At 49.2% G+C, this 51,790-nt stretch overlaps 1 protein-coding gene, 3 long non-coding RNA genes and 1 pseudogene across 11 annotated transcripts; 4 read left to right on the forward strand and 1 right to left on the reverse strand.

The window, feature by feature from the left end:
- Positions 1 to 1,198: 1,198 nt before the first annotated feature.
- Positions 1,199 to 3,076, forward strand: LOC128626095 (uncharacterized). Its single transcript, XR_008389995.1, has 2 exons — positions 1,199 to 1,256; positions 2,306 to 3,076. It is a non-coding gene; the product is annotated as an uncharacterized LOC128626095 (long non-coding RNA).
- A 4,568-nt stretch (positions 3,077 to 7,644) lies between these two features.
- On the forward strand, positions 7,645 to 21,475 carry LOC119036007 (uncharacterized). Of its 4 annotated transcripts, none has more exons than XR_008389997.1 (4): positions 7,647 to 8,977; positions 15,502 to 18,181; positions 19,879 to 19,961; positions 20,475 to 21,475. It is a non-coding gene; the product is annotated as an uncharacterized LOC119036007 (long non-coding RNA). The 4 variants fall into 4 exon arrangements; XR_008390000.1 differs by having other exon boundaries at positions 7,655 to 8,977; positions 15,502 to 15,601; positions 18,060 to 18,181; positions 19,879 to 21,457; XR_008389999.1 differs by having other exon boundaries at positions 7,659 to 8,977; positions 15,502 to 15,551; positions 18,060 to 18,181; positions 19,879 to 21,454.
- A 315-nt stretch (positions 21,476 to 21,790) lies between these two features.
- On the reverse strand, positions 21,791 to 33,991 carry LOC128626093 (uncharacterized). 5 transcript variants are annotated; one of them, XR_008389993.1, is made up of 4 exons: positions 33,831 to 33,991; positions 33,370 to 33,732; positions 29,622 to 29,768; positions 21,791 to 26,625 (listed from the first exon to the last, which is right to left on the reverse strand). It is a non-coding gene; the product is annotated as an uncharacterized LOC128626093 (long non-coding RNA). The 5 variants fall into 5 exon arrangements; XR_008389994.1 differs by having other exon boundaries at positions 33,370 to 33,512; positions 33,631 to 33,991; XR_008389991.1 differs by having other exon boundaries at positions 21,791 to 25,843; positions 26,393 to 26,625; positions 33,370 to 33,991.
- LOC119035998 (leukocyte immunoglobulin-like receptor subfamily B member 3) lies at positions 29,764 to 37,489 on the forward strand (annotated as a pseudogene).
- Positions 37,490 to 40,421: 2,932 nt separating this feature from the next.
- LOC119035995 (leukocyte immunoglobulin-like receptor subfamily A member 2) lies at positions 40,422 to 47,228 on the forward strand. Its single transcript, XM_053656738.1, has 6 exons — positions 40,422 to 40,918; positions 41,116 to 41,151; positions 41,324 to 41,659; positions 42,318 to 42,599; positions 42,777 to 43,190; positions 46,638 to 47,228. The coding sequence occupies exons 1-6, from the start codon at positions 40,885 to 40,887 to the stop codon at positions 46,772 to 46,774; spliced, it is 1,239 nt and encodes a 412-aa protein (XP_053512713.1). The 5' UTR covers positions 40,422 to 40,884; the 3' UTR covers positions 46,775 to 47,228.
- The last annotated feature ends 4,562 nt before the right edge of the window (positions 47,229 to 51,790 follow it).

Consider the following 51,790-nt stretch of genomic DNA (forward strand, 5'->3'; position numbering starts at 1 on the left):
GTTCACCCTGGTTCCCTCCTGCTCACAGGCCTGCAGTGACATTAGGTGACATAAGGGGCCTCACAGAGCTCAGGAAAACAGACCTTCCCAGGGACATCAGGTTCATCACACACCAAAACCCCTCTTTTGTCCCTGCATTGCTGGGGACAGGTCATAAGGAAGGATCCTGAGGTCCAGGTGAGACAGGACAGGCTCCTGCAGATGAGGAGCCCAGAGCTCGGAGCTGGTGTCCAAGTGGGGTAGCAGGAGGAAAGAACAGGGAACCCATGTCCTGGGGTCCAGTCCCAGCCCTGCCCTGGCAAGGCTGGGTGACCAGGGCACGTGGCCAACCTCTCTGAGCTGCAGTGGACTGGGTGGTTGGTCAGCCATCTCTGGTGCACTAGGGCTGTGAGGTCAGAGTTGGTGAATGTCAGACCACAGCCTGTGCCTTGCACACAGAAGGTGCTCCTTAAATGGCACCTTTGGCTCATGCATGACGTCACTCCTGCCCAAGGTCTCCAGTGGTCCCTGAACATCCTGATTGGGGTCTCAGTGGCCCTCGTCCTGCTGCTCTCCCTCCTCATCTTCCTCTTCCTCCGATATTGGCATCAGAACAAAGGTAGGACACTGGGTGAGTAAGGAAGGGGGTGACCTGGGTCACAGGAGACAGGAGCTCAGAGCACCTGCTGCAGGAAACAAGTAGATGGGGAAGGTCAGCTGAGAAACAGATTTCTCCAGAATCTCACATCAGAAAACTCCATGTCAGCACAGATGTGGGAATAAGTGTAAGTTAATTTTTGATTGTTTTCAATTTTCTGTAACGTGACATATATGCACAAGCGAGTATTAAAATGTCCTTCTTTCCTCTGCAATCACACCAGAGGTGCCTCCACCCTCCCAAAGCTGAGACTGTCCCTCTTGACCAGCCCAGAGAGGGGCTTTGGTCTGTCCTCCATCCCAGCTGCAGATGCCCAGAAAGAGCCCCACTGTGAGAGGAAGGGACAGCTGCCCTCAGGAGGGGGCACAGGGATTTCAGGAGATGATAGGGGAGGGGACAGCCTGGGAGGGTGTGGGGGTCAGGGGTGAGAGAGACTGAAATCCATACAGCCTGACCTGGCCCCTCACCTCAGTCCTGGGTTAGTGACCCATCAGGCAGCAGGCAGGTCTGGAGCCCTGAAAACTTGGGAACCCTGACAGGAGACACTCACCGTTCTGCTCCAGCAGATACTGCCATGAAGAACCCACAGCCTGGGGAGAGCATGGAGCTGGACCCTCAGGTGAGACCCCTGCTTCTGTCCAGGACACCAAGGACCTTCCTGTTCCCCAGTTTACTCCAGTGGTCACTTTCCTGTCCACCTCCCCTGGTTCTCAGCAGCGTCCACACCGACCTCTCCTTCTGGGCACCAGGTGGTCCTGCTCTGACTCACTCCTCCCACTTTCCTGTGACCTCATGTCCCCTCCCGGGTGGTTCTCCCTGCTGGTTCCTTGCCCTCTGTCTGACCTTGTGCAGCCCCAGGTGTCAGGAGGAGGCATGAATGAGTGAATGACCTGCAGGTCCCAGGGTCCCATCACTCACTCACGCAGCAGCTGTGACAGGAGCTCACTGGTTCCCAGCTCCATGTCAGTGCCCCAGTGCAGCCCTGAGCAGCCTGTCCCCACCCTCCTCAAGCTCACCTGTGGGTGAGGGAGACACCTGCAAACAGGCAGGTGGCGTTCTGCAGAGCTAAGTGCTGTGAAGGAGAATGAAGCAAGAGCAGGGGGTGGAGTCCCTGGTGAGGAGGGAGAACAGAGAAAACAGCAGGTGCAAAGGTCTTCAGCAGAACCGGCTGCTTCAGGCAGATGGGCCCTGTGGCTGAAGCTGAATGAGCAGATACAGTGAGTTAGATTAAGAGTCAGATTCACAGAAGCACCAGATGCTCCCAGATGCCCCAAGGCTCAGGGAGTCCCTGCAGACTCCATCAGGAGAGTGACCTCATCTGATCTGAAGTTTAGTTGTCACTCTGACACTATGTGGACAAGACTGGAGGGTTTCAACTGTGGGGTCAAGAACACACTGGTTCTGTCTCACTGTCTCTCTGCAGCAGAACAGGACCCGGTGATGACTCCCAAGGAGTGACATGTTCCTAGGTGACCCTCTGAACATCGAGGCTCATGCAGGGAATGGCGACCTCTCCTTCCCCTTTGTCATGGGGATTGCTGGTCATGAAGGGCAGAGAAGCAGAAAATGACAGATAGATGGACATTCAAGTGGGTCCCATCCTCTCCAGGATGCAGACTTCCCTAGCCCTAACCACCTTTCATCCCTCTCACTGTCCCCCTGCTCCAGGCTGCTGCATCTGCTGCCCCCCAGGATGTGACCTATGCCCAGCTGACTCACTTGGCCTTCAGAAGGGAGACAAGGGCACCCCCTTCCTTCCCATCAGAGAAGCCCCCAGATGAGCCCAGTGTGTACGCTGCTCTGGCCGTCCACTAGCCCAGGAAGGACCTGGATCCCACACTCCAGGGAGGGGGCCTACAGGGATGCCAGACGGTACAGATCTGTCCCCACTGATTTTCAGCTAGTGGCCCTAGTCAGCCTGGAGACCCGACATGGACCCCCAGCAGCTTCTGGGACCCTCTGGGAGTCCCCTGATTCTGCAGTCACAGATAAGTACTATCCCTACACTTGGGAATCAGAGCAACAAACTTTTCAAGCATCAACATGTGGATTTAGAACCGAAACAGAAGGCAGAGAATGCTTTCAGTGAATGTAAATACTGCACATCAGTCCTACAAAATAGAACATTAACAACCATGAATGAACATCTTAGAGAAGAAAAAGGCGAAGGCATAGAAACCACCTAAGTGTCCTCCCACACGTGCTGAGATGAAGCTGTGGCAGCCTGTGCGACGGAGTGTCACTCGGTCACAGAGGGGAAATCCTGTCAGTGCATCAACACGGAGGCACCGTGAGCATGTCATGCTACGTGGGGTAAATCAGACCACACAGCACAAGGCCCGTGCTACTTCACTTGTATGTGGGTGAGATCTGAAAGTCTTCACTGTCTATGGACTAACTGTGTGGACGTTGTAATTAAATACTTTCCTGCAAAGTGAACTCGGAGTCTGAAAACCTTCCCTGGCAAATGCTTCACAACCCTCATGCATGTATGAAACACACACACACACATGACACACACAGACACAAACATACACACAACACAAGTATCACAGCTTTACACAATCATCTCCTGAGAACAGAGAAGATAGGAACATCCTGCAACACAGTTTCTCAGGACAAAAATAAATTGAAATAAATAAATAAAAGATAAACAGAAGTGAACTATGAAAAGCAAAGGAGGGAGCTACCAAGAGCGAACCTCAAGGGAAGCTCTCTCACCTGCAGTCAGGTGCAGAGTCCTAAACAAAACATCACCAAGATGCATCAAAGCAAAACCTGAGTCATCCACCCTGACCAGGCAGGTATGTGTTTGTAGAGATGAATGGTTGGTTTCATATCTAAAACATCAATCAGTACAACTCAAATATTAAAAGGAAATGAGAAAGCCCTGGCTGTTGAGGTTCAGTGGATTGGGCGCCAACCTGCAAACTAGGTGAGGGGTCCCAGGTTTGAGTCCTGGTCAGGGTACAAGCCTGGGTTGCGGGCTGGGTCCCCACTTGGGGGCATGCAAGGGGGAACCACGCATTGGTGTTTCTCTCCCTCTCTTTCTCCTCCCTTTCCCCTCTCTAAAAATAAATAAATAAAATATTTTTTAAACAAAGGAAATGAAAAAAAAACATTCTATCAACAGAGGCAAAATGTTTGCTATAATACAGAATCAATATATAATGAAAAACTCTTCAGAAGTAAAAGGAAATTTTCTATCACCTATCAAAGCATCTTTGAAAAGCTTTATAAAGGAAATAATGCTTAAAAGTAAATTCTTCTAAACATTTGCCTGCAATTGAGCCCGATACCAAAATAGTCACTAGGAAACTGGGGGTGCACACAGCCTCCCGGCAACCCCATGCCTACACGTTTGGCCAGCCAGGCCCATCCCGTAGGTTTTTTGGGTGGGACAAGAGGCCTCTCTGCACCGTAGAGGTGACACCCTCATGCCCCACACCTTCCTCACCAGGGCACTAAGAACGTGGCCAACCCGGGGTCCCGCCCAGTCACAGGCCCCGCCCAGTGGCCAGCACCTGGAGCACTTCCCTCCTGCACAGCCCCAGCTGAGAGTCAGGTCTCACCTCCGCCCCTGCTTTGGCCCCCACTGCCGCCCCTGCATCTGTCTCTCCAGCATCCACCACAGCTTCTTCCGAACCTGCGCCTGTTGGTGCAACTAAGCAGGAGAACCAGTGGGAACTCCCATCAACAGACAGGAAATCCGGACACTCTTCCCCATCAAACCTTGTTGAGGATGCACCAAGTGCGCTTGTGACAGGTCAGTCCTCTGAGAATATGGTCACTGAGGTCGTGTCGATGGGCTGTGAACCAGAGCAAGTGATGGCAGCCGTGCGAGCCAGGGTCAACCACCCTGACAGCCCCACTGTGTATCTATAATGGGAACCCTGGACACAGAGAAAGTCAGGCTGTGCTTGATTTCCCTCCAGCAGCTAGTTCTGGGGGCTCCTCAGCCCAGGGCCCTGCCCCTGGAGAGTCTGAGACAGTAATAAATGTGGGGACCAGGGTGTTTCCACAGGCTGGACACTCAGGAGCCCCTGACACCAGCCCCTCCCCCATGCACCCTGGGTCCCCAGCTGTTGAATTAGTGAGATCTCTCAGCTGTAGACGAATAAGCTCATGAATTCTGTGCCTTCCACAAAATTCAGAACACACAACTCTTACTTATTTCTGAATGGAGACCATTTTCATCCCTCATCCTGAACCCTAGGGTACAGCTCCTATTGAAGTGACTCAGAACAAGTTCTGATCCAGAGATCCCAGTCAGGCTGAGCTGATCCAATGAGAAGACAGGGACCTGGTGGAGTCAAGTCCAGGCTCATGACATGACCTTGTGAAACTTACAGTCTGAGAAGTGGGGCATCGGGGAGCACAGACCCCAGGAGGGAGGCTCCTGTCTCCCTAAGTCCTCACTCACCCCCTCATTTCATGATCCTCAGGGGCAGCCAACACCATCAGTCCAACACAGACCAAGTCAGACCCTAGGAGTGAGGAGTGGGAGAAACTCTCAGTTATGGTCACAGAGGGTCACGCCTTGCCAGATGGAGACAGGTGTCCTGGGTGGACAATCAAGGTCCTAGGGTGTCTTTGGTCTCCTCTGACCTCTGTGACTTTTTTGCCCACATTTCCTAACCTTCCACCCCCAAGACTGTACAGTGAAGACTCTCATCTGAATGGGTGTGGCTGGATTTGTCCTGGTGGTCTTTGGGGTGCTGCTCTTTGAGGCTTGAGATAGCGAGAGGTAGCCAGGATGTAAACACAGAGGGGACAGGGCACTATGTAGAATGGGGTAGCCATGTGGCCCATCTGATGACCCAGGAGGTGGTGAACAACATTCTGGCCACAGGTGGGGAAACTGTCTGCTGATGTGTCCAGGACAATGAACAAGCTTTGGGTGCAGGGAATGTCTGAGTGCTCCCTGTGCAGGCCTCTTCCTCCATTAGATGTCTGTTTTCTCTCTTTATTTTGTGGACTCTCTGTAATGACCCCCCCCCCTTTTTTTCTCACATGAGTGTCCTTCCCACATGGCTGCATTGAGACCACACATCAAAAAACCTCAAGTCCTCTTCCACTGTTGTGTAATAAAATGTTCTTTGTTTCAAATCACATGAACGGATGAGCATTATTGAATTTATAGCTCTTCAGTTCACGGGGTTAATGTAGATTCAATAACTGATTAAATTAGATATGTCAGATAGATGCAAATCAGTGCCACCACCCTCTCTGTTCCCAAAGTCTCTACTGTCTTCGTGAGATGCCATGTGTGCCATTTACTCAGAAATGTCATCCCTTGAAGGGACAACCTGGTGGTGTGCTGCTCTGAAAACATGTGTTCAGAGAGTTCAGATTTGTGATGTTTGCCAGTTACTGTGCTGTAAATTCTCCCTTTGTGACCAACCCAAAATGCCAATGTGACTTCACCGAGTGCAAGGTGGGGAGATGGCAGAGTCATCGTCACCACAGAGTAAGAGGCGTGTGCCTTACACCTCCCCACACACCCTGTGTTGAGTTGCATTTCATCATCTTTTACAGATGATGATCATTTCTACTGCACTGTGGGGGCACAGTATCAATGAAATTGTGACAACATAATCCTAGATATTCACACAAGAGTAAAAAAAAAAAAACCAGTCTGAAAACAAATGGGCTTAGAATTCAAATACACTTGTGGTGGAGGTAAAAATTACTCCAACTGTTTGGAGAGTACATTGGAATCATCAAGGTAAAAGGAGACATGAGTTATGACCATAACATGCATGCTGGAGAAACTGTGTACACAGGCACAAGTTACACTCACAAGAACATGGACCAGTGTGATTCCCCTATTGAAAAGCAAGCACATGTCACAAAACCACATGAATAAAAAAGAAAGACGGGTGATATTTGTTCACCATGACCTACCACATGGGAAAAGCACAAATTAAATCACCAAAACAATGCATGTCAAGGTTCAAACATGCCGGTGAGTCCATGAAAGAAGATTCTCAAAAGAAGGCAGGCAGGGCTGTTCCATTACACAACTTTCAGAGACACCATTTGTCACTCAGGCAGGCACACCTAAGAGAAGCCCAACGAACAAAAGTAGGAATGGATCCCTTGTGATCTGTTTAGGGGTTAAACATAGTGCAATGTCAAAGGTTTGTTCAAATGTCCTTGGTGACTTCAAGGTCCAGTTGTCATTACAGGAAAACACTACCTTTCTACCTGGTGACTTAACTATATCTTCATACAATTTAGTGAGCTATTGAGAGTAGGGTGGTAAAGTCCACGGGCTAACCTAGGCAGTGAAGTTCCTAAATATGGCTCTGGTTGTGTTAGAGGAAAAGTGCCACCTTGGCAATACAGTTGCCCCAAAATGTGATCAGCACCTGCCCCACCAGCTGCACTAAGTCCAACCAAATAAGGAGTCCCTGCTGAGGCAGATGCTGGATCTCAGCATCTGACAGCCTGTGCATCACCACCTGACATGCAACTGACCATGTTAAACATCCAACAAGGGTTAGATGCCTTATTGCTCCAACCATCTGGATGTTTGTAGGTCAGCAGTATGGATGTGTGAGTTATTTCACAAAATGGGTTCAACTCCACCAGGCACTTGTTTGGGATCACACAAGTTTTGGGTGCAGACTGAACAGTGCTCAGGATTCCTCATCTCCTCCTGGACCCCACTGAGGGCTCAGGGGCAGGGAGCTGAGTGCAGGGAGTGCCAGACATTGAGGTCAGGCTTGTCCTGATTCCCTTCCTGATGGAAACTCACCAGGTGCCTGACTTTGAAAAACAGACTCCGTATCATTAAGAGCCATAGTTGTTGACAAATGGTGTTGGATAAATGAATGTGCAAAAGATGAAGTTGGCTATGTACCACCTACCCCACACCAAAACGACCTTAAAATGGATCAATGTAACAGCTGATATTATAAAATGTAGTATCAAATGGGTAAACGTTCATGAGGGTGGGCTTATGTACATTGTCTTAGAAATGACACAAAAGCACAATAAACAAAAAAGCTAGATTTTATTAAAAAATTGTGTACATGAATCAAAGAATACTATCAAGTGATTGAAAAAAGTGACATACAAAACTGAAGAAAGTATTTTCAAATTATATTTGATAATGATCTGGTCCAGAATACTTAAAGCATACTTATAACTCAACCACAAAAAAAATCCAACTCATAAAAAAGGTCAAAGTACTTGAGTAAGCATTTCTACCCAAAGATATTCTGCAAAGAAGATAAGTTCTGTAAACAGCAAGATGAGCTCAGGAAAACATGCTCATCATGGTCAGTCATTAGGAGAATGACCATGAAAATGACAGCAACCTGACCTAAGTCAGCAAGATGGTGGCAAGATAAGAAGTCCTGGCTCTGTTCACCCACAGAAGCCGGGACCTTAGCTAACCACCATCCACCAACAAAACTACATTCACACTCTGGGGTGAAGGTGTGAAGTCCCAGCACAAGCACCCCGTGGAGTAAAAAACCCAAGAACAACCACACTGAAAAGGGTGAGAAGAACAGCTTCACTTAACTCAGCATCAGCCCTCCCACCCAATGGCCCAGCTCTGCACAGGGAAACTCCTTTCACCTGCAGTTTCTCCTGTGGGGGTGCAGAGAATGGGATCCTCCTTCCCAACAGCATTTCCATCATTGCCCCAAGGGCCAGCCTCTGTCTGGCTGAGGGGCTGCAGGCTGGATCCTCTGGGGGCAGCTGAGAATGAGGAAATGGGCAGGTTTCAGGGTTATTGATGTGTAGGTCTCAACAGCCAGCCCACCTGTGAACCCTGCAGCTGGCGGTGAGTTCCTCAAAAATTGAAAATAGAACTTTATGTATTTAATTATATGTTATTGTCTGTGCTATTACAGTTGTCTCAAGTTTATTTCTTTGCCCCCTTCCCCCCAGCACCACCACAGTCCCTCAGGCAGTCCCCACACCATTGTTCATGTCCATGGTTTATGCATCTATGTTCTTTGGCAACTCTGTTCCCTAGGCTGGAGTGACATCCCCATGACTATTCTGTACCTACCAGTGTGTACATCATAGAACTTTCATAGGATCCAGCACTTTCACTGTGAGTGTCTGTTCAGAGGACATGGAATCAGGATGTCAAAGAGATATCGGCACTCCCAGGTTCACTGCATGGTTATTCACGACAGCAAAGACATGGAAACCACCTCAGTTTTTCACCAGCGGAGGATGGATGAAGCAGCTGTGGAGTAAGGATACACAATGGAATACTCTTCAGCCATAAAAAGCGTGAAGTGCTGCCGTTTGAGACAACACCGAGGCACCAGGAGGACATTATGCTGAGTAACCTGATCCAGACACAGTGAGGTAAATCATGCATGGTTTCCCTCATATGTAGATTAAATTTTTTAGAGCTCTGAACTCAAGTGAAATAGGGAAAGTGGTGATTACCAGCGGCTGGGGATTGGGAGAAGAAAATATTTATCAATACATGTAATTTTTCTGTTGTATGACAAATATGTCTGGAGACTGAATGTACAGAGTGTTGGTCATAGTTAAAAATAATAAATTATACACTGGAAATTTTCTGTGTTCTCCCCCACACAAAGAAAAAATAGAAGCTGTGTTAGTATACATTACTATTTTGAGTGTGGTACACTTTTCAGAGTGTACATATATACTAACACACCAAGATGTACACCTTAAATATACACAATTCCTATTTGTCATTATTCCTAAAAAGCTGGGGAAAAAAGAAAAAAATTCTGGTTAAATAATATAGCATTTTTATTTCTCTGAATTATTTCACTTGGCACAATGAGTCTGTCCATTCATGTCCCAAAGGGCCAGAATTTATTCTTTTTCATGCATGAGTAATATTCCATTGTATATATGTATCACTTTTTTATTTATTCATCTATTGGTGAGCACTTAGGTTGCTTCCACATCTTAGCTCTTATAAATAATGCTGCCGTAAACATAGGGATGCATATATCCTTTCAAATTAATGTTTCATTTCTTTGGATAGACACCCAGACTAAATCCATTTCTAACCTTAGTTCCCCAGCTATACTAGCCTGAACTCAGGTTCTCAGCAACTGCACATACACGTCACTGAGGAATGCCATATACCACAGAGCAACTACAGGAGCTGTCATCTTTGTGGCGTGTGGTAACTGTAGTAGACTGATGATGCCCAGAAAGAAAGAGTCCACATCCTTGTGGGTCTCAGCCTGATGCAAGAGGCGGACAGGAGATGGTCACATTTAACATCTGTTACGAGATGACCATCTCTAGTGAAGTGTGAGCAACAAGCTGAATGTCCTGGAATGTCTTATCATGTCTCAAATTCATAAAAAAATTTCTGCCATGTATAGTGTTCCACAAATTCTGAGACTACCACCTGCCACTTGTGCTTTTTCTGTTTTTTTCCCCCTTTGGTAACCACTGTCTTCTGGAGAAAATCCAAACATCTGTTCTTAGCACACAGTGCACCTGCAAATGCTGGCTTCTGTAGACCTCCCTGTCTTAGCCTTTATTCCTTTACTCTCTAATTGACTCAGCATTTGCAGAAACAACCCACAGACTGCTACGTGCAATAAAAACTCCCACTCAGCTCTTGTAAGTAGAAGGTGCTAGTCCTCCACCAGACACATTCCTAGAGTTCTAGAGCATTTAGGTGGAGAAGTCACTTGCACTGCAGCATCTCTTTGTCATGGTCTCAGTTACTCTTGTTCCCAGGGGCTCTGGGCCACCACACTCACATGCCCAGTGGGCTGGCTTCTAATTGCTGTCTCTCCACGCTCCATCATGCTGGACCACGAGCTGCGTGAAGCAGCAGGAGGACAATTCTTGGGACTCTGTGATCCTGGCACAGCTCTGCCTGTGAACCCTTGTGGTGGGTGCACTCAGGGGTCTGTGGGACCATGACTAGAGCACAGGTGTTCAAGGCCATGGTGCTTCCAGCACGTGCCAACCACAGGACACACCAAGTATTTTCCTTTCTGATGAGTAGTCCACCCACCCATCCCCAACACCACCCATTCGAACGTGGAGGTCTTTGAAGTGGCCAAGCTCCTGTCAGGTCCATGGCTTGTCCCCTGAGCAGAAGTTTTTAACAAACCTGGGATGACAATCTTGTGCAAGGGTGGCCATTGACGGAATCTCTCTGTGCACATTCTCAGACCACCACTGAGTCTTTCTTCATCAGGACACTGAAGTGTTTGCCCTCCCCAAGTCTTCTCTCCCATAGGTAATTCTTTTTCTTAAATATTTTATTCATTATGCTCTTACAGTTGTCCCATTTTTCTCCCATGTATTCCCCTCTGCCCTGTACCCGCCTCCTATCATCATTCCCCCACCTTAGCTCATGTCCATGGGTTGTACATATAAGTACTTTAGATTCTCCACTTCCCATCCTATACTTAACCTCCCCATGTCTATTTTCTACCTACCAGTTACACTTCTTATTCCATGTACCTTTTCTCTCATTCTCCCCCTTCACCCTCCCCACCGATAACCCACCATGTGATCTCTGTTTCTGTGACTCTGTTCCTGTTCTAGTTGTTTGCTTAGTTCATTTTTCCTATACTCAGTTATTCATACTTGTTTGTTGTCATTTTACTGTTCATATTTTTTATCTTCTTTTTCTTAGATAAGTTCCTTTAACATTTTATGTAATAAGGGCTTGATGATGATCAACTCCTTTAACTTGACCTTATCTGGGAAGCACTTTATCTGCCCTTCCATTCTAAATGAATGCTTCACTGGATAGAGCAATCTTTGATGTAGGTCCTTGCCTTTCATGACTTCAAGTACTTCTTTCCAGCCCCTTCTAGACTTCAAGATTTCCTTTGAGAAATCAGCTGATAGTCTTATGGGAACTCCTTTATACATAACTGTCTCCTTTTCTCTTGCTGCTTTTAAGATTCTTTTTTATCTTTAATCTTGGCTAATGTAATGATGATGTTCCTTGGTGTGTGATTCCTCGGGTCACATTTCTTTGGACTCTCTGAGCTTCCTGGACTTCCTGGAAGTCTGATTTTTTTTGCCATATTGGAGAATTTTTCTTCATTGTTTGTTCAAGTAAGTTTTCACTTTCTTGCTCTTCTCCTTCTGGCACCTCTATGATTCTGATGTTTGAACATTTAAAGTTGTCTTAGAGGTTCCTCAGCCTCTCCTCATTGTTTTGAATTCTTGTTTCTTCATTCTGTTCTGCTTGAATGTTTATTTCTACCTTATGCTCCAAATTGTTGATTTGAGTCCCAGTTTTCTTCCCTGTATTGTTAATTTCCTGTATATTTTCCTTTATTTCACTTTTCTTTTTTATATTTTTTAATTGATTATGCTGTTACAGTCGTTCTATTCCCCCCTTCATTCCCCTCCACCCTACCCCCCCATCCCCACCATTACCCCCCCTTTAGTTTATGACCATGTGTCTCGCGAGTCCTTTAGATTCTATATTTCCCATGCTATTCTTGCCCCCCCATCTATTTTCTATCAACTGTCTATGCTACTTATTTTCTGAAACTTCTCCCCCCTTCTCCTCCTCCCACTCCCCTGTTGCTAACCCTCCTTGAGATCTTCATTTCTATGTTTCCACTCCTGATCTAGCTGTCCTTTTAGTTTGCTTTCGTTTTAGGTGTGGTTGTTAATATCTGTGAGTTTGTTGTCCTTTCACTGTCCATGTTTCTTTAACTTCTTTTTCTTAGATAAGTCCCTTTAACATTTCATATAATAAGGGCTTGGTGATGATGAACTCTTTGAATTTGATCTTATCTGAGAAGCACCTTATCTGTCCTTCCATTCTAAATGAAAGTTTTGCTGGATAGAGCAATCTTGGTTGTAGGTCTTTGGATTTCATGACTTGGAATACCTCTTTCCAGCCCCTTCTTGCCTGTAAGGTCTCTTTTGAGAAATCTGCTGACAGTCTGATGGGGACTCCTTTGTAGGTGACTGTCCCCTTATCTCTTGCTGCTTCTAGGATTCTCTCCTTCATTTTAATTTTGGCTGATGTAATTATGATGTGCCTCGGTGTGTTCCTTCTTGGGTCCAACTTCTTTGGTACTCTCTGAGCTTCCCGGATTTCCTGGAAGTCTATTGCCTTTGCCAGATTGGGGAAATTTTCCTTTATTATTTGTACAAATAAGTTTTCCACTGGTGGCTGTGCCTTTCCCCTTTCTGGTACCCCTATAATTCGGATATTGGAGCGTTTAAAGGTGTCCTGGAGGATCCTAAGACTCTCCTCATTTCTTTGACTTCTTGCTTCCTGACTCTTTTCTGTTTGGCTATTATTTGCTTTCTTCTGGTCCACTCCATTGATTTGAGTCCCAGTTTCCTTTTCGTCGCTATTGGTGTCATGTGCAATTCCATTCATTTCAATTAGTTTCACCTTCATATATTTGTCTAATTTGTGGCTATAATCAACCAGTTCTGTGAGGATCCTGATGACCAGTGTTTTAAACTGTGCATCTGAGAGTTTTGCTATTTCTTCATCGCTTAGGTCTATGGGCTCAGGGACTTTGAGAACTTGCGACATTTTTGGTCTGTTCTGGCCCTTTAAGTGTGAGAAGCGGCGGCTTGGACTCCCAGGTCGCTGGGTTGTGACGCTGTATGTGGGGGCGTGGTCAGAGCGGGGGAAATGGCGGCGCCCTTTACTGCCGCTTGCTGCGGGGACGCCGGGCCCCAGTCCAACCGCCCACTCCCTCGCCTGTCCGCTCGCGCACAAATAGGCGACCACAGTCAACACCTGGCACCGCTTCCCCGCTGTCTCCTCCTCGGTCGCTCGCCTGGTCACTCCCTCGGTTGCTCACTTGGTCCAACCCTGTGCCTGGATTCCGCATCTGGATTCCGCGCCTGAGCCCGTCTGACCGAGTCCTCCTGTGCAACCCCGCTCCACCAGCCACTGGTTTCGCCCCTTACAGGTCAGGCTGAAGAATTTGTTGTTAACGGACTTCAGAAAAGTTCAATTTTCCGTGTTCTGGCTGTGATTTCTGTTGCTAATATTTAGTTGTCCCTAAACTTGGTTGTATGAGAAGGCACGGCACATCCACCTATACCTCCATCTTGGCGGAAGTCTCCCATTATTTACTTTCTTCTGGTCCACTCCATTGATTTGAGTCCCAGTTTCCTTTTCATTGCTATTGGTGTTCTGTGCAAGTCCATTCATTTCAATTAGGTTCACCTTCATATATTTGTCTAATTTGTGGCTATAATCAACCAGTTCTGTGAGGATCCTGATCACCAGTGTCTTAAACTGTGCATCTGAGAGTTTTGCTATTTCTTCGTTGCTTAGATTTATAGGCTCTGGGGCTTTGAGATCTTCTTGAGCCATTTTTGGTCTGTTTATGCCCTTTAAGTGTGAGGAGTGGAGCCTTGGGCTCCCAGGTCACTGGGTTGTGATGCTGTATGTGGGGGCGTGGTCAGAGCGGGGAAATGGTGACCCCCCTCTGCTGTTTTGTGCGCTGGGTGAGGAGCAGCACCTTAGGTGGTTCAGCTGGGCCGGGCCACTCAGAGTCACAGGGTTGTGACGTTGTATGTGGAGGTGGGTTCAGAGCAGGGAAATGGCGGCGCCCTCCCTGCCGCTTGCTGTGGGGACCCGCTGGGTTCCGGTCCAATCGCCCACTTCCTCGTTTGTCTATCCACGCACAAATTCGCTACCACAGTCAACCCGCACCCCTGCTCCCTCGCTGTTTCCCTCGTGGTCGCTGGCTTGGTCGCTCGCTCAGTCGCTCGCTAGGTCCAACCCTGTGCCTGGATTCCACGTGCGCCTGAGTCCATCTGACCGAGTTTTCCTGTGCAATCCCGCTCCACCAGCTGCTGATTTTGCCCCTTACCGGTCAGGCTGAAGAATTTGTTGTTAACAGACTTCCGAAAAGTTCAATTTTCTGTGTTCTAGCTGTGTTTTCTATTGCTAATATTTAGTTGTCTCTAAACTTGGTTGTGTGAGAAGGCACGGATATCCACCTGTGCCTCCATCTTGGCGGAAGTCTATTTCACTTTTCATAGCCTTCACTTTTTATTCTATTTTATGACCATCTTTAACTAATTCTGTGAGTGTCCTGATTACCAGTGTTTTGATTACAGTGCATCTGATAGGTTGGCTATCTCTTCATCACTTAGTTGTATTTTCTTCTGGAACTTTGATCTGTTCTTTCATTTAGACCATATTTTTTTGTTGGTGCACGTGTTACATAGTAAGGGGTGGAACCTTAGGTATTTGCCAGGGAGGGGCAAGCCCCATGACTGTCTTATGATGCTGCTTGTTGGGGAGGGATTTGAGAGGGAACAATCCTGCATGCTCAGCTCTCAGTGGGCTTTCAGTCACTTCCTCTGCTGCCCACAAGCAAGTTGGGCTCTTCTGGTGCTGATTCCCAGGCAGATTTTTTTTTGTGCATTCTAGGACCCTGTGGGTCTCTCCTACAGACTTTCCTGTGAGGCTGAGAGTTTCTCCTGAGGTTCTGAGGCTTTCTTTTTCTGCACTGGAGCCCTGGGTTGCATGGCCTGTCTGCCTCCCCAGTTGTTTCTCCAGGTTTATCTGCATGCAAATGTGGGACCACCCACTTCACCAGTAGCTACCTCACCCAGTCCTCCAGCCACCACCTTGCCATGAGTCCTGTCTGCCCCAGCTGCCCATCCCTTCCCCTCCTAGCAGTCTGAATGAGTGTTTCTTTTTTAACTTCTTAGTTGTTGGCTTCCATATAGTTTGATTTTCTGGAATTTGTGGTTATTTTTGTCTTTAAATTTGTTGTTGTTGTTCTTTTGGTTGTTCAGGAGGGCAGAGTGTATCGACCTATGCCTCTATCATGGCCAGAAGTCCCTCCTCCAGGGATATCTTGCACTCTGAGCTTTGCTGAATCCCTATAGTGATCACCATGGCCCTTCCCCCACAGGCTGCAGTAAATGTGCAGAATTAACATCCATGCAGCACCGAAGCCCTGAGGTGAGGAGATCTGCAAACAGTGTGAATGTTCTCCTTTCCCTGGAACACAAGTAAGGGCTCACAGTCCACCACGCTGAATACAACACAACTGTGTTGATGGAGCATAATTTATAGGAAGAGGAAGCCCCAAATATGGAGCACAGCCTGGAAGACATATTTAGGCAGAACAGTGTTTTTTGTATCACTTGAAGTCAGGCTCCATGGTCCAGTGAAGTGCAGGATCACCTGTCGGTTACAGGACTGACTTGGAGTGAAAGAGAAGTTCTGAGTGACTCCCCCCAGAGCAGGGCAACCAGATGCCCCAAAAGTGTGTAGAAAGAAAACCCTTTAAAATGGTCCATGGGGAGCGGACCACACTGACAAGGGCAAGTTTATTACCAGCTGCATGGAGACAGAGTCTTGCTTACCCCTCCACCATCTCTTTTAAGTCATGATGATACTTCATTTTGACCCCATTTCACTTTGCTTTTTTTGTTTTTTGGTTTATTTGCCTATATTCTAGAAAACGTATTTGGAGTCTGTAACTGTTTTTGGAAGATGTTGGTAATCTTAACATCTTTTCCCATCCTTTGTTGTAAGAGAGCACTTGAACAAACCCACCGAGTGCATCCTGTCCAGGAACAACAGTGCGTGTACTGGGGGCTGACCAGAGCCCTGAGCTTAGGACCAAGCATCCCACGACCTAGAAACTCATCCCAGCTTGGGTGACAGGCCCTGCTCGGCTGTGTGTTGTATGAAACTTGAGGAAAGTGCACACAATTCTGGGACTTGAGTAATTTCATCATCACAGGCAGTTATGGAAACTTATTGTCCCTGACAGTGTGCACTCCAGTACCTTGTCAATGACAAGTGACATTTTTGAAAACGGCAGTGTCCCTTATAAGGTCACCGCGGTTTGCTCTCTGCATGCTCACACAGGAAAGCCCACAGAGACAACTGCCCGCAAACCCCACTGTTGTTATTCTAACGTTCATACCATGGAAAAGGTGAATGTGCTGTTTCCTGGACATGAGTGCAGGCTTGGGGGTGGGGGTGAGTATGTCTGGGTTTCTTTCTGTGTTTGTGAGCATGGGTATGTGTGGAATCAGTGTGTGAGTCCAAAGACAACCAGGCAAACGATTGTGGGAAAGCAGGACTCTCTGTCCAGGGGACAACGTGGTTAGGGAGACCTTGATGCTTTAGGACATGAAGCCTGGAAAATGGCCATTGCTGTGAGACACCGTCACCCCCTTCTCTCACCCAGATCCTGGCATCCAGGGCTGCAGTGGGTGGGAGACTGGGAATGAACTCCATTCAATGCCTTGAAAACACAGTGTTACTGGGGTAAAAATATGGGGTACCCTGGTTCCACCTCCACCTGGCTCCAGTGCAGGGAACCCCCCGCAGCTTCATTCCTTTAAAGAGCAGGTTGGTCCTGGATGGGTGGGATGCCCCTCACAAAGCCATGTCTTCCCTCCTCATACCTCCTTGATATCTGGCCCCTGGGCAGGTGTCTGGCGGGTTGCAAACACGTTGGAAGGCATTAGCTTCAATAACTTTTTAAGAATAGGCCCTGGCTGGTGTGGCTCAGTGGACTAAGTACTGGCCTGGGAACTAAAGGGTCACGGTTTGATTCCCAGTCAGGGCACATGCCTAAGTTGTGGAACAAATCTCTGGTGGGGGGTGGGCAAGAAACAGGCACACACTGATGCTTCTCTCCCTCTCTTTTTCCCTCTCTTTCCCTCTCCCTAAAAATAAATCAATAAAAAAAATCTTTAGCCCTGGCTGGTGTAGCTCAGTGAATTGAATGCAGACCTGTGAACCAAGGGATTACAGTTCAATTCCCAGTCAGGGCACATGCCTGTGCTGTGGACCAGTTCCCAGCAGGGGATGCATGAGAGGAAACCACACATTTATGTTTCTCTTCCTCTCTCCTTTCCTTCCCTTCCCCCTCTAAAGATTAATAAATAAAATCTTTTAAAAATAATAGTTAATGAGCAATATATTCATTTTAGATGTAAGTGCAGCTCAACACGGCAGGATTGGAGGTAAAGAAGAAAGGTTAATGGAGTGAGGCAGGTGTGAAGTCAGTTGTGTTCCCCAGAGCCCCCCAGCTGGCCCAGCACCACTGCACTGTGAGGGTCTCTGATGTGATCACGTGACCCTGCACTGTGGTCCGAGTCTGATTCTTCCTTCACTGGATAAGGTATCTCTGCTTTTCAGGTTCTCAAATGCCCAACATCTCCATGTCAATCTAAACAGCTGGTTTCCTCTCCCCATATCTCAGGCAGGATGAATTCTGATCATGTTTGTGGGGTGGGGTTGGTGCCATGGGGTCTAAATATGGAAAATGAGAGCAACTGCCCAGAGGAAGCAGGCTTCTCAAGGGTCCTTCAGCCATTCAGGATGTAGTATTGCAACAACTGGTATTTAAGGTGTTTGTGTATGAGCATGTGTGTGTGTCTTTAGTGCCTTCTAATAAAAACACTCATGAATGTCATTCTTGTCTGAATACCAATGACTCTCCAGAAGTTGAAGAGGAGACTGAACCCCAGCATCAGAGGTGCTCTGAAGAAGGAGAAATGACCCAAATGATTCACCCCAAGGAGAGGGAGAGAGAAAGAGCTTACGTCTCACAGAGACAGAGTCACGTAGGAAAAGTGTGAGACGCAGCCCCTGTGTTCCAGGGTCAGGAGGGAGCACTGAGCTCTCCTGTGGGACCAAAGTGTTTGCACAGACCCAAGGCTTGTCCCTGCCCCTCCCTTGGCTCTCTGTCATGAGGGCTCCATGAGGTCTCCAGTCAGTGAGGCAGGGAGGGAAGGTTACCTTTCTCATCCCCAAGGCAGTGGCCACATCCACCACCTGCTTGGGTTCTGAGCTCTAAGTCCTTACTCCCTTCTCCTGTTCACCATTCACATATGAGTCTAACTTCAGTTTCATAATCTGTCCATTTTCTGATGCAAATTCTCCCATGGTCCTCATTGTCTTCAGAGCTAAATCTAGACATTTCTTGCTGAACTAAAAACTATTCATGATCATCCAGATGTGACCCTCTAACCTCAGCTCTCACTTCTGTTTCCCTCACCAAGACACGTGCAGTGACCTGTGAACAGAGTCACACACACATGCACTCACATACACACAAACCTATACACATATAAATTCACACACATATTCACATACATGTATACTCAGACCCAAGCATGCACATTCACACACACACACATGCTTACTCACACAGACTCACATACCATCTGCCACTCAACACTTCTCTTTTTTCATATAGGCTGTTCCAGAGCCATGTACACCTAGTAATCACTACCAAGCCCCCAGAGATAGTCACAGAACAAGAAATACCACTGGGCTAGCATCTTTTTATTTCTCTTCTCCAAATGTGTTCATGACCACTAAGGGGTATGTGAGAATCATGTGCTATATTCAGGAAATATATTTATGAAACATAGTTGAAGACACAATGTTGGAGTTCAGCAAATATTGATATTTTCTTCTTCTTAACAAATATTGCGTATCTCCAGTCCATTTGTGACACAGGGCACATAGGACTTTGATAACAATCTGTCCATCACAGTCCATTCCTCACATACTCCCCTTGTCCTACAGATGGGACCCAATGTCCATGAATGATGGACAGCACCCACATGACCAACCACCACCTCAACCTCTCTGCCTCCCTTTTGGACAGTCTTCATGTCTCTAGCATTCTCTGGAATGTTTCTTCCTCTCTAGAATGTTCTTTAATTCACCTGTTTAGTTTCTGCCTCTTCAAACACCCATTCTCCCAACCACAGTTGTTCTAGTCACAGTCCCCAGTTGTTCTTATATTTTCACTTATTTCTCCTTTGCAAATAATTTCACTGAAATATTAGCCTTAGATTTTCCATATTATTCTAGTCAGAGTTTTAAAAAACAGGAAGTGGGCCTCCTGGATCAGGGATGTATTTCTGGTTCTGGCACAAATACCCAGCAGAAAGTAGGTGATCACTAATTATTTGTTTCTTGACTAGTCAAAGTCTAAAACTCTATTTCACTTGTGGAGGGCTGAGAAAAACAAGCGATTGCCCTATTTACAGCAAGGCAATAAGAGTTAAACAGAGGACATGAGTTCAAGCAGGAGCACAGACCAGGCAGAGGGTCCTGAGAGTGAGAAGAGACCCCAGGTCTGGGCTGAGTGTCCCCTGAGGTTAAAGAGTACCCTGAGCCCTCATCATGGAAAAACCCAGAGCCAGGCCCAGGGTGGGCCCATCCCCTTGCTGTGAGTCCACAGAGGTGGGAGCCCTGAAGGGAGGCAGCTGCCCCTGACTCACCACATCCTGTGCATCTCTTTCAGGCCTCATGTCTTGCACACCTACAGAGCAGAAGCACTCAGAGTGGACAGCATGATCTCCATCCTCCCTGCTCTTCTCTGCTTTGGTCAGTAGTGGGGACATGGGGATAGGGCAGCAAGAGGGACTGGGGAGGTTATGCCACCTTGCTTGTGGAGAACCTCAGCTTCAGGAAGTTTCAGACTCACTTTCAGGGCTGAGTGTGGGTCAAAGGAGATGGCAGGAGAATCTGTCCCCAAGCTCCATGCCCCATTCCTACTTCAGGCCCTGGGGCTGAGGACTCTTCCTCCACTCAGTGTGTATTTTCTCTCCCTTCCATGGCTCCCTTCATACTCAGCCCTGTGACATGAGGGTCCATCCCACATGGCACTCTGTGTCCACACATCTAAAATCTTCTGCCCCCCTCCAACTTTGCCTAATACAATTTTTTAAAATTTCTAACAACCACATTATCAGATGAACATTATTGAACCCTCAACAATTCAGTTCACAGGACTTTACATAAATCCAGTCACTGAATAAGTGGGGGAAACAAGACACACATGGAGAAAGTAGACCTACTGGGCTCTCTGGACCCCACAATTCTTTCTCTCCTCCCCAGGTGCCACCAGCCTCATTTTTGCAGAAAACCCACTGCTTGGGATCAACCCACTGGCATTTGAAGGGGCAGCTTAGAGGAGTGCTGCCTCGGGGAAAAACACTTCCAGAACACTCTCATGGGGGGTGTTTGGGAATGTCTGAGTGTGTGTGGAATGAAATGTGACTCAGCCACAAGAGAAAAGGAAATCCTGCCCTTCCTGAGAACACTGATGGAACCTGAGGGCACTGTGCTAAGTGAGATCAATCGGGCAGATAAAGAGGGAGACTGAATCATCTCATGGACATGTGGAATCTAAAGAGTCCACACATGTAGAAACAGAGGGTGGAATGGCGGTGACCATGGGGAGTTGGTCGAAGAGCATCGACATTCAGTTATGAGATTAGTACGTCCTGGGGTCTCATGTACATCCTGGTGAACACAGTTAACAAGACTGTGTTATGTACTTGGAAGTTGCTAAGAGAATGTATCTTCAATGTTCTCATCACAAGAAAGTGACAATTATGTGACTTTTTGCTCATACCTCTTTTTTATCTTTTATTGTTATTCTGTTAGAGTTGTCCCAATTTTCCCCCCTTTGCCCTTCTCCTCTCATGCCAACACCCTCCCATTAAAGCTATGAAGGTATCGTATTACAATATTTAAATGTATCAAATCAACACATTGTTACCTAACATTTTTGTCAATTATATGTCAGTAAAGCTGGAAAGAATTATCCTCAGGCTTTATGTAAAAACAACTTACCTAAAAAGCTGGACAAGTAATGGGGCTGACCATAACAAATATTGGAAAGTTTAGAATGTATCTACATATGTTCCCATTTATCTACTATTTACTATATAATATTTATCTAAATATAATATAAACATTCTATATTACATATAATATTTTGTATAATATAAATTACATGACTTTTCATATATAATGCATAAGACAATCATATATTATGTTTATTGTATATAATGTGTAATATAATAAACATTACATGTTATACATTTCTATTATATTATCATTGTTTACATATCATAACACTGTATATTTATATATTCACATTTTATATTACACAGTCATAATATGCAACATAATATATTTATATCACATTTATAATATATTTATTATATTATATTTTATTTCCATTATATAATTATATAATGTAATTATATACATTATATTATTATATGTTTATGTATAATTATATAAGTATATTTATATGTGAAATATATTTATAATTACTAATATTATATGTTTATAATATACATAATATTCATCTGTCAATCTGTTTGACATCTGAAATCTAATAAAACAAATTTTTTCTGACCTAAGGCACCCATTTAGTTGTATTTTATTGTGGCAAACTTACCAAACTAACAAACTCTCTCTCTCCTTTCCTTTCTGTGCCCCCCTCTCTCTCATAGAAGAAAATGTGTTTTGACTCATATGTAAACATATGATTTTAATAAAACAACAAAAAACACACCTCATAAGTTTTCTTCTCTTCTAGAAATGCAGAATCAAGCTGTTTACTTTGCTTTATGTTTGTCAAGAGAATAAAAAATACGCATCTGGTATAAAACCTAGTAGATATTAGAAGAGAGAGACTTCATATTTCTCCTGAAAATAGCTTTATATCGTTAACCATTTCACACAACAGCTTGGCCCAGAAATATTGAATACTAGGGACTAAGTTGTTGTTATCACTTTCAAATGGCAGCAAACTATGTTAAAATCTATCTGTGACTGTAGAGTTTAGGAAAGATAAATGTCACAGCTCAAACATGAGGGGTGTTGAGAAATGTGGCTCAGGTCAGTCCCTCAGCACCTGCTATTTTTAGGGTGAGCAGAGCTGGTCCTCTTCCTGTGTGACAGGCACCTCGTGCCCTGTACAGACTGTGGTGTGGGGACCTGGCCCACCACATCCTGTGATTTTGATCTTGAGCTTCACCTTAACAACTGAAAAACAAACCATCAAAAGCTCTGCTATAGCATTGTCCACTGAGACTTTACCCTGTTTCCTAAAGTAAGAACTGCACAAACCTGATACTGCAAAGTAAATCCACAAAAGTCATCACAGAATCCCCGAGTGAGGACGGCTCATCTACTGTCCAGAGGTTGTGCCCACCAAGACCGAGTCCAGCCTTGACCAGGAATGTGCACGTGTATGGAGGAGGCTTTCCTCAAAACCATGGGCCACCTGCGTCTCCCCTGCTTCTGTCCTATTTTGAATGTGAATTCCAAGAGGTGGTGGAGATTTCAGCACTGGTCGGTGGACAGCTCCACCCCCGCATCTACACCACTCCTGGCTCTGTGTGTGTGTTTCAATGTTTTATTGTTGTTTTAGTACAGTTGTCCCAATTTTCCCTTTGCTTTTCTCTGCCCATCTCATCCTCTGTTCCTGTGGAAATAGGCCTAAGAATCCCTATTCACCAATTCCAAAGAAATTATTCACCCCTATGTTCCTAGCAGCACTATTTACAATAGCCAAGTGCTGAAAACAACCCACGTGCCCATCAGTAAATGGGTGGATCAGAAAACTGTGGTACATTTACACAATGGAATACTACACAGAAGAATGAAAGAAGGAGTTCCTACATTTCACAACAGCATGCATGGGACTGCAGAATATTATGCTAATTCGGTGAAATAAGCCAGTTGGTGACAGGCAAATGCCATACAATCTCACCTATAAGAGGAATCTAATGAGCAAAATAAACTAATGAAAAAATATAACCACAGGCATGGAATCATGGACTGACAGTGAACAGAGGAGGCAGGGAGAGGGATAATAGTGGGGGGAAAGGGAAGGGACTAGTCAAAAACATGTATGAATGGCCAATGGGCATAAACAACAGTGTGGGAACTGACTGTGGGAGTGGAGGCCTGGCATGGGCAAACGAGGGCAAAGGGGGGAAATTGGGACAACTGTAGTAGAATAAAAATGTTCTAAAAAGATTTTTAAAACAAGCTTCCTACAAAGAAAAAAAGAACAAAGAAAAAAGACATTTCCTTCCTACATATTTTGCTAAAGAAAAAGTAATTGGTTTACTCCAGTCTGTTGTGAATCTAGCACTGATTTTGTGCATGGACTGAACTTCATTTGTGGAATGCAGTTCACCTTGTTCCACAGACTCCCCCAGCTGGCCCAGCACCTGTGATGGAAAGACCAGGAGCTGCCGACTGCACTGTGAGGGTCTCTCTTGTGATCACATGACCCTGCACTGTGGTCTGAGTCTGATCCTTCCCTCTGCTCCATTGGACAAGGTATCTCTGCTTTTCACTTTCTCAAACTTCCAACATCTACATCTAAATCTGCATGTCTGGCTTCTTTCCCGCAATATCTCAGGCAGAGTAAATTCTAATCACACTTGCGGGGGTGGTGCTGGTATCACTGAGCTACAAGTGAGAAAAGTGAGAGCAGCAGAGGAAGCAGGCTGCTCAAGGGTCCTTCAGCCATTCAGGATGTGGTATTGCAACAACTGACATTTAAAGGGTGGGGGGGTGTTGTTCTGCCTCTAACAGAGCTTCCACAAATGTCCATTGTTTTCTGAATCCTCAAAGTCTCCAAAGTTTCAATAGGAGAGTGATGCCCAGCACCAAAGGAGGCAGAAATGCTCTGCTCTGAGGAGGCAGAAATGACCCAAAGGACTTGCCCCAAGAAGAGGGAGAAAGAGCCCATGTGTCACAGAGACACAGAGTCAGGTGGAAACTGTGAGATGCAGCCCCTGTGTTCCAGGGCCAGGAGGGGGCATTGAGCTCTCCTATAGGAGCAGAGTGTTGCACAGACCCTGGGCTCATCCATGCCCCTCCCCCTGACCTTCCCCTGGCTCCCTGTCATGAGGGCTCCCTGGGGGCCTTCAGTCAATGAGGCAGAAAGAGAAGGTCACCCTTCATGTCCCCAAGGCAGTGGCCACATTCACCACCTGCCTGGGTTCTGAGCTCCAAGTCCTCACTCTCTTCTGCAAGTTGCCCTCCACAGCAGACTCTCCACCTTTTTCTCAGTATCTGTCCATTTCTGCTCAAATCCATCCATGGTCCTCACTGTCTTCAGGGTAAATTTAGACTCTTTCTTCTGAACTCACAGCTATTCATAATCATCCCCCTGTGACCCTCCATCCTCAGCTCTCACTGCTGCTTCCCTCAACCAGATTGGTGCAGTTACTTTGTGAACACACAGTCATACACACACTCACACATATACACTCACACATATACACTTACACACAGAGACACACTCACACCGCCTCCTATGGACCATCAGTTCTCCTCCATTTCTGCTTCCTTAGAGTCCTGTAGAACTAGCATATTCCAGCTAAAAGCACAGGATTAGAAGCAACACTGAGATTTCTTCTAATTTCCCTTCCCTGCATGTGTTGTGACACCTAAAAGTATGCATGGATTGTGTGGTGAATCCATGGAAGCCTTTCATCTAATAGTGTTGGACACATAGAACTGGAGTTCAATTACTGTTCACATTACGCATCACTGACACACATTTCACTGCTCTAGTTCCTCTATGACACGTGGCACATATGAGATTCATAACCCAGTGTGACTGTAACAGTTTATTCCTGTAAATGTCTCTGCCTCACACACTTAATCCAGTAGCGTTATGTGGCATAAGATAATTCCCATGACCAGCCACTACCTCACCTGCCCTCACTGCTATCAAACAGTCTCTGTCTCTAGATTTCCCTATGATATTCTTTCCTCTCCAGAGTATTCTCACTCCCACCTCCTAGGGTTCAACCTCATTCAACACCCCTTCCCTCAGCCCTGGCCCAGTGGCTTACTTGCTTGGCTTACTTACTTACTCACACACCAAAAGGTTGTGAGTTCCATCCCAGTCTTGGTGTGCAGCAGAGACAACTGATCAGTGTTTCTCTTTCTCATCAATGCCTGTCTAACTGTCTCTCCCATCCTTTCTCTACAAAATTGATAAACTTATCCCTCAATGAGGATGAAAAAAACAGCATTTCCACTTTCAACTCGGAATGCTCATTTTATGCTACAAAGAGTGCTCAAAATGCAGAAAATCAGTCTCCTGGATCAGGGATGCATTTATAGCTCTGACACACTCGGCTTTACTAGGTGATCAGTGAACAAGTAAATGCTGTTTGTGGGAGGCTGAGACAATGAGTAGCGAGTTCTATTTAGCGTCAGCCTGTGCAGGATGGGCTGAGGATCAGAGCCTGGGTCCCGCCCTCTCTGACAGGAGCAAAGACAAGGCAGAGGATCCTGGCAGGGAATAGAGACCCCAGATCTGGGTGAGAGTCTCCTCAATGCCTCGTGTCCTCTTGAGCCCTCATCATGGAAAAACCCAGAGCCGACCCCATGGCAGGGGCATCCCCTGGCTGTGGGTCCACAGGGGTTGGAACCTGGAAAGGCAGTAGCAGCCCCTGACTCACCACATCCTGTGCATCTCTGCCCTCCAGGCCCAGGATTGGAGCCTAGAGGACAGAGACACACCTAGGGTCTCGTCCACCTGCAGAGCGGGAGCACTCAGAGCAGATGTCCATCCTTCCTGCTCTTCCCTGCTTCTGTCAGTTACAGACATGGGGATGGGGCAGCAGGAAAGGATGTGGCAGCAGCACAAGCTTGTTCACAGGGAACCTCAGGGCTCAGGCAGCTGGAGCAGATGAGGCCCTAATAAAAGGGAATCAGCTCAGACATCTGGGTGCAAATCTGACAGGGACTCTCTTCCGGGGCTGAGTCTGGGCCAGAAAACGTGTGAGCAGAATGGTGAGTCCTCCCCAGTCTCTCTGTCCTTCCTCCTACTTCATGTCTGGGGCTCAGGAGGTGGCACAGAGGTTTGGAGATTAGGTGATAAAAGAGAAGGGGCATGGGCTGAGCAGGGAGAATGAGGGAGTGGGAAGGTCTTTCTAATGCAGCCTCTGATTCCTTCCAGGGACACTCCCCAAACCCACCATCTGGCCTGAGCCAGGCTCTGTGATCCCCTTAGGGAACCCCGTGATGATCTGGTGTTGGGGGAGCTGGAGGACTGTCTGTATCCAGAAGAGATGGATATACCCTTAGACAGACAGAAACTTCTGGTTCACAGGGACTGGGCCAAGTTCTTCATGGAAGACATTGATGCAGGAAAATATTTTGTAAATACCTCAGCTTCTCTGACTGTTTGAACCACAGTGACCTTCTGGACCTGGTGATGACAGGTGAGGGGACAACCAGGGGTCCCAGCCTCAGGCTCTGCCCTCAAGAAGAGGGATATTCACAGAGTGTCTCCCCCTTGCAGCCCAGCCCTGGTGGAGGTGAGGGCAGTGTGAGCCCCGTTTAACATGCTGCCTCCATCCCTCCTAGGATCCTATAGCAAACCCAGGCTCTCAGCCCTGCCCAGCCCTGTCATGACCTCAGGAGGAACTGAAATTTGACAGGTTCATTCTGACCAAGGATGGAGAAGACAGGCTCTCCTGGACACAAAACCCACAGCCTCACCCCAGTGGGCAGTTCCTGGTCCAGTTCACTGTGGGCCCTGTGACCCCCAGTCATGGGTGGACATTCAGGTGCTATGGCTGTTTCAGGAACACCCCTCCCCGGGAGTGGTCAGAGCCCAGAGATGCCCTGGAGCTCTCTGTCTCAGGTGAGGGGCCCTGACCCCATCCTCTCTGAGCACAGTCAGCTCAGGGTCCTGTCCCCAGGAGATGTCTGGAGTTGGTTGAGAGTGAGGGGCTCTGAGTGGTGGTCACCCAACAGAGATCTGCCCCCAGAGACCCTCCCAGCCTCTCCCTCCCCCTCACATGGGTCCCAAAAGTGACAGGTGAGTAGGAGGCATGTCTGGGGGCCCAAAGAGGAGATGTGGCAGAAGATCCTGGGTTATCTGCTGACTCCAGGGTTAGTTCCAGGCCCTCACCCCCTTCTGTCCTCATCTCCAGAACCCTCTGGAGGCCTCCACCCTCCATCCACAGGGCCCATCCCCACAGCTGCTGAGTTCCTGAGAACTCTGCTCAGAGGGAGCACAGAGAAGCCCCAGGAAGTTCTGAGCATCTATCAGGGGGTCTCATGTCACACAGACACAGAGTCCGAGGGCCACTTTCCTTATTTCCATGAAGGGGTCAGCTCATTCCCACCTCTCCCAATTCTTAATGAGTCTCTTGACATCAGCCCATGGAGGGACCTGCAGGTGATACAACTCACCCCACAACTCCCCATAGCTGTGGAAAACCCTGGAGCTCTTGGTCTCAGGTGAGGGGACACAAACCCTGTCCATTCTGAGCTAACTCAGCTCAAGTCTCTGGCTCTTCAGAGTCTGAATAAATGGGTGGATTTAAGGGGCTCCATAGAGGAGCCCCTCACACCAACCCCTAATTCATGGAACCTGGTTCATCAATTTTTGAGTTAGTGGATCTCTCAGTTGTAGGGAAATGAGCTTCTGGCATCTGCCTCTCAGACAGAACCCAGAACACCCCAATTAATCATTTCCATATTGTGACCATTTATGACCAATGCTGAGTTCTGAGGCACAGTAAACTCTGGTGCAAAGTGAATCTGTGGAGACTTCCGGCCAAGATGGAGGTGTAGGTGGATACACTTTGCCTCCTTGCGCAACCAAAAGAAGGGCAACAACAAATTTAAAAACAAAAAATAACAAGAACTGCCAGAAAATCAAACTGTGTGGAAGTCTGACAACCAAGGAGTTAAAGAAGAAACATCCATACAGACCGCTAGAAGGGGCGGAGATGGGCAGATGGAGTGGAGAGGACTCGCAGCAAGGCAGTGGCTGGAGGACCAAGTGAGGTGGCAGCTGGAGGACTGAGCAGTCCCACAACTGCATGCAGATAAACCAGGAGGAACAACTGGGGAGCAAGACAGACAGCACACCCCAGGGTTCCAGTATGGGGAAATAAAGACTCAAAACCTCTATCCGAAAAAACCTGTGGGGGTAGAGGGAGCAGGAGATACTCCCAGCCTCATAGGAGAGTTTGCTGGAGAGACCCACAGGATCCTAGAACATCCACAAAACCACCTACTTGGGAATCAGCACCCAAAAGGCCCAATTTGCTTGTGGGTAGCAGAGAAAGTGACTGAAAGCCCACTGAGAGCTGAGTAAGCAGCATTGTTTCCCCTGGAACCCCTCCCCCACATACAGCATCACAACATGGCAATGTGGGTTGCCCCATCCTAGCAAATACCTAAGGCACTGCACCTTACTACATAACAGGCACAATAAGACAAAAAAATGTATGGCCCAAATGAAAGAACAGATCAAAGCTCCAGAAAAAAGGCAACTAAGTAATGAAGAGACAGTCAACCTACCAGATGCAGAGTTCAAAACACTGGTAATCAGGATGCTCACAGAAATGGTTGAGTATGGTCACAAAATAGAGACAAAAGTGAAGGCTATGCACACTGAAATAAAGGAAAATGTAGAGGGAGCCAAGAGTGATGGGAAGGAAACCAGGATTCAAATCAATGGTTTGGAGCAGAAATAAGAAATAAACACCCAACCAGAATGGAATGATGAATAAGATTTCAAAAAATGAGGACAGGCTTAGGAACCTCCAAGACAATTTTAAATGATCTGACACCAAACCATCAGAGTGCCAGAAGGAGAAGAGGAAGAACAAGAAATTGAAAATTTATTTGACAACATAATGAAGGAGAACTTCCCTAATACAGCAAAGGAAATAGACTTCCAGGTAGTCCAAGAAGCTCAGAGTCCCAAAAGAGTTGGAGCCAAGAAAGCACACTCCAATGCACATCATAATTAAACGGCCCCAAATTAAAGAAAAGGAGAGAATCTTAAAAGCAGCAATAGAAAAGGAGACGGTTACCTACAAGGGAATTCCCATAAGACTATCAGCTGATTTTTCAAAAAAAATTCTACAGGCATGAAGGGGCTAAAAAGGAGTATTTGTGGTCATGGAAGGCATGGACCCACATCCAAGATTATTTTATCCAGCAACAGAATGCTGATTAGCTCATCAACAGGTATCCTATGATGTTGGAGTTTTATCACTGTTTATTATCCACAACTCTTACTACAGCCTATTCCCACAGTGGTATCTTCTGAAAACACCAATTTGCTCATACACTTTTTTACTAAACTTTTTTTCTATAACCTTAAACATCAAATTTAATAGTCCCTGCAGGGAGCAGAGGTCCCGTGTGACCAGGGAAAAGCACACCAGGGTGACTCACAGATCTCAGAATAATCACCCTCTTCCTGGTCTATGCTGATGTCCTCTCACCCTCCTGGGCTGGTCCTATGCTGGATGGGGCACCTGCTCAGTAAACATCAGCCAGATGCCAGAATGGAGAAATCCCAGGAGAATCTTTGCATCTGTGCTGTCTCAGGAAAGAAAATGAATGCCCTCGGTTATGTGGGTTCCAGAAAAGGCAGAGTCAGAACTGCCACAGACATTGGGCTGCTCCTGCATCCTACCCAGCATCCTCTACCCTCATGTTGAGGTGTTAACCCCCTGGACTTGGGTGTCACATGAGGTGGAGGCAGTACATGTGGGGTCTGCTGAGACTCAGATCTGGTCTGAAAAGATCCAGAACCTGCTGTCTCCCTGACCACCCTTCAGGGAGGGAAGATTGCCGCTGAGTGGGAAACTGGGACTTGTCACACGGAGGTACACCCTGTGAGTCCATCTGTCCTGCTGAGCTGTGGACACTGTACATCATCTGCACCACTGGGGACCCTGGGAGACAGCATTATGACCCTGACTTTCATCGCTCTTCTCGGTCTTGGTGAGTTTTGGCAAAAAGAGAGGGATGGGGTGCCCTTTCCTCCCAGGTCCGCTTCCCTGAAGGGGCCCAGGACTGAGGAGGCTCAGTATGGGTAGACCTCCTGGTAGAAGGAGAAGGGGCTCAGCCCCAGGTCTGACCCCAGCACTCAGGGGCCCAGACCGGGCCTGGAGCTTCTGTGTGTGGGTGAAGGATAATCTCACAGGGACTCTCTTCCAGGGTTGTGTTGGAGCCTGAGGGACCAGGTCCGGGCAGGTGAGTCCTCCCCCAGAACTCCTGCTTTAGCACAATGATGCCCCTGGGCAGATGGGGGAACCACAGTGGGTCTGGGCTAATGATGACCAGTGTGGGATGGGGCTTGGAGTGACCCTGGTGACACTGAGGGGATAAGCACACTCCTGACACTGCAGATCTGATTCCTTTTCAGGAGTTCTCCCCAAACCCTCCATCTGGGCTGACCCAGGCCCCATCGTCAGCAAGGGGAGCCCTGTGACCATCTGGTGTCAGGGGTCTCTGCAGGCGGATGGCTACAGTCTATATAAAGAGAGGGGCTATCAGCCCTGGCATACAAGGACCCTACAGGCCTCCAGGAACAAGACCGGGTTCCCCATTAAATCCATGAGTCCCAACAATGTGGGGAGATACCACTGTGCATACTCCAGCTCCAGATACTGGTCCGAGCAGAGTGACACCCTGTTGCTGATGATGACAGGTGAGATGGTGGAACAGTCCCCTACTCACAGGCAAGGAAGATCAGAGTGTGGCTTTAGAGAGACCTCACTGCTCACAACCCACACTTGGAGAAGGTGGGGTGACTGTCCTTTCTAACTCAGATCCTCCTTCTCCCTCAGGAGTGTACAGACCACCCTCCCTCTCAGCCCACCCAGGCCCGGTGGTGAACTCAGGAGGGAACGTGTCCCTCTTGTGCAGCTCACAGCTCACTTCAGGCCCTTTTCTCCTGCTGAAGGAAGGAGGGGCTGAGCCGCCCCAACGCAGGAAATCAGAATGGAAGTACTATGATCGCAGGTGGCAGGCTGTCTTCACTGTGGGCCCCGTGAGCTCCTCCCATGGGGGGAACTACAGATGCTATGGTTCCTCCAGCTCCAACTCCAATGTGTGGTCACATCCAAGTGCCCCTCTGTACCTGGAGGTCATAGGTGAGGTGGCCCACTCTTGGCTTCAATTCTTTCTTTTGCCCAAATCACTGATCTAGACCTTGTGGTTAAAATCTCTGGGGTACTGGGGTCAGTGACATGGGCTTACTGGGGACAGAACCACAAGCAGGAGACTTAGGGAGGGACAAGTGAGAGCTCTCCCGGCAGCCCTAGTGGGTGGTTGGTGTGTGTGTCCCCTGGGTGACAATGACCTTCTCCCCAGGTGTTTACAGGGAGCCCTCCCTCTCAGCCCAGCCAGGCCCCCTGCTGCTGCCTGGAGACAACCTGACCCTCCAGTGTCACTCAGAGCCTGGATTTGAAAAATTCGCTCTGACCAAGGATGAGGGGCCCATACCCCCACAGAGTCTCCATGGGCAGCAGAGCCCCGATTTCCCCCTGGGCCCTGTGAACCTCACCCACGGAGGTCGGTACAGGTGCTACAGTGGACACAACCTCTCCTATGTGTGGTCGGCCCCCAGTGCCCCCCTGGACATCCTGATTGCAGGTGAGGAGCCTTGGGTCTCTGGCCCATGGTCACCGTGATGTTGTTGGGGTCCAGGTGAGGGTCCTGGAGCAGAGGTTTAAGGAGACTGAGGTCTAGTGGGAGGGAATAAGAGGCAGAAAGATAAAAGGCACCCACCCAGAGGGACTGAGAGGAGCTGAGAGGGGTCACAGACAGTGTCCCTGGGGAAGGACATAATCCCTCAGCTCAGGGACAAGGGCATGGGAGACTGGTGACCCTCTGCTCATCACAGCTTTCCTCTCCCCAGGAATGTACAGGAAACCCTCCCTCTCTGCACAGCCAGGGCCCTCAGTGCCCTGGGGAGCAAACGTGACCCTGCAGTGTCGATCTGAGGCCAGGGCTGACACCTTCCACCTGCACAGGGAGGGGTCCCTGGATCCTCCCCAGCATCTTCGTCTGCAGGACACGGCTGCCCCCTCTCAGACCAACTTCACCATCAGCCATGTGACCTGGGGCCACCACGGAACCTACAGGTGCTACAGCTCACACAGCTCCTCCCCCTTCCTGCTGTCACAGCCCAGTGACCCCCTGGAGCTGGTGATCTCAGGTGAGGAGCCCCTTCCTGTCCCCATGTTCTCATGGTCAGTTCAGGACCTTGTCCCCACGGGACCTTTAGGCTGGATGTGGAGTGACGGTGTCACCAAAGGAGGGTCCGTGTGAGGGGACTCTCACGTCCCAGAGGGATGGAAAAGCCAGTGCCGCCCCAACCCTGCCTCATTGTCCTCTGTATTCCTGGGGCCCAGAGGGTTCTGGGGGCCAAAGGAGGCTACAGAGGCCTGGGGCTGAACAAAGGGAGGAAATTCCAGGGGCACCCATCACAGTCTCTTTTTCTCCAGCACCCGTGGTCTGACTCAGAGACTAGGACAAGTATGGTGACTAGCAGAGGCCTTGCTCCCAGAGAAAACAAGATGACCTGTTCTGGCATGTTTGTCTCCCTGCGGGTCTACAGGCCTGGGAGTGAGGCTGGAGGGATCATGGGCCCTCCAGGGTCGTGTGCCAGACAGGTGATGGGTGGGAGGCCATGGCAGAGGGAGATGCTGTGGTCCCACCCAGGGCAGGGTCAGCCAGGCTCAAGTGGGGAGAAGGCAGCCCTCACCTCTCATCTCCAATCTGAATTTCCAGAAGGCTCTGAGGGTCTGTCCCTCACCACCATGGAGTCCAGCCCAGAGGGATAAGTGAGGGTCTCTGTGGGGAGGTGGTGGGTGTGTCCATGGGGGACAGGGGACTGGGTCCTTTTCAGGTTCAGGCACTTTTGGAGGCTCTGACTTGGACACGCCCTTCCCCTCTCTGTGCCTCAGTGCCTCCAAGTGTAAAAGGGGAGAATCATGGCTCAGAGCTTCTTTTTTTCTTCACTTGTGGCTCTGAACTCCAGGGAGAAAGTGTGACAGGGAAGCACCCCAGGACATGATGTTATGGAAACGGTCCCCTCTGTAGCAGTGATGGTGACATGGTACAAAGAAGGACATGCAAGACAAGGAACTGAGGCACCCAGGTCCTTTCCCTCAGCTCACAAACTCACCTCAGGGCAGGGAACAAGGGCTGGAGTCAGACCTGGTTCAGGTCCTGGCTCTGCTGCTCCCACTGTGGGGCTGGGTGTTCCCTTCTCTTCTCTGAGTGTCAGGTTCATGTCTGTTCATCCCAGGTCCCTTCCTGCTCATAGGCCTGTGGTGACATTAGGTGACATAAGGGGCCTCACAGAGCTCAGGAGGCAGAGCCCCAGCCCAGCCCAACCATCCCAAGTGTGCATCAGGGTTCACCCCAATCCTGCCCACCTGCATACCTGCTATGCTGTGGGGCAGGTATTGAGAAGGACCCTCAGCTCTAGGTGACACAGGACAGACTCCTGAAGATGAGGAGCCCAGAGCTTGGTGCTGGTGTCTACCTGGGGGCAGCGTGAGGACACCAATGGGAACTGACATCCTGGGGTCCAGGCCCAGTCCTGCCCTGGCCAGGTTGGGTGACCTGGGGCACATGGCTAACCTCTCTGAGCTGCAATGGACTGAGTGGTGGGTCAGCCATCCCTGGTGCACCAGGGCTGTGAGGTTAGAGCAGATGAAGGACAGACCCCAGCCTGTGCCTTGCACACAGTAGGTGCTCATTACATGGCACCTTTGGCTCATTCATGATGTCACTCCAGCCCAAGGTCTCCAATGGTCCCTGCACATGCTGATTGGGGTCTCAGTGACCCTCATCCTCCTGCTCTCCCTCCTCCTTTTCTTCCTCCTCCACCACCAGCATCAGAGCAAAGGCAGGACATCGGGTGAGTAGGAAATGGGGTGACCTGGGTCACAGGAGAGAGGGGCTCAGAGCACCTGCTGCAGGAAACTAATAGATGGGGAAGGTCAGCTGAGAAACTGATATCTCTAGAATCTGAAATCAGAAATGCTGGAAAGATGGCAGTAAATTTCAGTACATGTATATAAATAGAAGGTACTTTTTCATGGTTTTCAATCTCCTGAAATATGACATGTATGCACAAGTGTGTTGCAGTTTCCTTCTTTCCCCTGCAATCACATGGGGAGGGGCCCCTACATTCCTTGGGCTGGGACTCTCCCTCTTGACCAGCCCAGAGGAAGGCTGATATCTGACCTCCTGCAGGGGCCACGGACCCGGAGCCCAAGGACAGAGGCCTGCAGACCAGATAATCCCTGCCCCAAAGGCCCCAGACCCCCACATCCACAGTCTCTGCTCTCCCCCTAACTCCCCTGTCGCTCCCCCAGATCCAACCCAGCTGTGGACGCCCATGAAGAGCTCCTCTGTGAGAGGAAGGGACAGCTGCTCTAGGAGAAGGGGACACAGGGATTTCAGGAAGCAATGGGGGAGGGGAAACCTTGGGAGGCTGTGGGGGTCAGAGGTGAAATCACACTGGGTGACCTGGCCCCTCACCTTCTGCCTGGGTTAGTGGCCCATCTGGGAGCAGGCCCATCTGGGAGTAGGCAGCCCTGAGATCAGGGACCATGACAGGAGACACTCCCTGTTCTTTCCCAGAAGATGCTGCCATGAAGGATCCACAGCCCAGGGAGAGGGAGGAGCTGGACCCTCAGGTGAGACCTTTGCTTCTGTCCAGGTCTCCAAGAACCTTCCTGTTCCCCAGTTTACTCTAATGGCCAACTCCCTGTCCACCTCCCCTGGTTCTCAGCAGCATCCACATTGACCTGTCCTTCTGGGCAGCAGGTTGTCCTGCTGTGACTCACTGCCCCGTCTTTCCTGTGTCCTCATGACCCATCCTGGGTGGTCCCCTGTGCTGGCCCCTCATCCTCTGTCTGACCTTGTGCAGCTCCAGGTCTCAGGTGGAGGCTTGAATGAGTGAATGACCTGCAGGTCCCAGGGTCCTGTCACTCACTCACGCAGCAGCTGTGACAGGAGCTCACTGGTTCCCAGCTCCATGCCAGTGCCCCAGTGCAGCCCTGAGCAGCCTGTCCCACCCTCCTCGAGCTCACCTGTGGGTGGGGGAGACACCTGAAAACAGGCAGGTGGTGTCCTGGAGAGCCAAGTGCTGTGAAGGAGAATGAAGCAAGAGCAGTGGGTGGAGTGTGTGTTGAGGGGGGAGAACAGAGAAAACAGCAGGTGCAAAGGCGGAGGCAGGAACTGCTGCTTTAGCCAGATGGGCCCTGTGGCTGGAAGTGAATGAGCAAGAGACAGGGCATTAGGTTAAGAGTCAGATCCACAGAAGCACCAGGAGCCCCAAGGCTCAGGGAGTCCCTACAGACTCCATCAGGAGAGTGACCTCATCTGATCTGAAGTTTAGTTGTCACTCTGACACCATGTGGACACGTGACTGGAGGGTTTCAACCATGGGGTCAGGAACACACTGGTTCTGTCTCACTGTCTCTCTGCAGCAGAACAGGACCTATGATGACTTCCAGGGAGTGGCCTACCACCAGGTGACCCTCTCAATATCAAGGCAGATGCAGGGAATGGCTCCTTCTCCTTCCTCCTGTCAGAGGAATTGCTGGACATGAAAGGCAGACAAGCAGAAGAGGACAGACAGGTGGACAGTCAGGTGGGTCCCGTACTGTCCAAGCTCCAGGTTTACCCAACCCCAACCACCTTTCCCTCCTCTCACTGTCCCCCTGCTCCAGGCTGCTGCATCTGCTGCCCCCCAGGATATGACCTATGCTCAGCTGAGCCTCATGACCCTGAGATGGGGGACAACTGCACCCCTTTCCTCCCCATCAGAGGAGCCCCCTGATGACCCCACTGTGTATGCTGCTCTGTCCTTCCACTAGCCCAGGAAGGACCCAGAACCCACACTCTAGGGGTGCTGGCAGAGACCCCAGAAGGCATGGAAGCTGCCAAAAGGACACTCATTTGTGACCCTAGTCAGCCTGGTGAACCGACATGGGCCCCCAGCAGCTTCTGGGACCCTCTGGGAGTCCCCTGATTCTGCAATCACAGACAAGTACTATTCTTGCACTTTGGAATCAGAGCAACAAACTTCTCAAGCATCAACATGTGAATTTAGAACCAAAACAGAAGGCAGAGAATGCTTTCAGTGAATGTAAATATTACACATCAGTCCTACAAAATGGAACATTAACAACCATGAATGAACATCTTAGAGAAGAAAAAGGCGAAGACATAGAAACCACCTAAGTGTCCTCCCACACGTGCTGAGATGAAGCTGTGGCAGCCTGTGCGACGGAGTGTCACTTGGTCACAGAGGTGAACTCCTGTCAGTGCGGCAACACGGAGGCACCGTGAGCTTGTCATGCTATGTGGGGTAAGTCAGACCACACAGCATGAGGCCCATGCGACTTCACTTGTATGTGGGTGAGATCTGAAAGTCTTCACTGTCTATGGACTAACTGTGTGGAAGTTGTAATTAAATACTTTCCTGCAAAGTGAACTCGGAGTCTGAAAACCTTCCCTGGCAAATGCTTCATAACACTCATGCATGTATGAAACACACTCACACACGTACACTTAGATATACAAACATACACACAACATCCCTACACGCATTTCTCCTGAGAACAGAGAAGAAAGGCTCATCCCACAACAGAGTTTACCAGGCCAGAAATAAACTGATAATGAAAACAAAGGAGGGAGCTACCAAGAGCGAACCTCATGGGAAGCTCTCTCACCTGCACTCAGGTGCAGAGTCCTAAACAAAACATCACCAAGATGCATCAAACCATAAACTGCGTCATCCATCCCAACCACGCAGGTATGTGATTTTATGAATGCATGGTTTCATATTTTTAAAAAATCAACTCATAGAATTCAAACATTAAAAGTAATAGCAAAAAAAAAGAGATATCAACAGATGCCAAACTTTTGTTGAAATACAGCACAAATTTACAATGAAAAACTCCTCAGAAATAAGAGAGTTTGTATCATTTATCAAAACACCTTTCAAAAGCTTTACAAAGGAAATAATGCTTAAAGATAAAAACTTGAAACCCTTGTGCCTGTAACTGAGACTGGGACAAACACTGTCACTGTGGAGCTGAGCCTTCCCACAGCCTCACCACACCCTACGCCTGTGCATTTGGCCTGCCCGGCCCCTGGCCCAGATTTTGTGGGTGGAGGAGGAACCACTCTGCAAGGGAGAAGTGACAGGCCCACCTCCTCTGCCCTACTCTGTTCATCCTGGCCACGCCCAGCCACAGGCCACGCCCATCTACAGGCCACGCCCAATTGCCATCCCCAGAGCAGTTAGCTCCTGCACAGCCCCAGCTGTGGGGCAGGTCCAACCCCTCCCCACCACCACCACCTTTGCTTCACCTCCCACTCCCCCACACCTGACCCTGCACCTGTCCCTCCAGCGTCCACCACAGCATCTTCTGAATCTGCACCTGTTGGTGCCACCAAGCAGGAGAACCCGGCAGGAGAGCCAGTGGAAACTCCCATCAACAGTCAGACATCCAGACACTCTTCCCTGTCAAACTTTTTGAAGATGAACCAAGTGGGCTTGGGACAGGCCAGTCCTCTGAGAATATGGTCACTGAGATCCTGTCCATGGGCTGTGAACCAGGGCAAGCGATGCCAGCCTGAGGAGCCAGGGTCAATGACCCAGACAGCTACGCTGCATCTTTAAAGAGAACTCCGGAGACAGAGAAAGTCAAGGTGTGCTTGCTCCCCTGCCGTCAGCAGCTAGTTCAGGGGGCTCCTCAGCCAAGGGCCCTGTCCCTGGAGAGTCTGATACAGGAATAAGTGAGGGACCAGTAGGTTCCAGTGGACCAGACATGGAGGACCCCCTGACAGCACCCCCCACCCCATGCACCCTGGGTCCCCAGCTGTTGACTTCCTAGGGTCTCTCACCTTTACAAGAACAAGTTCACGAGTTCTGTGCCTCCCACCAAAAGCAGAACACACGGCTCTTATTTCTGGATGGAGACCATTTTCATTCCTGCCACCTGGTGGGAGAATGTCAACAGTCTGTAGCTGAGTGACAGAAGCCACACAGAAAAGATCACGTTTCCTGTGACTGCATTTGTGTGAAGTGTCCAGCAGGAGGAAACCCACAGGGACAAAAGTCAGGTGGGCTTGTCGGGGCTGACAAGGAGGAGAGATGGGAGACTGAAGGCTTTGTGATATATGAGTGTGGTGTTACACAAATTTCTTATTAAAACCAGATGAAATTCTGGTTCAGACACTGTGTATATTGGATTCTAGTGAATTCTATATTTGAATCTATATTCCATTCTATGTTACAGGAACATATCTCATTAAAAAGAAATGCAAGCCAATGGCCATGGTTCCCTGTGGATCCTTTTTACCTCAGAAGTGGCCCCACAACCCCAGGGCCATTTCATGGGAGGCGGGACTCCTACCAGGTTCGAGATGCCCTCAGTGCCCAGTGCTCAGGCTCAGCCCCTGGTGGGATTCCCACCCTCACTCCTGAGTGTGGTGAGCCCAGGATCCAGGACGAGCAGCATCCTACCTGTCTCCCCTCAGTCTGGGCTCAACTGCCATTCAACCAGGGATGCCCTGTAGCTCTAATGCCCCCTGAAGGCTTGGGGGACAAGTATGAGGCTTCCATGTAGCCCTTCCTCCCAAACTCTCTCAAGCCCATGTTTTAATCAGGCCCAGAAATGACGCAGATGGAGCCTCTCCATGTCTCAGGCACTGCTGATCCTCACAACTCCTGTGAGAGCTGAGCTTCCACCCTTGTCTGCAGTGAGGGGAAAGGGGGAGGGGAGGTGACTGGCTCACTCCATTAACATTTCCCTGTACCTTAGATTAAAACCTGTGAATTGTCCACAACTGGTGCTTTTGCCCAGCACCTGGAGACCAGTGACCAGTGTCAGATGCAGGGTTACCCACCACAGAGCAGGGCGGTGAGGAGGCAGACGTCCTCAGGGGCCTGGATGGGAGAGATGGAGAGAAGGTCTCCTGCTCACAAACAAGAGGGAGTCAGAGAGAGGGAGAGACCAAATCACACAACTGGCCAGCAGGGCAGGTGGATCCCGCTGTGAGTCAGGGGAATGTTTTATAATCCACTCTCCATGTTTTCTGCTTCTCACTGGGGTGCACAGTCCTGGGACTGCCCCCTGGCCACCCCAGTGCATGCAGGCAGGAAGTGGGGAACCCTCAGCTCTTCCTTCTCTTCCTCTGAAACCAGGAACACACCCACAGCTCTGACCCATATCCCACTTTCTGGGGCCCAGTTCCCCTCCACAGTCACGCTCACATAAAGACCCAGGACATTGTGTGGGTGTGACCCCAACCTTCTCCTCTCTGGCCTCCTGTGGACCCTCACTTGCTGCTGAGGGATTTTACTCCCATGCACCTGAACTTACCTGTCACAGACCCTCCTTGCACAAGGTCTTTCCACAGGTCCCCACCTCACTCCAGCCCAGCCAAGCAGCCCCACCTAACGGTCCATGTTGTTGGAGACGAGGCTGAGCTAACCTCTCCATCCCAAGCAGAGACAACTGGTCCTACAAAGCAGACCCTTCCCAGTGCCCACCTCCCCTCCCCAGACTCACACACCTGGGTCATGGCCACACTGGCCTTGTCATGAGTACTCCCTGAGACCATCAGAACAGAGCACACTCTCTGGCTGCACACCTAGACCAAGATAATGAGAAAGAAATGCTCCCACCTCTTGTCACTCAGACTCTCTTGTATTTGTGTTATGGGATTTGTGTTGGGTTTCATCAGAAATTCTCATAAACGACACAGAGTATTAATCAGCTCAGTACCTCGGTGTTAGATAAGGGCTGAAGTTTTATCACAGTTTATCATCCATTCCTCACTCCTACAGCCTATTCCCACAGAATGTCATCTCAAAGCAGCAACCTGCTCACACATTCCTTTACTGAAAAGTGTTGCCTTACCTGGAAGATCAAGCCCAGGAGTCCCTGCAGGGAGCAGGGGCCCTGTGGGACCACTGACCCCTAGTGTGTCCTGATCCCTCCCTCACCTGCAGGTCCCCACACTCCATGGCACCCACCAATATGCAGTCTCTCTGTGCTCCATTTTTCTCCTTCTCTGAAACTTACGAACATGACACCCACATCATTCATTGCCTACATATTTGTCCTATCTGGTGTCACTAACCAGCACTGGGTGTGTCCAGGGGAGGAGTCAGTCACCTTCCCCAATGAACTTCATGCCTGGACAGGGTACCTACTCAGTAAACATGGGCCAGATACTGGGATTGACAAACAAAGAGGAGGAAAATATGCATTTACATTGTCTCAAAACAAGGAAGTGAATTGCCCAAGGTCACACTGGTTTCCGAGGAGGCAGAGTCAGAACTGGAACAGAAACTGGGCTGCTCCTGAGAGCTGCCTGGCATCCCCTAACTTCATGATCCAGAGGTGTCACCCTCTGGATTTGGGTGTCCCATGAGGTGGAGGCAGTGTGTGTGGGGTCTGCTGAGACTCAGATCTGGTCTGAAAGGTCCCAGACCCTGGTGTCTCCTCGACCACCCTCAGGCAACACAGACTGTGGCTGCAGAGGAAACTGTGAGTTGTCACACAGAGCTGGGATCTTCTCACACCCCATGTCTCTCTGTCCAGCTGAACCCTGTGGACTTCATATACCATCTGCCCCCAAGTGAGACCCTGGGAGACACGTCATGACACTGACCTTCATTGCTCTTCTCTGTCTTGGTGAGTTTGGGGGAAAAGAGAAGAAAGAGTTTCCTGTTCTCCCAGGTCTAGGACTCTGGAGGCTCAATGGGGACAGGACTCCAAGGGGATGGAGAGGTGGCTCAGCCCCAGGTCTGACCCCAGCACTCAGGGCCCCAGACCAGGCCTGCAGTTTCTGTGTGTGGGTGAAGGATAATCTCACAGGGACTCTCTTCCAGGGCTGCGTTGGGGCTCGTGGGACCAGGTCTGGGCAGGTGAGTCCCTCCCTAGACATCCTGCTTCAGCACAATGATTCCCCTGGGCAGCTGGGGGACACAGAGTGTCTGGGCTGGTGGCAACCAGTGTTGAGGGGCTTCGGAGTGACACCTGGGAAAACAGAGGGGACAAGAACACCCACTGAACCTTTGCAGTCTGATTCCTTTGCAGGTGTCCTCCCCAAACCCTCCATATGGACTGACCCAGGCCCCATGGTCACCAAGGGGAGCTCTGTGACCATCTGGTGTCAGGGGTCTCTGCAGGCAGATGCCTACATTTTGTATAGACACAGGGGCTCTCAGCCCTTGAATAGAAGGATCCCACAGGACTCCAGCAACAAGACCGGGTTCCTCATTCAGTCCATGAGCTCTGAGTACACAGGGCTGTACCAGTGTGCATACAGCACTGGGGAAAGGCTGTCTGAGAGGAGTGAGCCCCTGCTCCTGGTGCTGACAGGTAAAGAGAACCCAAGACTTCTCTCCACTGTGCACTCCTCCACAGAGCATTAAGGGAACAGAGAGTGGCTTTAGGAGGGCCTTATCCCTCACAGCTCACACCAGGGGTGACAGTCCCCTCTAACTCAGATCCTCCTTCTGCCTCAGAAGACCACAGCATGCCCTTCCTCTCAGCCCACCCAGGCCCAGTGGTGACCTCAGGAGGGAGTGTGTCCCTCTTGTGCAGCACACAGTCCACATTGGACACTTTCCACCTGCTGAAGGAGGGAGGGGTGGAGCCACACTAACACAGGAAATCAGAACTGAGATCCTGTGATTGCAGATGGTAGGCTGTCTTCCCTGTGGGCCCCGTGAGCTCCTCCCATGGGGGGACCTACGGATTCTGTGGTTCCTCCAACTCCAACTGCAATGTGTGGTCACAGCCCAGTGACCCTCTGCACATCGAGGTTACACCAGGTGAAGCCAAGTCACATGAGGTCAAACCAGATGAGGTCACCCACACTTGGCTTCAATTCTTTCCTGTGCTACAAATATCTGACCTAAAACTTATGCCTGGTAAAGTCCTGGGTGCTGTGGGTGTTGGTGACATGGATTTCATAGGGACAGAACCACAGAGAGGAGACTTGGGGAGGGACAAGTGAGAGCTCTCCCTGCAGCCCCATGGGCAGTGGGTGTGTGTGTCCCCTGGGTGACAATGACATTCTCCCCAGGTGTGTATAGGGAGCCCTTGCTATTGGCCAAACCGGGCCCTCTGGTGCTGCTTGGAGACAGCCTGACCCTCCAGTGTCACTCAGAGCCTGGCTTTGACAGATTCACTCTGACCAAGGACGAGGGTCCCACTCTCCACCAGAGTCTCCATGGGCAGCACAGCCCCAATTTCCCCCTGGGCCCTGTGAACCTCTTCCATGGGGGCCAGTACAGGTGCTACAGTGGACACAACCTCTCCTATGGATGGTCAGCCCCCAGTGCCTCCCTGGACATCCTGATTGCAGGTGAGGAGCCCTGCCCTGCCCTCTGTCCTGACTGTGTGGTCAGGGCTCTGGCTTGGGGTCAGCATGGTGATGATGGGGTCTAGGCAAGGGTCCTGGAGCAGAGGCTGAGGGGGGCTGAGATCGAGGGGAGAAAGTAGCAGGCATGGAGATAAAAGACACCCACCCAGAGGCACTGAGAGGAGCTGAGAGAGGTCACAGACAGTGTCCCTGGGGAAGATACATGGTCTCTCAGCTCAGGGACAAGGGTATGTAGGGAGTGTGACCCTAACATCACAGTCCTCCTCTCCCCAGGAATGTACCGGAAACCCTCCCTCTCTGCACAGCCAGGGCCCTCAGCGCCCTGTGGAGCAAACGTGACCCTGCAGTGTCGATCTGAGGTCAGGGCTGACACCTTCCACCTGCACAGGGAGGGGTCCCTGGATCCTCCCCAGCAGCTTCATCTGCAGGATACAGCTGCTCCCTCTCAGGCCAACTTCACCATCAGCCCTGTGACCTCGGGCCACCACGGAACCTACAGGTGCTACAGCTCACACAGCTCCTCCCCCTTCCTGCTGTCACAGCCCAGTGACCCCCTGGAGCTCCTGGTCTCAGGTGAGGGACGTCCACCCCACGTCCAGTAAGGGAGCAGATTCTGTCCTAGGACAGCTCTGGCCTGGGATGGGAAGGAGGATGAAACAGTGAGGTCAGCAATAAAGGAAATTTCACCCCATAAATGATGGAGAAGATAGGGAGTCCACAACCTCTTTATGCCTTACCCCTCCTGAGGGTCAATTCAATGCTGGTGTTTGCAGGGAGGAGATAGAAGTGTGTGAAGGGACAACATTTGGGGGACATGGACTACAGGACACATGGGGAGGCAGGCTCACCCACAGCCTCCCCTGTTCCTGTGTCATGAAGCAGTCAGGGTCTGCAGACCCTCACCCACACAGACTGCCTAAGTTCTTTTTTTTTTTTTTTTTACCAAGTTTAATCAATGTTGTGAGCATTTTGATTTCCAGGGTTTTAAACCCTCCATCAAATAGGTTGGCTATCTCCTCATCACTTAGCTCTCTTTGTGGAGTTTTGCTCAGTTCTTTCCACTATTTCTTCTTCCGGGTGCACCTATTAGGTGGTAAGGGGGCAGAGTCTCCTGTGTATTGAGCAGGGCAGGGCAACCCTCCTCGCTGCATTGCAGCACTGCCTGCCGGGGAGGGTCCAGAGAAGGAACCATGCAACTCGCCTGCTCGGCTCTAGTTCCACTTTCCGAGGAACTTTCATGTGAGCCTGGGAGTTTCTCCCACCACAGCGACCCCCACCAGAGTCCACAGTCAGCTCAGAGTCCCAGTTTCCCCTTCAGCCAGCCCTGCCTGCACAGTCCACTGCCTCTCTGTGGGTTCTCTCCTTCCACCTGTCCTACCGATCTGGTTGGTGTTCTTGACTGTTTTTTATTTTTTTTAATTAAAAAAATTTTTTTTGTTATATTTCTTTATTTTTTTAAATTTTTTTTATTGATTATGCTGTTACAGTTGTTCTATTCCCCCTTTCATTCCCCTCCACCCTACCCCCCATCCCCACCATTACCCCCCCCTTTAGTTTATGACCAAGTGTCTCAAGTCCTTTAGATTCTATATTTCCCATGCTATTCTTGCCCCCCCTTCTATTTTCTATCTACTGTCTATGCTACTTATTTTCTGTACCTTCTCCCCCCTTCTCCTCCTCCCACTCCCCTGTTGCTAACCCTCCTGGAGATCTTCATTTCTATGTTTCCACTCCTGATCTAGCTGTCCTTTTAGTTTGCTTTTGTTTTAGGTGTGGTTGTTAATAACTGTGAGGTTGTTGTCCTTTCACTGTTCATGTTTCTTTAACTTCTTTTTCTTAGATAAGTCCCTTTAACATTTCATATAATAAGGGCTTGGTGATGATGAACTCCTTGAATTTGATCTTATCTGAGAAGCACCTTATCTGTCCTTCCATTCTAAATGAAAGCTTTGCTGGATAGATCAATCTTGGTTGTAGGTCTTTGGATTTCATGACTTGGAATACCTCTTTCCAGCCCCTTCTTGCCTGGAAGGTCTCTTTTGAGAAATCTGCTGACAGTCTGATGGGGACTCCTTTGTAGGTGATTGTCCCCTTAGCTCTTGCTGCTTCTAGGATTCTCTCCTTCATTTTAATCTTGGCTAACGTAATGATGATGTGCCTTGGTGTGTTTCTTCTTGGGTCCAACTTCTTTGGTACTCTCTGAGCTTCCTGGATTTCCTGGAAGTCTATTTCCTTTGCCAGATTGGGGAAATTCTCCTTTATTATTTATTCAAATAAGTTTTCCACTGGTGGCTGTGTCTTTCCTCCTTCTGGTACCCCTATAATTCGCATGTTGGAGCATTTAAAGATGTCCTGGAGGATCCTAAGCCTCTCCTCATTTCTTTGAATTCTTGCTTCTTGACTCTTCTGTTTGGCCATTATTTGCTTTCTTCTGATCCACTCCATTGATTTGAGTCCCAGTTTCCTTTTCATTGCTATTGGTGTCCTGTGCAATTCCATTATTTCAATTAGTTTTGCCTTCATATATTTGTCTAATTTGTGGCTATAATCAACCAGTTCTGTGAGGATCCTGATCACCAGTGTTTTAAACTGTGCATCTGAGAGTTTTGCTATTTCTTCATTGCTTAGATTTATAGGCTCTGGGGCTTTGAGATCTTCTTGAGCCATTTTTGGTCTGTTCGTGCCCTTTAAGTGTGAGGAGCGGAACCTTGGACTACCAGGTCACTGGGTTGTGATGCTGTATGTGGGGACGTGGTCATAGCGGGGAAATGGCAGCCTCCTCTGCTGTTTCTTGTGCTGGGTGAGGAGCAGAGCCTTAGGTGGTTCACCTGGGCCGGGCCACTCAGAGTCACTGGGTTGTGACGCTGTATGTGGAGGTGGGGTCAGAGGAGGGAAATGGCGGCACCCTCCCTGCCGCTTGCTGTGGGGACCCGCTGGGTCCTGGTCCAATCGCCCGCTCCCTCGCTTGTCTATCCGTGCACAAATGCGCAACCACAGTCAACCTGCATCTCTGCTCCCTCGCTGTTTCCCCCGCGGTCGCTGGCTTGGTCGCTCACTCGGTTGCTCACTAGGTCCAACCCTCGGATTCTGTGCGCCTGAGTCCGTCTGACCGAGTTTTCCTGTGCAACCCCCCTCCACCAGCTGCTTGTTTCGCCCCTTACCGGTTAGACTGAAAAATTTGTTGTTAACAGACTTCCGAAAAGTTCAATTTTCTGTGTTCTGACTATGTTTTCTGTTGCTAATATTTAGTTGTCTCTAAACTTGGTTGTGTGAGAAGGCACGGATATCCACCTATGCCTCCATCTTGGCGGAAGTCCAAGGCTCTTGACTGTTTTTTAAATTCCTTAGTTGTTGGAGTTCCATGCAGTTTGATTTTCTGACACTGCTGGTTGTTTATTGACTTGAGATGGCTGGAATCCTCCTTTTGGTTGTACATGAAAGCAAAGGATTTGTATCTACACCTCCATCTTGGCCAAAACTCCAATTATTTATTTTTTAAACAAGAAAGATTGATGAAAAGAAGAAAGGAACATGACAGAGAAATTATGTTCCCGAGTCAGAAACATAGGAACTAGCTGAGGGGAAGCAATGAAAAGGTGGAACCAGCTGTCACTCCTTCATGTTGTGATATTCAGGACAAATTGAAGTCCCCTGTGTGCATCTTGACTTTCCAAAACAATGCAAGTCCAGATCCAGAGATATCACCTGGGGGAATGAAGTTGGGTCCCATTAGTTAGAGAGACACATTGAAGATTAGGAAAGAGATGACTGAAGCCATTCTACTTTTCTCCTCTCATATCTTGTTGGTTTTCTTTTCCTCGAGAGCTGCTGATCCTCTGGGATGATGGGAAACAAGTCAGATTCCAAGAGTAGAGGGGAGGAGAAATTCTCAATTATGGGGCTGTGCTCAGAGCATCAAAACTGGTCCATGAGATGCAGGTGCCCTGGTGGACATGCAGGGGGACTGGGGTGATCTGAGTCTGTCCTGACTTCTGGGATCTCTTTACTCACAATTCCTAGCTTATCAACCCCAAGACTACACAGTGGGGAACCTCATCCGCTTGGGTGTGTCTGGCTTGATCCTCATGGTCCTCGGGGTGCTGCTGTGTGAAGCTTGGCACAGTTGGAGAAGACCCCACGTTGCAGCCAGGAGTTGAACACAGGAAACAGTAAACCCACCAGTCAGTGAGGCAGAGCCTGGAGAAGAGTCTGATGACCCCAGGAAGCTCTGGAGGAAACTGTGGGTGCCCCTGGGAAAGAGTCTGCTGAGAATGTGGAGGGTGTGGGCGTGGTTCCCCTGCAGGGAGAGGCGGGGCTGGGGCTGGGGCTGGAGAGGTTTCCCCACAGTTAGACTGTGGGCGTCTCCCCTCACTGCACTGCTGACCTTCCTTGGCTGCGCCTCTGTTCTCCTCCGTGTGACCTGGGGCTCAGCCCACATCACAGGTTCAGATCCACCCCTGGGCTCACCCTCCATCTCTGGTCCACTTTCCTGTAGGACATTTTTCTCATTTTTATTGTCCAAATTCATGCATTTTGGGTCTCTTTTGGTCATATTGGTGAGTCGCACAATCTGTTTTAAACAACTGAATAAATGGATAAATATCAAAAATAGTTTGGCCAGGGCATTGGAGTGACTTAGTGGGTTTGTGGCATTTGCCTAATTCCTGAGTGTAGATGCTCCTTGAGGACAGGGAGAGCCGCCACCACCCTCTCCCTTGTGCACCCATCTTTCTCCTCCTCCACCAACCTCACTGAGTCCCCCCTGCCAGTGGGTAGCGCTGACCTGCGTGGATTACTTTGTGTGGACGTGCTCAGGGTCGTCTCCAGGGGTCACGGTGCTCTGCGCCCAGGCGGGCCCAGAGCGGCCCCACCCCGCCTGCAAGCCTGCAGGTGCGCAGGCTGTCTCGCCCAGGACCTCCGAGGTCCGCCACAGAGTCCCCGGGAGACAGCGCACCTTCATTCCTTCCCCGCCCTCTTAGGTCCTGTGCTCCTGCCAGTGCTCCTGGTCCGGGTCCTACGCCTGCACCACCTCCCCCAAGAGCCACGGCACTCCCTTTCAGGACTGTGCCAAAGCTCCTTCTAGTCCTTGCCCCTCATAACGCCCTGGAAACACACACAGGTGAGCGCCCCCTCTGGCTGCCAGTACAAGTTCCCACGCTGCCATGAGCTGCCCGCCACCACCGGATACACAGGGGGAGAAGCACACCTCCTTCCTTCCCTGCTCCAAGTGCTTCACCCCCAGTGACTCCCTGTCTAAACTAGCTCGCCTTCACTCAGCTTCCGCTGTAACTGTTCCAGAAGCCTGGTCCCCACTTAGCACCTCGCCCATCAGCTTGACTGGAGTCCTGCGCACAGTCCAGCCTGAGCTCAGCCTGACCCCTGGTGGCTCCCAGAGCCCCATGCAGGCATCCTGCCCAGAGCTCTCCTAGCCCGGAGCACCAGCTGCAGGCCTGTGGTCCTGGCTGCCTTCCAGCGATCCCCTGAAGACCCTGAGATGCCTCTAATCCCCTCAAGAGAGCAAGGAAGAGGTCTGAGACTGGGCTGAGGTCAGTCAGCTGATGATAGCGGTCTGGCATGGGGGCTGGGGCTCCTGTCTGTAAACCATGAGCCATTAATTTAAAGAAAAACAAAACATGAGAGAGAGCAAGAGAGAAGGGGGAGAGAGATAGTTAGTTTACGAATAACTGGCCAGATACCATGAAAGATGAGGACCAGACCTACAACCTCAGAATCCTGCCACAAGAGGGAGCCACAAGCACGAAGCTGGCCCATCCACACAAGGTCCCAGAAGCCCCAGAACACATGGAGGACCAACAGAAAACATCTCTCAGCACCAGGCACCCGGTCAAGCTTGCAGGAGGTGACTGAGACATCACATACAAAAAGAGAACACAGAAATCCAAAGATCAGGAAGAATCAAAGTCTGTGCCATCACCAAAGATCATAATAGCATCCCAATAACTGAACCCAAAGACATGGAGAACAGCACTTTACTCAACAGATAATTCAAAAGAAACTCAATGAACTATAAGCCAAAAATAGAAATACAACTGAATAAGGTCAGGAAAACTTTTACATGTGCCAAATAGCCAATTCAACCAAGAAGCAGAAGTCATAAAATAAATCCCGTAATTTCTGGGTGTGAAAAATTAAGAGAATGACATGAACAATGGTACAGAGGGCATCCACCAAAGGGAAGAAGAACAAGAGGCCAATATTCTTGTTGAATATAGATGGAGAATGTCTCAACGAACATTAGCAGGACAAATTGAAGGGCGCGTTAAAAGTTTTCTACACCATAATCACATGGATTTAACACAGGGTCCTGAAAATTGGCAAAAAGATTTTATCATGTGAAAATTAGCGAAAGGTTTCACCACAATAATAAATCAGTGATATAAAACACATGGTTGTTTTAATAGATGAAGAGAAGTCATTGAAAGAAAACACACCATTCATTCAAAATAAACTTTTCGTAATAAACATGGACAACAAATTGGGGATGGAATGAGTACACCTCAGCACAACAAAGGAGCCTTGTGAGGGGAGGGCCCTAGGTCTTGAAAGATACTTGTCTTCCTGCGTGATGCTCCTCCCTGTGGCCATCAGAGGGCAGAGGAGAGTCCCCACAGGGCCTGTCATTCTCATGATTAGACACAGCCTAGAGCTTCATGTGGAACAGGGGCCATAGTTCACCCCAGTGAGTGTCTTGTTCTCAGGCAAAGCCAGGTGAGTCCAAGAGAGACTGTGCTCCTACTGGCCCAGCAGGGGGCCTTCAAGACCCTTCAGGATGAGAGTCCTCACAGCTGCTTTCCCTGAGGCTCCTTGCTGGTTAAAGGCACCTTGACATAAACCATTAGCTCCCACAGCTCTGCTGTCTCTCAGTGTGTGAGACTCCAGGTGATAGACGTGGGTGGGGACAGCAGGGGACTGGGAGTCTGAACCATCAGTCCCAGCTAAGAGGGTCACAGGTTGGCATGTGGAAGGTGGACTGGTCACATTTCCTTTCTTAGACAGAGTTTCTGCCTCTTTTTAACAAATGAGGTGAGTACTACCCCACAAAGTAGTTGTGAAGCTTGCGTGAGATGATGCATGAGTTACGGAACACAAACATAATTATTTTACAAGCATTAACTATTTACAACTTTTGGGACAGCATCCTCTTAAGATCAGCAGGAGCAAGGAGCATCAATGTATATTTTCCCCCTCATTATGGGTCCTTAAATGACTAGAATTTTTCTGGCAATACACAAAATATCAATCTTTCCTGACAGAGGGGCCAGAGGGCACCCTGGCGGCCCTCAGGTCTCAGAGGCAGTGTTTCCTGAGTTTGTTGGGGACCCAGGAGCCCCTCGTGAGTGACTGAGTCCTGGGCTGGGGATGGGCTGGAATGGTGCCCCAGGACCCAGGAGGTCCAAGCTTGCCAGGGCACACAGGTCTCTCTGTTGCCTGTGGCTGGCTCTCTGCCATGGCAGCAGGTATGGGCAGGACTGACCAAGGACTCTGCCTTGGGCTTGCTGTGCAGTTGCTGAGAAAGGTCTTTTATTTCAGCCCCCATGGGAGATTCAGGGCTCCGTTCCAAAGCAGAAAGTTCTGAAAGAAGCAGGAATACACAGTACCACCGCCAGACAACTTCAGAGCAGCGATCCCAGGAATCCCAGGAGTGGAGGACTCAGAAAGTGGGAGGCAGAGCTGATGGGGCTCAGTGCCCAATCTTCACTGACAATCTGCTCCTGGATGAGTGTCCCCGCTGTCTTCTGCTGTAACTCTTTGCTGTGAGGAAGTCTGGTCCCCGTGGGCTTCTTATTATACTAATTTGCATTTTTCATAGAAAATAATGTTAGGACTTTTCTTAAGGAACCCTGGCCAGTGCTTCTTGATTTTTATTTTCGCTGAAGTGCATATAATGTAATACGAACCATTTTAATGTGTACAATTCAGCGCAAAATAGAATTTTTAAATTTTAATTTACCATTCATTTGCTTCATTGACCACAAGAGGACAAGATACAGATTTCATTTCTATTTCTATTTTATTTTTTAAAGATTTTATTTATTTATTTTTAGAGAGAGGGGAAGGGAAGGAGAAAGAGAGGGAGAGAAACATCAATGTGTGGGTGCTTCTCACATGCCCCCTACTGGGGACCTGGCCCACAACCCAGGCATGTGCCCTGACTGGGCATCGATCTAGCGACCCTTGGTTCACAGGCCCACACTCAGTCCACTGAGTTACACCAGGCAGGGCTGAGTTCATTTTCAAATACATGCCCTCTATCACTTAGCTGGTCTTCCTCATCTCTGTAAAATGTTCAATGATTGTTCTCTGGAGCTCTTACTAAATGTCATGGTCACTTCTTTCCTTCTGACACCAGAGATATGACATTGGCCCTCCTCACTCTAGTCCCCAAGTACCTTCAGTCCTCACATCTGGTGACCCTGTGCTGCATTCTGGAAATTTCCTCAACACTGTACTCCACTGTCATAACTGGCCCTTCAGCTCTGTCTCATCCTTGATGGGAAGAATTGTTTAAGTGTGTCCATTCTATTGGGTTGTTCAACTCTTCAAATTCTAATCAAAACAATTCTGTAAAATAATTCATATTGCTGGCTCAGTATTTGCCTTTACTTTCCAGGTATTTGAACATAATAATCTTAATTTACTTTCATATTTCCTTACATGGTTGGTTGCGTGTGACAGTCCCCAGTGTCAGTAGATGGTGTCCCTAGCTCTGTCTGTCATCATTAGAATTTCTCCACTGTCCACTCTTGTAGGAGTCTCTCCCCTCACACACCTGGTCTCCCTCAGATCCTCCAGGGCTGTCCTGGGAGTCAGGCTGACCAGGGGCTGTGGCAGCTGCCCCTGTCCCATGCAGTCCACTCTCTCAGACTCAGCCTCTGCTCAGTGTTCTGCCCACCAGGGCTGGTCCATGGGAACCTCACACACACCCACGAGACAGACGTTCTTGGCTGACATACTAGATTCAGTCTGTTTCAGGACACACAGGGCAGACTGCTCACTGCTGATTATGAACTTGGGTGAGTGGGCAGAGACATCTCAGACCATGCACAGAACCATGGGGCAGGGGCCACACTTTCAGCCTTCGCCTGCTCCCTGACCTTCTTCCTGTGAGGTCCTGGAGTCCCTTTCCTTTTACTCAGGGGAGGGAATCATGT

Source organism: Artibeus jamaicensis, unplaced genomic scaffold (genome assembly GCF_021234435.1).
Source record: "Artibeus jamaicensis isolate MK-2021 breed Jamaican fruit bat unplaced genomic scaffold, CSHL_Jam_final scaffold_2693, whole genome shotgun sequence".
NCBI lineage: Eukaryota > Metazoa > Chordata > Mammalia > Chiroptera > Phyllostomidae > Artibeus > Artibeus jamaicensis.

Coding starts and splice junctions, on each gene's coding strand:
- LOC119035995 (XM_053656738.1), top strand. CDS start 40,885: ATGACACTGACCTTCATTGCTCTTCTCTGTCTTG. Junction 40,919..41,115: donor CATTGCTCTTCTCTGTCTTG/GTGAGTTTGGGG, acceptor ACTCTCTTCCAG/GGCTGCGTTGGGGCTCGTGG. Junction 41,152..41,323: donor GTGGGACCAGGTCTGGGCAG/GTGAGTCCCTCC, acceptor ATTCCTTTGCAG/GTGTCCTCCCCAAACCCTCC.